The sequence below is a fragment of the Ostrea edulis genome, chromosome 4 (assembly GCF_947568905.1).
Source record: "Ostrea edulis chromosome 4, xbOstEdul1.1, whole genome shotgun sequence".
In the NCBI taxonomy this organism is placed as follows: domain Eukaryota; kingdom Metazoa; phylum Mollusca; class Bivalvia; order Ostreida; family Ostreidae; genus Ostrea; species Ostrea edulis.
This window is the reverse complement of record NC_079167.1, coordinates 4,434,400-4,506,488: the sequence shown is the minus strand read 5'-3', so window position 1 is coordinate 4,506,488 and position 72,089 is coordinate 4,434,400. Positions and strand designations below refer to the sequence as shown.

General features: G+C 34.9%; 1 protein-coding gene and 2 long non-coding RNA genes across 4 annotated transcripts; 1 reads left to right on the top strand and 2 right to left on the bottom strand.

The window, feature by feature from the left end:
• Nucleotides 1-7,662: 7,662 nt before the first annotated feature.
• Nucleotides 7,663-23,591, bottom strand: LOC130053946 (uncharacterized). Of its 2 annotated transcripts, none has more exons than XR_008802164.1 (4): nucleotides 23,301-23,591; nucleotides 17,111-17,323; nucleotides 11,409-11,479; nucleotides 7,663-9,585 (listed from the first exon to the last, which is right to left on the bottom strand). It is a non-coding gene; the product is annotated as an uncharacterized LOC130053946 (long non-coding RNA). The 2 variants fall into 2 exon arrangements; XR_008802163.1 differs by lacking the exon at nucleotides 23,301-23,591 and adding an exon at nucleotides 21,428-21,643.
• Nucleotides 23,592-26,013: 2,422 nt separating this feature from the next.
• On the top strand, nucleotides 26,014-32,514 carry LOC125649633 (uncharacterized). The gene is made up of 3 exons (XR_008802162.1): nucleotides 26,014-26,422; nucleotides 31,654-31,741; nucleotides 32,394-32,514. It is a non-coding gene; the product is annotated as an uncharacterized LOC125649633 (long non-coding RNA).
• Nucleotides 32,515-34,176: 1,662 nt separating this feature from the next.
• On the bottom strand, nucleotides 34,177-63,231 carry LOC125668843 (fatty acid synthase-like). The gene is made up of 23 exons (XM_048903278.2): nucleotides 63,036-63,231; nucleotides 62,525-62,677; nucleotides 61,648-61,821; nucleotides 59,169-59,369; nucleotides 56,990-57,343; nucleotides 56,448-56,893; nucleotides 56,107-56,337; nucleotides 55,775-55,964; nucleotides 51,837-52,066; nucleotides 51,247-51,548; nucleotides 50,777-51,162; nucleotides 50,414-50,653; nucleotides 50,126-50,305; nucleotides 40,552-41,743; nucleotides 40,326-40,462; nucleotides 39,038-39,315; nucleotides 38,549-38,906; nucleotides 36,965-37,087; nucleotides 36,640-36,863; nucleotides 36,194-36,532; nucleotides 35,838-36,084; nucleotides 35,486-35,728; nucleotides 34,177-34,968 (listed from the first exon to the last, which is right to left on the bottom strand). The coding sequence occupies exons 1-23, from the start codon at nucleotides 63,229-63,231 to the stop codon at nucleotides 34,745-34,747; spliced, it is 6,648 nt and encodes a 2,215-aa protein (XP_048759235.2). The 3' UTR covers nucleotides 34,177-34,744.
• Between the last annotated feature and the right edge of the window lie 8,858 nt (nucleotides 63,232-72,089).

Here is a 72,089-nt window from a genome sequence, read left to right as displayed (position 1 = left end):
ATAAGTATATATGCATATTTTCTGTGTCTCTTGGCAAATATATTTATCATACATCATCATACATGTATAACTAGTTTCCATCGTGGTTTTCAGTTGACCCTGGATTGATAAATAGACTTTACAATTGGTCAGCCAGGTATTGCATTTGGTTTGAATTTAGATCACAAAGTTACTCAAGCGTAGATTGCTTTTTACAGGTAAATCTGAGTAGATTTCAGTGTCTTTTGCAGCTGTTTCCTGTAGTTTTTGAAAAGTGGACATAGATAAAATCAAAATTGATTTCAGGTGATTTCACGATTAGTTCTCTCTCAAATTTGAAGCATTGTTGAAGTGTTGCTATATTCTCTTTATTAAAAACTAATGATCTGAGAATAACAAAACAATGTCTAAAACGTACTATGATTATGTGTAATTAACAATAATTATGCAGTCTGACTAAAGCCAGCCTCCACTCATTCACTTCGTTGTAGATAGTGAATTAGTAGGGGCTGGCTTATGTTAGACTGCATAATCATTGTTTATATATGTACAAGTATCATGGTTGTGGTGTTTTCCCTTTTATAAAACATGTACAATAACTGGAGATACACCAGTGGGCTGAACCATCATTTGCATATTTTTTAAAACTGTAATGTGTAAATAAATTATTGAATACCATCTGATAATTTCAACACATGGTATGGTGAAGGTAATATTTATTGTATATTTATTTCGGTGTATCTTGATTTATTTGGACGAAGGGTGGTGACGAGTGCGAAGCACGAGTCTCCGTCCTTCGTCCAAATAAATTAAGATACACCGAAATAAATATTCAATAACTTACTTGTATCATGACCAATTAGAAATATGATATTTGTCATGTGACCAATGGTTATTGCATGAATTTTTTTTAATTACCCCAATGAAAAGCAAAGTTTTTGTCAGGTGATTGCTTGGGTATTTTCCTCTTCCCGCGCGAGAGCGGATGTGCAGAATGTGTCATGAGCATTGGTGATTTACACGATTTGGGTTTACAGTTTTTATTCAATGATGACCATAAGGATTTTCTCACAAGCATGTGAGGATCACACATTTCGTGAAATTAAACCGGGAGATGATAAAATGAATATCGACACGGCCACGAGCCTAGATCTAGTGAATTCTAATTTGAACTTCACCATGTGTTGAAATTGTCAGGTGGTGTTCAATAATCTATTTACACAGCACAGTTTTTAAAAAATATATGCAAATTATGGTTCCGCCCACTGTCGTATCTCCAGTTATTATGGGCCGGCACGAGCCGGCCCATTCTATGAAATAAGAATTTGAGAAGTGTATGAGTTTCTGCGGGATGAGTGTGTATTTTTTTTTTTAAGTTGGATTACTGATTATCATGATACGTTTTCATTTTGTATGTAAAGTAATTCGGTGGTGTTTTTTAAACATTTGTTTTTGTTTTGTTTTTGTTGTTTTTTTTGTGTAACACACAGGTCACGTGCGCTTATCTGCTGACCTATTTATAGAGGTGGCGAAAAACATCCGAGTAACTTTTCTGTTTTCAACAGAATCGAAAAGAGATGAAAAAGCAACCATCTTTAAAGATACTTTGAAGGAAATCATGAAGGACACATTTACTATTGAATCAAAGGCAGCTTGCTTAAGTGTACTATTAGAGAAGTTGCCAATCAAGTTTAAATCCCAAGTTTCGGCACGTAACACTTTTTACGATATTAGTGATTGTTAAATGTTGCAAGATGGATGCAGTCACACACCTTCAGTTCACCTACAATGTAGATGTTGCCCTTTTTTTTGGTAGCTAATTTTTTTTTTAAAGAACTTTTTAGATTTGTTTGAATTCATTATTACTAAGGAAGTATTAGAAGTACAAGAATGTAGGATTGGCACTTACTGTAGACGCATGTATTTTTTTGTATTATTATGCGACATAGGTTTCAGCTAGAAGTTCTTAGATTTGTTTGAATTTTTAGTTACTGTAGAAGTATTGCAAGTATTTAGCCTTTGCACTTACTGTAGACACCTGAATTTTTTTTCATTTTGCAGAATTTGTTGTTTGATGTACAATAGCACTATCAAATATAATGAAGACCTAATGTCATCAATGTTCTGTTTTGCTTTTAAATTATTTTACATCATGATAAAACAATAACTTTTATAGCAATGGGTATAATATTTATTGTCAGTATTACAGTCTTATTTTTGTTCAGTATTGCTTTTGAAATATGATGTTTTTTATTCTAGTCATTACAACCAGTCCATTCCATTTTTTCACTAGTCATCATATTTAGAAGTACTAACACTTAAGGACCCTCTATATACTGCACACTAAAAAGTTGTCATTTCATGTTATTTTTATGCAGTTAAACTGATCTGCTCTCATCTAGTTTATTGATTTCTCTAAATATTACTTGATATATATTAAATTCAAACATTTCTAACATTATGCTAAGTAATGTTACATTTTATTTGCATGTATTTTTCCCATTTAAATAAACAACCCTGATTTGCGTTCAGCAATAGTCCAATGCTATGGCGTATGCTATTTTGAAAAATTTTCCTCGGAGTAAATAGCTGCTTTCCTACAATGAAGATGAAATAGATGGCTCAGTATTTACACCTTTATATGAAATAATTTTTCAATGTCTAGAAAAAAAATTTCATCAGTGTATCTAGTGTCCTTAATTGTTTGTTCATTAACCTTTGAAGTCCACATTTGATATCTTTTTTTGTTTTGTTTTGAAAAATGCATAATTCCAAGGGTGCTAAAGAATGTTTTGATTATTGCATTATACTATTTTGTTAAATATTGTCACAGGTTGTGCCAATAAAATTTTCAATCTTGAATAAATCTGATTTATTTCATAGCGAAAGGTTATGATATTTGGATAACCCAAATTAAATGTCACAGTTTTAATATGGAAAGTGTGAAATTAAATTAATGCAGTATTCATGCAACAGTCATTGGTTGAATTATTTTGCACATTAGAAAATGTTTGCTTAATATATTCAAGTGATAAAAGCTCAATATTTTCCAATAATGAACATTGTAAATATTCATCAAACTTATAACATCCAAGGAGCAGAATAACCCATATCTATTATTTTGAGGTCATTCAGATGAGGCTTGTAAGCCATGGTCCTGTGTCACAATAGGCGTTAGCACGATAAAGAACCCCCACTGCTCAATTCGACCGAAGGTGACGTCTCTATAAGAGTGAAAAATTCGAGAATGAGACGTAAAGCAGCATATAAACACATTATTCTGAGGTCACAATGGTTTAAGGTTAAGGTTCAGACTGCTCTTTAAAAAAGTCCACTGGAGAACCTTTGCCTACTGGACATACACGTAGTTCACAGATCTTTTGGGAGTAACAGATTACTGTTCATTTTGTATGTTAATGGGTCGAATTTGGACACTTGTCCAATCAATATGTTTACGAGACAGTTTTAGTTTATGGAAACAATGATACTCTCTTGGAAATTTGTTCGGCCCATAACTTTGGTGCGTGCACCAATGTTTCTTGTTGTACACTTTTTATAAAAGGAAAAACACCACAGCCATGATACAATTCAAATTAGAATTCACTAGATCTAGGCATCCATTTTATCATCTCTCAGTTTAATTTCACGAAATGTGTGATCATCATATAGAAAATCCCCATGATCATTATTGAATAAAAACTATACACCCAAATCGTGTAAATCGCCAATGATCATAGTTGAGGTGCTCTAATCAGACATATTCTGCACATCCGATCTCCCCAACTATCGGACGGTAAGTGCGTGATTAGCAGGCATGGCCAAGTGATCACCTGACAAAAAGTTTGCTTTTCATTGGGGTAATTAAAAAAATGCACGCAATAACCACTGGTCACATGACAGATAAGGCATAAAATTACCCCCCCCTCTCTCTCTCTCACACACACACACACACACATACGTGCATAATGCCGAAACTCACTACACAAGACTTTACACCTGAAACTCACTACACTATGTTCTAGTTATGCTAACCAGAATATAAATTCATTTTTACGTAATGTGGGACATCTGTATATTGTTCTGATACTTGAAATATAGAAAAGCCGTCTCTAAAAATATTGAATTTACACCGGATACCTACGACACGGTGTCACATGACTCATGTGAACACACACGGGAAACTCACTACAGAGTGTTTAAACGTGATATATTACCCGAAAGTCACTACATTTAGTCTGGCGATTGATTGAGAGCACAGGAAACTCAAGCAGTTCAACCATTTTCAAAAAAAACAAAACAAAACCCAACAATTTTTATTTTACAGTATCCCCCTTTACAGCAAACAGGACTATTCCGGATACTAAAGTAAAGGGGGGGGGGGGTCTTTACTTTGGTATACGGAATAGTCCTGTTCGCTATAATTTACATGTGTTTATTGAAATAAAATCCCAGTCTTTTATGCATTGTTTTACTTCAGTTTATCACAAAATATTATCCGGAAAGTTGGTACCTTTAAAAGAACTATTTTTTTTTTTTATATATCAGACGATATGGCTTCTCGGCCAGTGCACGAGGTTGTGTTTAGCAATGAATATTTTCATATTTCAATGACCTTCATATCCGAAGAAGAGCCTCGGTTTGAAGTGTCACATTGTAACCTATATATTTGATCATAAGTTTTATTAATTAAAGGTATTTGATGTTCTACCAAGGAGTGGATGCAAGGGTTGGAGGACGTGTACCAATCCTCAGAGGCAATGGGTCTAAATAGTCCGGCGTTATGCCTTCAGTGCGTCCATGGTTAAGCCCTGGTGGGGCATGGGATGAGACACCTGGTGTTGTAGCGTATACCCCCTTCAGTAGGTTCATCCTCCGGAAAATCTGCTTTATGCCTAGCCATTTAGTAATTACTTTCAGAGAATTTAGGATAATGGAGGATCCAGATGGATATTTACGTCCTAGGTTGAAAATTTAAAACGTTTCTATTTACCATTTTATTAATCGTCTATCATTGTATGAAAGTCCTTTTAAATTGAGATTAAACTATTTTTTTTATGTGTTTGGTATAAAAGTAAGGAAAAACTCCTATTTTTTCCCCCGACATAAATTGTGAAAAAGGTTCATTTATCATTCGACAATATAGAGTCTTTCATCGAATCACGAATACTGGTTCAATATCCGTTTTTAACATTTTCTATGTCACAGTATAAGTTGGATTTTATAATATGTCCTGTGTTACACAATAATATCAAATAAAAATAAGGTCTGATGAAAAGACGAAGAGTGGATATTGAAAATGTACATATACAGTAAATGTATTCGTCTGCTCATGCATTGTGTCCTTGTACAGAGTACAAGAATAGCTTTTCCCCCAAGCTATTTACCCCCCCCCCCCCCCCGAAATTCTGGCTATAACGCAACCCTACCACATCCACCGGAAACCTGGCTAACTATCAGTATTACCCCTAAATAAATTTGGCTATATAGCAAAATGCATCTTATTAAAAAATGATCCTTCATAAGCGCAATGAGCATTCAATTCAGTAGTTGAACGACTGCCAAAAGAATTTACCCCTTTAATCAATATATCAAAGATATTAATGAAATTGCAACCAACCACGTATGTGTATTGTAGGGAAGTTTCACTACTAGGGCTAGGGGATATAGCCACCCCTTAAAGGGGGTGACTCACTAAATACCATAGCCAGTCTTCCGATGGAAATCCAGACCAATCACGAAGGAGGGAGGCTCACTATTGATAAGTGTGGGGTGGGTGTAGGTGTGGGGGGTCTAACTATATTGCCAGACTCCTCCGGGGGAGGGGGGCTTACTATATATAGCCAATTTTCCGGGGGGAGTCTCATTATATAATACCGGTAATTAATATTAAGCAGATCTAAACAAGGAGTTCAGTCTATGAATCACCAAATCAACGTAAACTCAAATAATTCAAGACATCTTTAAGCATTTGAAAATATCAATTCATTTGATGCGCGCAACAATTCAATTGAAGATCTCTTCAAATAATTAATAATATCTACTATTCTAATTTCTAGCGCGCATTGATTAAATTGTTTATATTGCTCTGATACTTAAAATATAGAAAATCCGTCTTTAACAAAATTGAATTTTCACCTGATACCTACGACACCATGTCACATGTGAACACACACCGGAAACTCACTACAGAGTGTATAAACTTGATATATTACATGAAAGTCACTACATTTAGTCTGGCGGTTGATTGAAGGAATTAAAAGGGAACTCAAGTGTTTCAACCACTTCTCAAAAAACAACTTTTTGGGGAATTTATATAAATATCAGAGAGAGAGAGAGAGAGAGAGAGAGAGGCTGTCTAGTGTTTTGTCAGTTGAACTAAAATATACTCTTCTGTAACAGAAATTAATGTTAAAAAGATTTGAAAAAGGTTTTCAGTCTAAGAAGCTAAATTCAAGATAAGTTTAATTATTTGAAGATATCATCAATTCATTTGATGCTTGCAACAATTCAATGAAACATGTTCAGATAATTACTAAAATCTACAATTCTGAATTATTGCGCGCATTGATTGAATTCTTTATAGCATTGAATACTTTGATGAGTTGATTAGGCTATAGTTGAATTGTTGTTCTCTTCAAATGAATTACTGATATCAACAATTGAATTGATGCCCTCCACAATTTAATTAAAAAAAGCTTTAATTCAATTACTGGCGCTTCAATTCAATTACTGTGTGTAATAATTTAATTATTGCTCTCTTCAATTGAATTGATATTTATTCAATTGATGCATGCAATACTTCTTCTAGATACAACAACTATCTAATTAGATCTGTCTTGAATTCATTATATTAATTGAAGTGTTTCTCTCTATATAAGAGTTGATGTGCTCATTAATTTCTTGTACAAAAATCGTTAAAGAGATTATTAAATCAATTATACGGAGCTCAAAATCACATGCCGCGCTGAAGTATTGCAGTCATCAGTTAAATAAATGCGCGCAGCAAACCCATTATTGCTCTCATACATTGAATTGATGGGCAGCGCGCATTATTTAATATATGGGCGCAATAATTGATGTGAACACCTAATCAATTGATGAGAACAATGATTGATTTGATGCGCACGTCAATTGATTATTACGGGTAATAATTGAACTGATCTTTTTATCTGAGTTTTTGTTAATTTGGCGCTCCTTATCAGTCACACTTGTAATATAACCAATGTTGCATTCAAAGGCGTCTGTATCCTGGATGTCCTTTATGTCGAAATACGACCCCAAAGGCCATTTAAAGGTGACCATACAGGAAATATTCCTGGTTATATGACAGTGTACTACAGTGCTTTAAAGATCTTTTTTTTTAAATATCTGAATACAGACACTGCTCAAGTCACAGGAAGAACTTGTACCAAGGACTTTTAAAAATACTGTGTGTCCCTGCATCCATCATGAATCTGATCGTTCAGAGTTCAGGATTTTTCTTTCGTACTACTCTTTCAGCAATCTATCAAGAGATACTGAATTTATAAGACTCTATTAAATTGTCTTGATTTTTCATTAGTATTTGAGAAGACACTGAGTAAAAATACTCCTAATCCAATTTGTCACTTGCGAAGTCCAAACCTAATGAAAACTACACCAATTTTAAGACTTCTTTAAAGCAAAGTACAATCAACTGCAAAATATAGGTGTACATATTTATTTCATAAGCATACAAAGCTGATCAATTTAGCTCAAAAAACCTCATATGATGTAAATAAAGCTACTCTTTAGTCTTAAAACAGCAGACACTTAATGTTCATTCATATTTGAAATTTGAGTTAGCTATCAAACTTGAAATATCTATTGAATATAAATGAAAACAAGTTACAAGTAAGAGCATGGTACTATCAATTACATTATAAGTACATTAGTGTTAAACTGCAATTAGTTTTAGTTAAATACTGTTATATTATCTTAGTATATTCATTCAGTCTTTCAATCGCACATGAATATAAGGCCTTGGAATACCATTAAACTTTTTGTTCAATTCAAGATATAGATGGAGAATTATTTCATGTGTACTGCTGTTGATTATATATTTATCAATTTTGAATGAACCAATGTATGGTGTACAATGAATGACAAATGCTGATAATACATCTTGTATATAAAACTAGTATCAAAACCATATACAAGAAAGATTTAAGAAACATATGCCCTCCATATTACAATATTGAAAATGATCATTTAGAATGTCTGTAGCAAAAGTTACAATGTATCTATTAGTCAGAGGCAACCATTATATGTGATCTCTAAAGGTACTGAGCAGATATTTTCAAATAACCAGTTATTTGAGTCCTGACCTTTGACCTTGAGAGTTTAAAACCAATGGGAGCCATCTATTCTTTAGGCGGCACCAGACTACCAAGTTTGATGTTTGTCAAACAAGGGTTCTCAAGATACTGAATGGACAAAATCTGATGTCCAGAGTAGTTTGACCATTGACCTTAAAATGAATACTAGATATCTACACTTATGATGTGTCAGTGTACCAAGTTTGATGTCTGTCAAGAAACGCAAACTCAAGATATTGTGTAGACAATACCTATGTCCGTAGCATTTTGACCATTGACCTTGTGACTTCAAAATCAAATGGAGTCATCTACTCCTTAGGTAGAACAAGTGTACCTGATTTGATATCTGTCAAGCAAAGAGTCCTCAATATATTGAGCAGACAATATCTTGTCATGTCCAGTTTGACCCTTGACCTTGTGACCTCAAAATCCATGGGGTATCTAATTCTTAAGGAAAATTAGTGAACCAAGTTTGATGTCTGTCAAGCGAATGGTTCTCAAATATTGAACAGACGGTATCTTACTATGTCCAATTTTACCTTCAACCTTGGGATCTGGAAATCAGTAGGGGTCATCTACTCTCTAGGGGCAACCGCTGTACCAAGTTTAGTAACTGTCAGGTAAAGGGTTGGTTCTTTAAATATTCAGTGGACAATATTTTATTATGTACAGTTTGACCTTTGTCCTTGTGACTTCAAAATGAATATGGGACATTATGGGACATATACTTCTTAAAGGAAACCATCTACTTCTTAAAAGAAACCACCTACTTCTTAAAAGAAACCAGTATACCGAGTTTGATGTCTGTCAGGAAAGCGTTCTCAAGATATTGAACAGACAATATCTTACTGTGTCCAGTTTGACCCTTGACCCTGTGACCTGTAAATTAATATGGTTCATTCACTATCTAGGGGCAATCATTGTACCAAGTTTGGAAACAGTCAAGCAAAAGAATTCATTAGATATTGAGCAGACAAGATTTGCTCTACAGACCGAATTAGTCATGTAAAACAATATATACGTCCCCTCTCGTTCAAATGGAGGGGGCATAAAAATTGGATTAACTCTTTGTAACACCTCTGCTAGGAAGTAATTTTTTTAACAGCAAACTTTCCACGACACCATGTTAAACTGGACAGCGATTTCTCCTTCCAAATGGATTTTAGACAGTCAACCTGAGCCAGAGTTTTTCCTAGTTTGATGAAAGTCTCAAATTGTCTTTACAAAGCTGCCTTTTCTGCAGTGGTCCAAGTGTGGCACTGAACATTGGCTGTAATAAAGAATGGACAGTACATATCACTTGAAACAGTTGTACAACAGTTTCTTGAAAGATTGTCCAACTCATTTTCTCTATCATTTACCATAACTTAAAGTAAATGATTTCAAATCAATAATATATTTTTTAAATGTTCTATCCTAAACCTTTATTAAACTACCAATAGATATTTAATATAAAATAAGAATATTGATAAAACTGATGTATGCTCCCCAAAATACATCTCACCTGAATGAACTATTTCAAATAACAAATGATTCACACAATGCTCAATAAATGTTGATATATTGTTGGAATGAAGGTTTCTTTATCATATATAAGGTATATGTTGAGTGATGTTGACCTTTACAAAATGACCTTGAGTGACCTTTGTCTGAAAGCCATTTGCCTATTACCTATCTGCACGATTTATGATCCATACTTGTTTAAAAACTAATGAAATAAGGCACTTTTCCTTATATATAAGGTGTATATTCTGAGTGAGCCTGACCTTCCCAAAAATGACATTGGTCCAAAAGTCTGGTCATGAGTAAACTTTGAGTAGAGTAACAGAAAAATATGACTGTCCAAAATCCCAGCATTAAATTGGTGCAGCCTAAAGAACATTTGACTTTTGAGTCATGTGATCATGACCCTCTACAAATAACCTGGGCATAAGGTTTATGACATACTTCTTGGCTATAAGCAGCCTCTGTGTCAAGTATGACTTCTCCATGCACCTCTAACTTAGAATATTAACATTCCTAAGACTTCATAATCTGAAACTCCTAAACTGTGCCCCTAAACTTGTCTGAATGACTTGTGTTCAGGGTCATGACATTTCTTTGATCATATTTTAATTAATCTTGTATAATTTTCTGAAGTTATTTCATAATAAAATTACATTATAGAGAAGAATTTTGCATTGCACACCCAGAAACCTTGACCTAGCTTGTCAAAATGATTATCATCTGATGCTGGTTGTTGCACATTCTTTGAACACAAGCAACCTCTGCACCTAGTATATTATTCTCCTGTTTATCTCATCTTGCAATTTATGGCAAGGACAAACAAGATGTGTTTGTGAAACACAAATGCACCCGATAATGGCCAATTCTGAAGATGGCCAAGGTCAAAAGGACAAATATCTTGGTACCAGTAGAAAGATCTTGTCACAAGAAATGTTCATGTACAATATGAAAGCTCTAATATTTACCATTTAGAAGTTATGACCAATGTCAATTTTTTCTCAAAAAGTAGGTCAAATGTCAAGGTCAAAAGGTTTAGTACCCACGGAAAGGTCTTGTCATAAGGAATACTCATGTGAAATATCAAAGCTCTAGCTCTTACTGTTCAAAGGTTATTAGCAAGGTTAAAGTTTCAGACAGAATGACAGACAGGACAAAAACAATATCCCCCCCCCCCCCCCCCCCCCCCCCCCCCGATCTTTGATCTAGGGGGCATAAAAATATCTGTAATCTTGTCCAAATGACCCTCTGCTAAGGTCAGGACATACCCTTAAGTTAAAGCAAACAAGGCTCAAAATTTTTCTAATTTCAAAAAAACAACAAAATGATCTAAATTAAGTAAACTTTGTCCAATCATTATGAAAACCCTAGGTGCAGATTTTTATATGTCTTTATGATTTGAGAGAGTGTACACATTTTAAGAAAATTCCATTAGCTAGTCTCCTAAAATGAGTACAGCCAAAATTATGCCTACAGACAAATCGACAGACAGACAGACCAACAGACAGACATGGCGATTCTAATATACCCTCCTAAACTTCATTTGCTTGGGAATAACAAAATATAATACAAATTATGACATACAAATACCTCGCTTTTTTCTTCCCGACTTCCTAGATGAGCTAGGGTGCCTCAGTATCTGCATTCCCTCTGAATATAGTCTACAACATTGAAGAGATAAAGCTTTAAAATGTTTGTACTGCTGTAAGTTACTATTAACAAAATGTAAATGAACTTTAAATATGTAATATACATATCGCGTTTTCCAAACACATAAACAAGTTACTTCCACCCTGTGTATGTGGGGACTCGGGCAAGTGTTGATGTCTCTATTTGAGTGAAATCCAATAACAAGAATATTAGTAATTGCTTCCCCAAACTGCATCTAACCAATGAAGTTGAACTACTTCATGTAACAAATGACTTGCACAATGATATATAACTTTTGAAATAAAGGTTCTTTTCTATATAAGGTACATGTTGAGTGACCTTGATCTTTCCAAAATGATCTTTAGTGACCTAATCATTTGAAATTTATTAAGTTGCCTATTTAACTTATCTGTGTAATATATGGTCAATACCTATTCAAAAACTTTTTCCTTGTTAAATATAACCTTATTTTATTACCAAACATTTTGTCTTCACGCCGCACAACACAGTACACGTTAACATTATTTCACATTAGGAAATACTGGTCCAATCATTTTAAATATTGAATGTTTTTAAATCTTCTTTTTTTTAAATGCATTCATTATTTCTAAGTTACATTTTAATTTCTGAGGTGCAGGGTGGTGAGTAGGAATGTTATTTTTGAAATCATCACAATTAAATCATATCAAGATTGTGAAACTAAATTCAACATGCTTTAAACCAAATTTCAATGTGTTGATTGAGAGACAAAAGATTTTTGAAATCCAAATATAAACTTTGAATATTTTAGAAAGAGATAACAATGTTAAAAAGTTCTTGGATATCAACATGGTTGGTTACTACAGGCTTCTCAAAAGAATTGATCACTTTGTATTGACATTGAAACTCACTTAACAGTTTAAGTGTGTGAAAAATCTGTATTGACAATGAAACTCACTACATGTGTGTGATTAATAGAATCCTTCATTAGTACGAGTGTGGGATAGGGAAATTCCACCGAGGGGACAAGATTCGCAGTCTAGGACGAGGCTTTGCTGAGTCCTAGACAGCGAATCTTGTTCCAGAGGTGGAATTTCCCTATCCCACATGAGTAAATGATGAAGGATTATTTTTCTCACATTTTACCTACAATTTAGTGTATAAATTTAGGAGCTTTGAGAAAATTCTAAATTATCAAAATCTTCATTTGAACTTCGATGCAAAAACTAATTAGATAGGCAGAAAGAGCATACCCGAAAATGGTTTACACTGTAAGTGTAAACTAAAAAACCCAAGATTGTCCGCCAGAAAGCTATATAAATTAAAATTCAAAGATAACAATGCAAAATATTTTTACTTCACTGTGTAACGTAAATCTTCACCGTGTAACGTAAATCATAGAAAATATATGACGTCACAATCAAATGACGCCGCAGCAGTGTGAGACAGAAAAATCTCACATGGCTGTCTCACATGGGTAAAGTCAATCTCACACTGGTGATAATGTGAGAAAAATCTGTATTGACATTGAAACTCACTACATGTGTGTGATAAATCTGTATTAACATTGAAACTCAATATATGTGTGTGATAAATCTGTATTGACATTGAAACTCAATATATGTGTGTGATAAATATGTATTGACATTGAAACTCACATGTGTGTGATAAATCTGTATTGACATTGAAACTCACTACATGTGTGTGATAAATCTGTATTGACAATGAAACTCACTACATGTGTGTGATAAATCTGTATTGACATTGAAACTCACTACATGTGTGTGATAAATCTGTATGATAAATCTGTATTAACATTGAAACTCAATATATGTGTGTGATAAATCTGTATTAACATTGAAACTCAATATATGTGTGTGATAAATCTGTATTAACATTGAAACTCAATATATGTGTGTGATAAATCTGTATTGACATTGAAACTCAATATATGTGTGTGATAAATATGTATTGACATTGAAACTCAATATATGTGTGTGATAAATATGTATTGACATTGAAACTCACATGTGTGTGATAAATCTGTATTGACATTGAAACTCACTACATGTGTGTGGTAAATCTGTACTGGCATTGAAACTCACTACATGTGTATTGATCTGTACTGACATTGAAACTCACTACATGTGTGTGATGTGTACTGGCATTTAAACTCACTACACGCATGTGATAAATGCGTACTGGCACTGAAACTCATTACATGTGTGCAAATGTGTACTGGCACTGAAACTCACTGCATGTGTGTGATAAATATATATTGACATAAAACTCACTGCATATATCAGATGTGTTCTAACATTGAAACTTGCTACATGTGTGATAAATGCATATGTATATTGGCATGATATCACGTGTGCATTGCATGTGTGTGATAAATGGAATCCTTCATTCATATGAATGGGAGATAGGGAAATTCCACCAAGGGGACAAGATTTGCAGTCTAGGACGAGACTTTGCTGAGTCTTAAGCAGTGAATCTTGTTCCAGAGGTGGAATTTCCCTATCCCACATGAGCAAATAATAAAGTGTTATTTTTCTCACATTTTATCAGTTCAGTATTTTAATTCAAGAGCTTTGAGAAAATTCAAAATTATTGAAATCCTTCTTTGAATATATGCAAAAATTAATTACACAGTATGAAGATCTCAGCATACCTGAAAATGGTTTACAATATAAGTGTAAAGTACAAAACCCAAGGTTGTCCATAAAAAAGCTATACATAATATATATCAAATTGAAATTTGAAGAAAACAATACAAACTATTTTTCTTTATCGTGTAATGTAAATCAGAAAATATACGACATACATATGTACATCACAAGCAAAGATATGTCTTAGCAGTGTAAGGCAGAAAAATCTTGTATGGCTGTCTCACATGGGTTGAGTTGGTCTCACACTAGTGATTATGTGAGAAAGATGTATATTGCCTTATACTGGCATGAGACTCACTATTAATATATAATCAATTGAAATAGAGTCTGTATATTGATGAAGCAAACTAAAGACCAATTTCATTTGTCCAAAACTGGTGTACACTGCATTGCATACGTTATAAAACTGGTGTAAAACAACGCATTGAAAAATAAAATAAACTGTCGAAAACAAAAATATGGCAGAACATGTTATTTTCATTCTTGCCACTTTTATAATATATTCAAATCATCCAAATCCTTGACATAATTCACAAAGATCCCATAAAAGTATGAACATGATACATGCATGCAAACTATATAAACGGTGAAGCTGTTATGCATGAATTCTCATATTTTCAGTTGATGTTAATTTGTTAATCACCTCATATACCCTGACAAACTAGACAGTGATTCCTTATATTTATGTTCCCAGAACTTAGGGTATACTCTGTTCTCAATAACTATACAAGAGATCCTTTATATGCAATCTTTTTAAGATGATTGTACGTACATGTATATCATTTGGATGTGCAGAAAGATAGTATTTTAGTCTGAATGTGCATGCATTGGATTTTGGTACACTAACTTGGGAATCAGTCTAATTTTTTTTTTGTTCTTTGAGATTGTTTAATATTCATATTGTAGGCATTTATTAATTAAGACTTGTAATTTTTAAGATTTTTATTTTTAAGATATTTATTAACTGATCTGCATGTTCAAAATGACCAATCTGCACATGCATGCAAAATTTCATTTTGATTGGATTTAATACTAAAATGTCTGTAACTTTCTTATGAATAAAGTGAATGAGTTGATATCACAGCATAGTAGATAGTATGTGTATCTATATAGATTGGTGTAATACAAAAATGCCAACACTCAGTATATGCATATCCTGTCTTTTGAAGATTCTATATTTTTTCTATATTTCAAGGACCATAATGTTTATGTTTTTCATTAAATTCTTCTGAAGTTGAGGATTTTAGTATGTCTTGGCACTTACAGATTGGTATGGTTAAAATTACTAGCCAGCATGTGCATGCACAATTGTGCTAAATTTTGATTAGACAATTTCAAAATCTCCACAGCTTTCTTATATATGATGCAAACATGAAATTCAAACTAATTATGCTAATCATATGTACATGATACAAATACCTGTTGGATGACATCAACAGAATTACAGATTGACATATGCACATAACGTGCATTGCTTTCTTTCATTTTTTGGTACTGAAATGACCACAACTTTCTTATTAAAGGGTAATTAAATTAAAATGATTTTTTGCTGTTGATTTACAATATGAATACCTACACATGCACACGTCAAGCATTTCATTCTGATTAGTTGCATACGTAATATTTAGATAACTGGTAAATCTCTTATGAATGAGAAAAATGGAATTATATTGACATATTCCAGGTACATACTATAAAAACTTAGAACGTAAGATTATGATTAGTTGTGCAGAAGCACAATGACATAATTTCTTAAATGGGGGGATGTTTGCTTAAACTACTCTCACACATCCTAACTGAAGAGCAACTTGAACTGACCAATGCAAGTCTGTCTTCCATTCTGAGTGATTGATGAAAAGTTCCTGTGGTTTTAAAAACGATAGAAAATGCATTGTTCCTTCAAATATATTGTTGGTGCGAACAGATATTCTAAGTATTTTTACAAACTATGGTCTTTCTCTGATCGATTGAGAGGGGTCGTAAAATCTTATGTCAGTAAAATAAAGGAGACATAATAGAAATTTGAAGGAGTGATTATTGGGATACCAGATCCCCCCCCCCCCCCCCCCCCCCCATGTAAATATAGAAGAGAGAGGGTTAATTTGTGATGAGCCACTGTGATGAAATCTCCAAATGTTTTAGATATACATATACAACAATATAAGATAAACAACTTTGTATTCAATATTTGTATTCACCTGAGGATGGATGTTAAAATCCAGAAAGCACTAGCGATTTGAATATATTTTGGAACTGCATATTTTCCTGCTTTTTTATTTAATTATTTTGACTGTGTGATATCAACTCTTTCTATTTGGATTATATATATAAATTGATGATCAGATTGAGTTCAATCACATAACATTTATTTCTCTACAGGCTGTTTCGTAAGGGGATGGTTTCCCCTCACTCGTCGGGAAAAAAATGACATCTAACGAAAAACATCCGCATGGCTGAGAATATGTTACACAGAAACATACTGGATAGTTGCTAAGCATGATTACACACAGGATTGAGTAAATAGAAATATATATATATATAGATAGAGAGAGAGAGAGAGAGAGAGAGAGAGAGAGAGAGAGAGAGAGAGAGAGAGAGAGAATTAAATACACACTAAGTCTTAAGGTTCAAGCCACATAATGCTGTAAATTGTAGGTGGAGGACCTCTGGATAGTGAGTACATGCTGCATAGATGTTCCCTATGACCCCCACCAATGATACATTGCCTGATAATTCATTTAAAAATGTTAAAGGAAAGAAATTCCAATCTTGTTTTTGATATTGCACTTTCTTCTCATTTATTTTGATAAAAGGGGTGCTTAGTTTATTAAATTCCTGAAAAAAAGCAATCGATAGAAAAATGCTGGTTAAATTTCGAATTGGAGCCTAGTAGGAAAAGAATACAGTACCTAAAATTTCTTGTGGTTAAAAAGTTAATTTCGATCTCATGGTGACATGGATGATTATTTATATGAATAATTTGTCACATACTTGACTCCAAGGAGGTTAGGTTCTTCATAATGATATCCCAGCTAGTTCCTCTCTTCTTTCTATGTCTCTACTGGCATTTTGAGACACATAGTTTTTGGGTGGTTTTCCACTCCTATTACAAGCTTCCTTAAACAGCACCTGGGTAGCCACTTTCAGAATCATTTACATGGTTCCCTGCATGTTTCATCTGTATCTCATAATCTGTTGCGTCAACTATGAAAAAGAAACTTGACATTAAAATCAAATGCAAAGAATCTAATGAAACATTAGCTTGCATATACACATGTATTTATATTATTTTTCAATCTAACATTGCATGGTGACACATATGATTAACATATATAACATGGAAATATTTCCTAAACATGGATTATTAAAGTACAAATACATGTATGCATATTTAAGAAATAAGTTTAATTTTTTAAAGTATTTAAGGGCATGAACTGCTGGGTACCTGTAAAGGGCGAAACGAAATCGAAACAAAACGAAATCCGCCGAAACGAAACGAAATCTACCGAAACGAAACAGATTGTATAACCGATCTCTTTTAATTATATCAGTTAAGCCGAAGGCCTACATCAAAGGGGAGGCGAATTTTATTGATATGTGGTAACTTTCACAGGGGCCTAAGATGCCATTTTTAATTATTATAATTAAAAGAGTTTGGTTATACAATTTGTTTCATTTCGCTTAGGTAGGTTTCGTTTCGTTTCGGTGGGTTTCGTTTCCTTTCGACATATTTCGTTTCGTTTCGGTGGATTTCGTTTCGTTTCGGTATATTTCGTTTCGTTTCGCACTTTACAGGTACCCTGAACTGCTGCGCTTTACGCCAGCATACTTCATGAAGAGTGTTGGTGCTTCATGAAAAGTATGGTGCATGTTTATGCCCTCTGACATGTAAATAAACATCATGATCTGAATTTTTAACATATTATGAACACTCAACTTAATATATTTAGTGGTACCAGACTACTATACATAAATGTAAGCTTAAATATTCTTGTATGTGTTGCTCTATTTCTACTGAATAGAAGTAGAATAGTATTCTTACTAGGCCTACTATATAATTGATACCAATAGAATTCGAATGCTGGACAACTCGCCCCCAAGACAACTCGCCCCCTCTTAGGACAACTCGCCCTCTCTCAGGACAAGTCGCCCCCTTCTCTTGAGACACTCGCCCCCCAGGGTTTGACATTAACTTTTTGGGGCACTAGACCAATCGGGCTACTTAAAATGATTTTTGCTAGACCTGACCTTACATCCACTAGCCCTGACCAACGTTCCAGAATTTTTTTTTATAAAATTCTCCATATCTAAATACATGTACTTAATTTAAATGAAAAACGTTAAGTTTGAACTAAAATGCATTTAATTGTCTCAAAAAAATCTTTAATCTCGTCATTCAATTTGATGCTTTTACTTTCAACCCTATTTTCAGTTTCATTAAATTTTTACCGGCACGGAAATTCTTTAATCCATTTAGAATAAATTGACCTCAATATTTTTTTTTAAATTTCTATTTCATAAGCCCTAGCTGCTTTGTTTCTTCCCAACGTTTTCCTTTTTTTTTCTTTCTTGAGACATCTTTTGCTTTCATTGAGGACGAGATTTCATATTTGATTATATAGACATTCCCGCACATATGTTTAATAAACACTTTCTTATATTCAATTCAAATGAACTGTTTTGGTGTTTTTTTCAATGAAAGTGAATTCAATAATTCTATTTAACCAAAACATAACTTTACACACATTAACAATGTGTAGATGTCGTAGAACATCACTTACGACCGCGACTTATTAGAACTAAAGATAGAGATTATGTCATCATGCGGTTCATTAAATTGCTCGCAAACTCTTTACAGTTATTTTTTTTATGAATAAAATATTTTATGATTTAAAGTAAAGTTTCTTAAATTTGTTCATATTTTTAACACGACCAGTCGGACTAGTAAATAAACATTTTACCCAACCAGACCTATCATTTAGTAGTCTCGGTCGGTCGGGCGTGCCTTAGTGTCAAACCCTGCCCCCAATATTATATATAAATATATTATCACATTTTATTTTTATTTTGTGTGTGTTATTTACACTTTTAACATTTATCAATGATGAAGTATGTAAAACTCTAGTAAACTTGCTAGTTACATCCAGATTAGATTACGGAAATGCATTGCTTTATGGTGTTCATTCTAAACACACCAGCAAACTTCAGAGGGCACAAAACACAGCTGCAAGATTAATAACATGCTCAAAAAAATCCGACCATATTACTCCTGTTCTAATAGATCTTCACTGGTTCCCAGTTGAGTACAGAATTCAATATAAGATACTTCCTTCATACTTTCAAATCTCCCAACAACCTATCTCCAGTTTACATAAAGGATATCCTTACAGTTTACAATCCCACACGATCACTAAGATCCGAATCTCTGCATCTTCTCCAGGTACCTCGGACACGTACGAAAACATATGGGGATCGACGTTTGGACAAAGCTGCATCGAGTCTCTGGAATTCTCTGCCTTTTAAACTCAGACAATGTACTTCATTGTCTAATTTTAAAGTGGACCTCAGAATGCATCTCTTTAAATTAGCTTTTAATTTGTGATTATTTTTATATACTTAGTGCTCTTACATACAGCTCTTACAGTGCTGTTAACAAAAAACAAACACCCCCCCCCCAAAAAAAAACCCCCTGCTGTTTGTTATTATGCCTATGTCCTTGTTATGTATTTAATTATTCTTAAGGGTTGTTTTAAATTGTTTCATATGTTATTATGGTAATCATATCATATCGCTATATATTAATAATAATATTTATGCATTTTAATTCTGACACTATGAATATTTTATTCACATGTATGTGCACATCGATTTTATATTATCTTTTCTTTCACATTTGTAAAGCGCTTTAGAGAAATAATGTTGATAGGGCGCTATATAAATCTTTTAATTACAATTACAATTATAAAGATACGTCTTTTTCTTTCATACTTTAACACGAATGGTAAATTCTAATAGAATTATACATATATTTAATTATTGCATTTCAGAAAGTTATATTTTTCATAAATCAATTGGCAAGGAAAATTATATTTACTGATCTTCAGGTAATTGATTAAATGTCTCTAATACTGAGAAAATTTTGAGGGTGTGGGTGTTTCTTTTATCGATATAGTATACATAAGTGTAAAGGTGAAGCATGAATATTCTGATACATGTAATTATCTTTTAATGCATTTCTCAACTAATACCCGTTGAAAAATAAAATTCCCATTTTAGAAATTTTATAACGGCTTTGCTTTACTGATTCTTTTTACGCAGTGTGATTCTTTTTACGCGGTGATTTCAAAGTGTAAAGAACTCTGATGATGAGTAACTCATAACGTTTGAAGTAAATTTATAACAGCTTGGGGGAAATGAAACAATTAGATTTAACAACAGACGCAGATTATTGATAATTATACTACGTCAGCTGTAGACCAAGCTAATACTCTCCCTATACCAAACGCTAACTTGTTTCCGCTGAAATTATATATTTTACATGTACATAAAAGTGATGATGAATTTACTGAACCCAAACACTGGATTTCCACTAAAATCGTTCGTCTTGCATAAAAAGACATGAAGTTCGGTGTTAATGTGAACACGTCTTATTGTCTGTGATGTATATACTACCTATAAGAAATTCATTAATTTTTGGTAATACACCTCTTGGATTTAGACCAAAAATAATAATTGTAAACATGTATGATATGTAGGAGCGAATTATCTCAAGAGAGGGGGCGAATTGTCCCGAAGAGGGGGCGAGTTGTCTTGAGGGCGGGTTGTCTTAGGGGCGAGTTGTCCCGATGAGGGGGTGAGTTGTCTTGAGGGCGAGTTGTCTTGGGGGCGAGTTGTCCTGATACCTAGAATTCATATACACACTATGGCAAAAATATTACAATGTAGGTTCATTGTTAATATTATTAAAATATCATACATACATGTATATCATACTATTTTACCACTACCCCTACAACAGACATGGGCAATACTCATTATACTGCACAGGTATTTTAATCAATAAATATATATAAATAAATAAAAGGAAAAAACTCTATCTCTATAAATAGATGATAAATACACTATATATCTATCTATATGCATCCCCCCTCCCATTTTTCTATTTGTATCCATTTACAGATTAACAGCTGATTAAAAATTCAGATACCTGTAAATACTGGTAAACAGACAAACAGACAATGGTAATACATGTATATATGCAGCACTGACTGATGTCTATAAACAATGATATCCTCATTTTATACTTACTAATACATAACTTTAAACACAGCACTAAGAAAATAATCTGACCCCTTTTTTTTCTTCTTCAGTCGGTCTACGGCACGAGAAAAATAATCTCCAAGTGCTGACAAATTCAAAAACTTCTGAATTTTTAACAATACTATTTTACATTTGTAAATGGTGCAAAATACAGATAATATTTTGAAACATAGGCTACACAAAATTGATTTACATAACTTCATTTATTTGAGAGTGTGAAATAACAAGAGTGTGAAGATTAAAACACTGTTATGTAATCGTTAGAGATGTCTATGAAACTCACGATAACATGTACCCAGTTCGAATCTCGTAATGGATTTATTATTTTTTTTTCAATTTTATTTTTAGAAATACATATAAATAGTATCTGATTTCTTACAATTGAATAAGTAAAAAAATAAACAAAGATAAAAAATGTCATTTCTGCAACTTTATATGAAATTTACAAAAAGCCCTGGGGATCTTCCCCACTCGATTGAACAGTCTGTACATGTTCTGGTGCCGGTGTTGCGGTGATCGCTGTCGCTAGTGTTCAGGGTCGCTCTAAAAATAGCGGTAGCCCTTGACCGAAACCCCTTTATTTTTTTTAATGTAAGTTACACCGATTTGGCAACACTCTGAGAGAGAGAGAGAGAGAGAGAAATCCGGATCTGCTCTTGCCTTTTCATAAATTCAGTGAACTAGATTGGAGTTTCCATTTACTTAAAAAGTATATCTTCTTAACAGGACAAACACTGATAATTTAACATGAATTTGGTCTGGTATGAAAACACTGGATCTAGCTGCATGCACAAATGGGGATGGGGTTGGAGAGAAGAAAGGGGGGGGGGACTTCATTTTGGGACAAATTACTTTATTTTTCATTCTATTCATATTGATGAGAGACACTTGAACCGCACATACTTTAAATGTCCTTGTCCCATTTGATTTCAACACCCTTTATTTGGAAATATCTTTCAACGCCTATAAATCAACATATTATATAAAGTTGTTTATAGCCATGGCGTAAAGTCAACCATCAGATAAATTAACCCAAAATCTTTGCAACTGGTCGATGTTGGAACAAAATGAAATCTAAACAATTTCTTAAAATAAGGTAAACAATATTTTCCCCAAGAACTTGTTTAACCGCGCTTGACCACACCTTCCTTATTAAGGGGAAAGAGGCTGGAGCTATCCACCGGTTACCAGTTAATAATATCCAAAAATAGTGGTAATAAAGACCCAATTTTTTGGAGCTATGTACTTGTTTAATTTTCTTTGATATTGTCGCTTTGAAACGGGGTTTATATCTTTGAAAATATTGAAAATATTTTGCCAAGCTAAGATAGAATATTCTAAAGAGGAAATTCCAGTTGTTCGTCAGTTTGTTATATATCAATGTTATACATTAAGATACGCATGCATATTCATCAAAGAATGACAAATATACTGTGTATAATAATTCAATTCTCATTTAATATTTAGAGAATTGTTGCTTTTAACGATGTTCATATGTCTAAAAAAAAAACGTGTACACCGATATTGTATTGAAGAGGAAATTCTAACTATTCCTTGATTCTGTATTTGTAAAACATTTTGTCAAATCAATGATAAACCAAAATACTGAAGATAATCATGATGATATAAAACAAACACAAAAACATACAGAAAATGAAAACCATTGAACTATTTAAGCTTACACGCATCTAATTGTATCTTAGTCGTGTCAAAGGTCAACTTACTTTTTCTCACCATTACTGCAGAATAACGATACATCACATACCCCAATGTATTCAAACTAAACGGACGGGAACAAAAATATCAATTTTAAATCATTAATTGACTACTTATATTCAATTAAATAAACAAAAACACTTACATTTGCATTGTCATCCACTCGACCTCGTTTCCTTAGGAAGTTGAATTTGCGCATGCGCGAGAATGTGGCAAGGATGCAAAGTGTGTAAGCACCCCATTATGGCTCGGTGTTGTGTGTAACAAAAGTCGTGTGTAACCCGGAAACTCACACTATACAAAATTTTGTATTTTCTGGGTAAAACACGATGAAAAATTCCGATTTCAAGGGGTCTCCAAACCTACGACACACTTTTGTGTCGTAGGTTCTGAAAATGTCGTAGGTTGCTCGTGTGTAACCTTATACGTGTCGTAAGTGTCGGCATAGTGCGCGAACACACACACACACACACACACACACAGAGAGAGAGATTGGAGGAATATAGGTACCTAAACAAAAATTGAATCCTTTCAAGAACATAAAAGAAATTCATACATTTTTTGGTCTAGAATTTTTAAAACTCCCCTGACTACTGCTTATTACATCTAATGCTATTGTTTACTGGATAGATATTCTATAGAATTTGAGGACAATAAAACATCTTTTCATAAAATTCTAAAATCAGTCTCTGTAACTCTGTTGTTGTAAATCCCTAATGCACGTGATTCAGGCACCAGTAATCTATCAAATGTACGGGTTGTCAATGTTTGATTGCGTTGGTTGTTTTAAAGTAACCGCTTTTTGAGAAATGTCGCGTTTGAACTCAACTGGAAGCAGGTGTGTCACAATTTGCAGTTGCAAGAGATTTCATTGTTGCACAAAACACCATATCTCGCCTTTGGAGCAGATATCAACAAAATGGTTCCACAAAGCAGACCTGTATACCACACGTGACGTCAGCGACACAGAATTTGCCATCTTCGTCAACAATTAACAATATCGTCATCTACAACAATCGATATGTCATTCTTTGGATTCACAGAATGTTAGCAATTACTTTTTGGAATAGTATGTTTTTGAAAACTGGTAAGCACGAGAATGCTTACTACATCAATGTGACATCAGAATAGAAAGCTTACAATGATTCTTTTAAAATCACTTCATGTGCTCCGATTGCTGATCAATCGGAATTATAGAAATGTAAACAAGAAAATTTAAAACAAGCTCATAACACATGAATTAACGGAGAAAAAAGTTGTTAATCAATTGTCAAACCTGAGTAACTTTGTGACCTGAATTCAGACCAAATGTGATACTAACCAAATTGTAAAGTCTATATTGATCCATCCAGCAGGCAACTGAAATCTCAACCGGTTTTGTGTAATTCGGTCTCAAACAATTTGTTCTCTTCTTTTAGAAACTATATCAATAATATAAAAGCATAAATGCCTGTGGTGTAGGTTGACGATGTCAAGTTGGATTTAAACTACCTCTACCCTTGGTTTAGAATTTACGGTAAGTCTGAGCCGTACTCGCCTATTAAGTCTTTCCCTTGTGCAACAAGTGACCTCGAATCAATAATCCGAGCTTTAAATCCAAGATGAGCAACCGGTCATTAGTCACTTACAATAAATAAACTTTCATATGAGGAAGGGCATCAAAATTTGTGAAACAAATACAAAAGGTATATCGAATCAGTATTTGAAAGAAAGTTAATATTGTTGATTAATAAAACGTCATCGATGTCTTTAAATGTCGAGTTGAGGGCCACAGCAAGGTAATTTTTCCTGCTTCTTCTTCTTCTTGTCGTTCGCCTCTACACTTAGATTTTTTTCTGCTCATGTAAAAACTTTTTTAAAAACGGGTCAGTTAATAAAAGGAGCATAATTTGTGCCCATGAGAATTCCAACACCTTTGGAAGACCTGATCACCAAAGAATAGGTTGATATTCTCCATAGGGAACTCCACCTGGTCATCTAAATGGCTATTCAAATTCAACCCTTCCAAAACTAAAGCATTATTTTTCACACTAAGACCGAACTGTAATCTCCCCAAACTTCAATTTCAAAATTGTGTTCATTACAATACGTGGAAAAACTAGAAAAAGTTCAACTGTACACAGCAAGAATAACTATAGGTTTACCTATAATTTCATCACGTGATTCACTATATTTAGAAACAGGTTGGGAGACACTTTTAGAGAGACGAAGAATTGCAAAATTAAGTACGATGTTTAAGTCCATCACAATTTAGTTTCAGATTATCTTAAAAATACATTCCCTCCAACTAGGAATACTGAATCAAATTATAATACACGCAGTGGAGAAGATACTCTTCCTAAATATAGACTTGAGCTATTAAGGAAATCCTTTGTCTCCGACACAATTAAGCAATGGAATAATTTAATTAAATATCTCAATCAGAAACTATGCATCTTTTAGTAACTTTAAAAACAGTATTAAAAATATCCCTATAAATCTTATTTTTGTTATGGAAATAGAAAACTTAACATCATTCACACCAAACTCAGACATAACTGCATTTTGAATTATGATGTGTTTAGAAAAAATATTATTGAAAGTCCCAATTGTTCCTTTGATTTACCTGAGGACTCGTATAATTTTTTCTATGTATGTAACAGATATAATAACGCCAGAAGTTAATCATTAAGAAGTCTTTTACATTTTACTCAATTATCTAAATTGTCACTTATTTCTATGGGGAGACGAAGCTCAACATATTTTTTCCTCTGTTGAAAAATTCATCTGAGATTCTGGAAGATTAACTGTTACTACTACCTAACACCACGCTTTATTCAAATAATTAACCTTTTTAAAATACATTCATTTAATTTAAGGATGTACGGGACTGACGATTTTGAAATTACCGCGCAACTCCGAATGACGTAAATAAATCCTATGTCGTTCGCATCTCCAATTTGATTCTGAGTGTATGTTAGATAATATCTACAATGCAATTAATTCTATAGATATATTTTACATAAACTATGACAAAAATATTATTATATTCGAAATAAAAACAAATCGCGTAAATTTTACGACTTTAATTACTTTTCGGCAATGTAAACATAGTGAGACTTTTGAAACATTGAAATGCGGGGGAAACGCGGATTTCAGTCAGCTAAAGCGATCCAGCGTTACATCAAGGTTTTTTGACCCACAGAAGACGATGGAAAGCTGCCTCACCAAGACACCAGACGCTGGATCATCTATATTTGCAATCGCAGACGCAAGACATGTGTTCAGGTTTGTCAATCACTGTTAACAGGTTAATAAATTAATGCCGAGTACGCACGTACGTCAAATAAGAAGAAAACAAAATTGTTCAAGTGCAAATCTTCCCAAAAATTCCATGAAAATCGATGCTTGAAAACAATATTGAAATAGGGTATGAATTCACCGGCGCTTATTAAATTGTCAATGTCAGCTGATTGTTCATAGACTTTGAAGATCTAGATCAACCTAAATTATTTAGCCAAACATACAAAGTGTATGATACAAGCATCTGCATCTGAGTATGAATATGTTAAAGTATTTGTCAAGTTTTAATATACATCTCTATAAATTTAAATATCTGTTGGAGGAGGGGTCATATAAAGCTAGGATATATACACAATAGATCAGTGGTGAATCTTTGGTTTTACATAAATTGATGAGTAAGATTTTTTTTTCCTTTAATAGTTGATGTTTGCAGTACAGAAAACAGAGACAGGACACTATAAAAATCTACCACCACATACAAATTATACAAACCCAGTGACATGCTTTGATTTATTTTCACTTTGTGCAAAATATACAGCATAATGCCATAAATGGGTCAACTTTTATTTATTTTACTATATAATTGATTTTGAAATCATTTTCATCCACTTATTAAGGTTCAATTCATAGTAACCTTTACACCATTAACAGCACAAATATCTCCAGTATCTTGTTTCAGTGTCTTATTTCCCCCCCCCCCCCCCCCCCCCCCCCCCCCCCCCCCCCCGGAACATTGCAGCCATACACATATTATATGATTGTGTTCCACTCTTACAAAGGAATATAAGGAAATGGAATGATAAATTTCATTAATCATGCATGTTTTCTGCATCTAATGTTGCTAAAAGTTTTTGAAATCATGAATAAAATTTATGTGCAGATCAAATGTTTTTTGATAAATGTTTTAGATTTCATAAAAATGAGTTTAGAATTATGATTTAAACAAAGGTTATTTTTCATTGAGTTATAGGCCTAGCGTAAGATGTGAAAGTTGACTCATTCATGACAGTATGCTGCAATTCTATGCCAGCATGAATGTGTTGAACAACAAAAAGAATATGAATTGTTTACTCAGCTTCCTTAGGCCCCAATATTAACACTTCATGTAAATAGCCGAGGTTCATTGATGTATCAGTATTGTTTTTCAGTTCAGTAATTCAAATACCCCCCCCCCCCCCGAGTAACAAAAAAAGTAATTTTATTACAAAGGAATAGTAATACACTAATTGATAGCTGACTACAATAAAATTGTAAGGTAACCATGGCCTTTTTCGATCATGCAGGAAGATGGATGCTAGGTATTTTCTGCCAATTAAGTTTAAATTCAGCCCAACAATTTCAACACTATGACACTACTATTATACATGTACAACACTAAATATTTTTTTTAACAAGACGCTTCATTAAAGAAATTTATTTAACATTATTAGTTTTCTATTCACCTAATGTATTATCTAGTTTCTTCGGGCCAAAGTGTCCACTATTAAATGTCAGCTAGACCATGTAGACAGATTCAATGATGAAATCTAGTTGTATTCACCTTTTTTGTGTTACACATACCATGTGAGAGTAAAATATAATTGTTCTATATCTATTTCATGTAAACAATATTTGGGAATTGTCAAGCTAGCTGGATAATTTTGCTGCAAGGCATTTGATATCATGATATCATATTGTGCTTGTTTTTAAAATATATATGCAAATTAAAGATTGCCCAAGTCCTATACTGAAAAAATGACAAGCATGGTGTTATGATAAATATGTACATTTTTGTTATATATGCATAATTTTGCAAGGAACTCTAGTTTTTTTTAAATGCATACATACCTACATGTATATACTGCCCACCATGAATAAGTATACACTCACCAAAATAAGTTACTTGTGCATAAAAAAGAAACATGGGTTACATCATAGATACAGATATTTTGATGCAAATACATAACTCTTGCAAATAAATATATAATGGTAGGCTTTTAACTTTTCATATCCTTCTGGTCTTTTTATTAAAATACTTGATTTTCTGAATTCTCTAAATAAGAGATATTATGTAAAATTTAAATTGAAACTATTTCGAACTATTTACTAATACATATTATTTTGTATTTGATGTGAATATAGTAACTTTTATAAGACCCTTTGATTTTTCAACTGTAATAAATCAATATCACAATTTAACAGACTATATCAAAATATTGAAAGTCCATTATTGTTTCACATATATTGAATTTGTACCCTTAACTAATTATTTTATTGAGCTTAATTGAAAGTTAGATTCAGTGAATTAATTTGGCTCTTTTTCATTATATCATATGCTATTGGCTATCATTAAGGTACAATGTATCTAGGTTTATATAATTGCACCTGTCAATAAGTTAGTCCTAATACTAAATGCAGTTTGGGCAAGACACACATCAAATATTTGATGCAAGTGTACCTCTAAGTTTTGAGAGGAATTCTTAAATCATTTAACACGTTAAGGGGCGATGGCGAAATCAAAAGTTCAATGTCTGACAAAAAACTAAATTCACATCAAAATTGGTACCGTATACGTGTTACAAAACATGCGAGTATAAATAATACTGTTATACTTTTACTTCTGTTTATTCACAAATTAAAGTGTACATTTAAAATATTTAATGTTCATTACCGGTAAAATGTAATATATTATTATGTGGTTTTTAACAGCCACTTGTCTTTTTTCCACTAAAGTGAAATCGATGTTGGATGACAAAAACTTATTTGAGTTTTTACTCCCCCTGAGGCCCCCTAACTATTTGAATTTAAATTTTTTTCCTGACATTGGTCTTTTGATTTCGCCCCTAAACATGATGGACACTCAACAACCATGGATCAAATTCTCTATGTTGACTCTGCCATTGACCCAATAACCAGAAAACTTACTACAAAATTTATACTTAGTAATAAGTTTTTATACAGGACCCTGCATACAAAATAACCTCTAAAGTAATAATCTTGAATACTTATGATATTCATTGTAAAATTTAATATTGTTTATTTATTCTATTAATATATATCATAGGGGCACATACTTCATTACGATTTTATGTCTTATTTTAAGTTATACATACACAACTACATGTATATAATTTATTGATTCTTTTAATAGATACCTAAAATTGTTCAAATACATGTTGTCAATATTTGAACAATGCACCCACAGGAAAGAAACATGGAAGAGTGTGGGATGCAAACACAAAACTAAACAATAGTAATTTGTCTGCATGCGCATGTACGCGCACGTACGTGCATTGCAATTTTGGTACAAAAAAATTGAAAATCAGAATTCACAAGGAATCAACATGAAACCTTGTTAGGATGATAGTATATCATTTGTATATACGCAAAATGATAGTTGTGTTGTCTGCACGCGTGTGCATGCACATGCATCACATTTTTCGTACACGAATTTTGTAATCAGTGTAACTTTTTTGTTGCTCATTCAAATGGTTTGATATTCATATTATAGGTAGATATTGAGATCCTTAACTGATCTGCATTGTCAAAATTACCAATCTGCACGCGCATGCACGTGCGCTTCTTTTTGATTGGATAATACATGTACTAAAACATCTGTAACTCTCTTATTAATGAAGCGAATGAGTTGATATTCACTTCATAAGTAGATGATATGTGTATCTATATATTGGTGTAACAAAAAATGCCAACGCAAACGTGCATGCACATGCATCATATTTCAAAAGTTAATTTTTTGAAGGACGATAATGTTTTGGTTTTTCATCAAATTCTTTTGATTTTGAGGTTTTAGGTGTGTCTTGGTACTCCTTACAAATTGGTGTGGTTAAAATTACTGGTCAGCACGTGCACGCACGTGTGCTGATTTCTGATTGGATGATTTTAAAATCACTATAACTTTCTTGTACTTGATGCAAACATTAAGAAATTCTTTCTGTGGGTATATGATAGAAAGGCCTGTACTAGAATGACATCAACAAAAGTACGGAATCATACTCGTGTGTGCATGTATGCAAGTGCATTGCTTTCTTTTATTTCTTTGCACTGAAATGACCATAGTAAATCATAGTAAACGTACTACATGTAATTAAAGGCTAAAATAAAATGATTTTTGCTATAGGTTTACAATGACTTTACTTTTTAACTGGTTTGGGGAACATATGTAATGGTCCCAGTTACAATTAGAACTAGTTACAAATGGAATTTTGATTTTACTTTAGATTGCAGAATTTTTATCTTTGATATGATTTTATAAAGAAATGCAGCTCATTTTTAGCTCAAGTGAGCATTTCTGATCACCCATTGTCTATCGTCTGACTGTCTGTAAACTTCTCACATTTTCGACTTCTTCTCCAGAACCACTTGGCCAATTTCAAACAAACTTGTCAAAAAGCATCCTTGGGTTAAGGCAAGTTAAGTCTGATGAAATGAAGGGTAACACCCTGCTCCAAGGGGAGATAATAGCGAAATAGTAGATATATATTGACAAATTTATAAAAAATTCTCCACAAAAATCCTGTGGGGATCTGTGTTGGAATAGATCCTCAGTACCCTCTTGCTTGTCGCAAGAGGCGACTAAATGGGGCAGTCCTTCGGATGAGACTGCAAAAACCGAGGTCCCGTGTCACAGCAGATGTGGCACGAGATAGATCCCTCCCTGCTCAATGGCCCTAAGCACCGAGCATAGGCCTAAATTTTGCAGCCCTTCACCGGCATGGGTGACATCTCCATATGAGTGAAATATTCTCGAGAGGGACGTAAAACAATATTCAATCAATCAATCTCCAGTACAATACTTCCAGAACAAGCAGGCCAATTTCATGCAATGAAGGGCCATGCTACCTTTAAAGGTATAAAAGAGATAATTACAAAAATAGGGAGAGGTCAATTAAAAATCTTCTCAAGAACTGCTGGGCAAGGAAAGTTCAAATGTTCATGGCAGCTTCCTGACATAGTGTAGATTAAAGTTTGTTGAAACCATGGCTCCTGGGGGGTAGGATGCCCGGGGCTACAATAGGGGATCAAAGTTTTATATCTGAATATATAGGGAACAAATCTTTAAAAAGCTCCTTCATAAAGCAATAATTATATATAAATATTTATTATATTTGATATATATATTTATTTGATAGTAAATATATATAATGCTATCCATTTCACGTAATTTTTGGAATTTTTTAATTATTCTGATGTCAACCTTACACGTATATTTTTCACAGGTTTTGAATATAATGTCTCTAGTATGGATATGTTTGACGATTGTTACCATGGAAACGAACTCACAGACCAACATGTATGTCAAAACAGGTGGTTTTTTTTGGTAAATTAAATATAGTGGTACCCATTTCAATCAATTTTAGAATTTTTAAATTAGTCATACCCTTCCGTTTTTTGGTGGGTTTTTTTTTTTACAGGTTTTGAACATGATGTCTCCAGCAAGGATATGTTTGATGATGGTTACCATGGTAACGAACTCACAGACCTATGTCAAAAATGTCATTTTCTGATAGAATAGACATGCTATCCATTTCACTTAATTTTAGAATTTTTTAATTATTCTGATGTCAGCCATACACTTCCGGGTTCTCTACAGGTTTTAAATATGATGTCTCCAGCAAGGATATGTTTGATGATGGTTACCATGGGAACCATCTCACAGACCTATGTCAAAAATGTCTTTTTCTGATAGAATAGACATAATGCTATCCATTTCACTTAATTTTAGAATTTTTTAATTATTCTCATGTCAGCCATACACTTCCGGGTTCTCTACAGGTTTTAAATATGATGTCTCCAGCAAGGATATGTTTGATGATGGTTACCATGGGAACGATCTCACAGACCTATGTCAAAAATGTCATTTTCTGATAGAATAGACATAATGCTATCCATTTCACTTAATTTTAGAATTTTTTAATTATGCTCATGTCAGTCATACCTTTCCATTTTTTGTTTACAGGTTTTGAACATGATGTCTCCAGCAAGGATATGTTTGATGACGGTTACCATGGAAACGAACTCACGGACCTATGTCAAAAATGTCTTTTTCTGATAAAATAAATATAATGCTATCCATTTCATTCAATTTTAGAATTTTTTAATTATTCTGATGTCAGCCATACACTTCCGGGTTCTCTACAGGTTCTAGATATGATGTCTCCAGCAAGGATATGTTTGATGATGGTTACCATGGTAACAAACTCAAAGACCTATTTAGAAATGAATTTTTCTGTTAAATTAAAACTAATGCTAATTACTTTAATCACTTTAGGAATTTTTTCACTGCTCTGATGTCAGTTCCATACCCCCTTTTAGACAAATAGTAAATTTCAGTCAATTATAATGTCTCCAGCAAGGGTATCTTTGATGTTCGTTACCATGGAAACGAACTCACGAACCTATCTAAAAAATGTCTTTTTTCGATAAAATGAGTACAATACTATCTATTTCACTCATTTTTAGGATTTTTTAATTACTCTGATGTCAGTCCCATACATCCTTAACTAAGAAATGATTATGTCTATTTATAACATTAATTAGTATATCAACAGTTGTGAAACCCTGTTAGTTGAAAAAAAACTTGTGTTCAAATCGTTTGTATAATATGCACTTATACAATAAAATATGTTCAAATCGAACTCCAGCTTCTGTTTGATATCAACCATTGTGGTGTCATGTGTTTGATATCAACCATTGTGGTGTCATGTGTTTGATATCAACCATTGTGGTGTCATGTGTTTGATATCAACCATTGTGGTGTCATGTGTTTGATATCAACTATTGTGGTGTCATGTGTTGAAAAGTCATACGTTTTGATGTTGTTGACTTTGGAAAAGTTTCGTCATTTTGAATTTATTAAAAGTAAATTTTTGAGAATCCACATTTGATTTACACCACTTCTCGCAAATGTTCTGGCACAATACAACAGACGTTTCTCCTTCACAAAAGTTAATAATTACGCGAGGAGTAGAGATAGGGGCATAGTATTTTTTATGTAAGTAAATATATTTACAAGTTTTAAAAGTCAACTGGACACTCATCACTTCAACTAAATCTCAGTCAACTTAAGTTTGAATATTCACCAATTAAGAATGTACCCTACATCGTCATAATGGCTGACTTCCTTTTAAAACATGGATAAAAATATAAATATCAGCAATATTTGTCTATTCATTTAAAACATTCCCGCATAGACGAGTAGCTCAGTAGGTTAGCACGTCGACTGCAGAGAGAGAGAGAGAGAGAGAGAGAGAGAGAAGCACGTCGACTGCAGAACTGTAGATCGCGTGTTCGAGTCCAGCAGGGGTTTTAAATTTTTCTCAGATTGATTTCAACTAAACCTGCATTTTTTGACTAAATAAAGTAAATTTGAAAGTTTTCAATTTCAAAATATTGTTGTACATATCCTCCACTTTTCATCCATATCAAATGTCTCAGGTGTATCATACATCCTTAAGGAATTCAGTGGAAAGACCCACTTTTTATGGAACAATATTGGATACGATATTGTGATTAAGGAATACTGCTGAGAAAATAGCCACAATTTCAAGTTCATTTGTTAATGAAAAACAAGCCTTAAATAAGGTTTTTGTTAAAATTTATACAAGTTCATCGTACTAGACGAGTTTTATATAAGGAATTCATTGCAGCTAATAATTTTTTCTCGGTTAGGTGAAGTTCACGGTCATTTTGAAAAGTGGTTTGATTTACATGTATCAAAGCCATCAATTCATAATAGAACAATGAAATACTTAAATATTTTTTAATTTGTATTTTTTGAAATGTTAAAATATCAATAATTTTATACATGCAACAAATTCCTCAAAAAAGCTTGATATGGATAAAATCATGATCCGTTCCAAGCAGTTGAACATAACTGTAAATAATAAATAATAGCATGGAAAAATCTGCAAGTAACACTTATGAAAAGAGAAAATGCTGAACAACACAAATAAAAGATCAGTAATATGAATTTGGAAACTAAAAATACCTTTAAAATATCATTTCACTCGCGTATATTGTCCTTCAATACTTCACAATCTAAACATGCTCTGTATAACAAATAATTTTCAAACAGTACCGATACATCATATCTGTCATTGAGTGTTCCAGAAGATCACGAGTTGAAATATTTGGCAGTAACAACAGCATTATCTCCCCGTATGAAAGTTTCATGGTTGCCTGGTACAATTTCAACCTTCAATTCTCCAGAACACACCTAAAGAGAAGGAATATCAACATTTGTCATGAAAAGACACAAACATATACTACAACAGGTTGTTAATACTAACATTTGTTTTTGATAAAATGTCAAAGAATCATCTTGACTGTTTTATTTTCGGGCTCCTGCTGCTGGCATCCATTGTTGGACAATTCCTGCAACTTCTTGATGGTGAGTTGCCTGATTTCTGTTGTGGACAAAACTGAGTCATAGTCTCTCTCTAGTAACTGTTTGATTTCTACACCCATCAAAGAGTCCAAACCAAGGTCACCTAGACTGACATCCATGCTGATAGTGCTCACATCTTTCACCCCTTCAAAGTTGATTTAACAATAAATGACACTTTACATTCCATTTGAAGCTAAATTCAGTGTGTTAAGCAAAAGAAAGAAATCCATAGATATTCAGACAATGTTAGTATATCTTTTAGAGATGGTTAACTTCAATATCAGAGATAGATTATAAGTCTTTATTCAAGATATTTGGATGTACAACTGTTTCTTTGCTGTTCTGTTTGAGAAATTTTTACTCAAATTGAGAAGTCACCAGTTGTAGGTGAAGTACCACAAATTTAGACCTATGTTTACCGCTAAGGACTGTAGCAGTGAGGGTTCTTTAACGTGCCAACGCTTGCTGCATCACAGTACCTCCCCTTTAAAGCTCATAATTCTCACTTCTAAATGACAAGCGTGGGAGAAGGATCATTCACAGCCTATATTTACGTTTTATATTTGACGCGGTTGTGGCATGAGTAGGGCTTGAACTCACGACCTCCCGGTCAGAAAGTGAATGTTCTACTGTAGAAATGCAAAGGCTACAGTCATACATACCAAGAATGTTGCAAACAGCTTGGACAAGATCATGTCCACTTCCACTGCTTTTAGTCTCAGTTTTGGACTCGGCCTGAACAAAGCTAGACAAAACTGGTTCTGATCTATTTAAGAACTGGTCTAGAGTGGATAAGCATGACATCATTCTCTGAGGAAGTGTTCCACCAATCACTAAATTATTATTGCCCATGGTTTCCAAAACAACTCCAACATCCCCAATTGCACCCCATTGGATTGCAAGTCCTGCAAATTAAAAAGCTTCTTTCATTTCCATTTATCAAAGATGTTGTTTTACAGAAAATTGTATATTTTCTTTTAACCAAACTGGAACTTTACCTATCATTTAATTTACCTGGAAATCCCTCCATCTTTCTATGTTCACAAATTCTTTCCATAAATGAGTTGGCCAAGCCATAATTGGATTGCCCTGAATTTCCCCTTCCACAACTGACTGAAGAGAAAACAACAAACCAATCCAAACTCTCCCTGCATACATTCCTGGTAATTCTGTCAAGGTACATAGTTCCAAACACTTTTGGTTGGCACACACTCTGGAACTGATCAACTGTCTGATTCTCTATCAGTCCATCTTTCAAGACCTAAACATAAGACTTGTTTCCAATTATCGAATTAAGTGATCTTTACCCACTGCAGATCCTAATACATCAATATTTGAAGGAAAGAACTCTGATACAGAAAGAAACTAACCATAGCTAGATGGAATATTCCTCCAACAGGTTTCACTTGACTGGTCTCCTCCACCAGTAGTTTTGTGTCCTTTTCACTCTGAAGATCCCGTCTAGACACAATGACTTGAACTCCTTTCTTGTGCCACTTTTGAAGTTTCCTTTTCTGGTATCCTGATTTGATCCCTGACCTGGATGTAAGAACTAGACATTGAGCACCTCTCTCAATCAGCCATTCAGAGAGCTCCAGACCAAATCCTCCAAGTCCTCCAGTGATTATGTAGGCTTTGCCTGGATGACAAGAGGTTCTTGGGACAATTGATAAGTTGTGAGATGCAGTGTTAGCACCATTCTCTGAAACCTACAGAAAATGAATTTCAGTTGGTAAAGTCATGCCTTCTCTAAAGAAAATCAATAATAAAACACATTTTTCAAAATGTATTCTTAATCTGCCATATTTAATCCCACCTTGATGAGAACTTTTCCAATATGTTTTCCTTGTGCCATGAATCTGAAAGCTTCCTCTAGTTGATCATTTCCAAATACAGAGCTATTTAAAGGCTGCACAGCACCGGATTGTATTCCTTCATCTACCAGTCGAGACACTTTCTGCCTGTCAGTGTTGTTCTCATCGAACAAGGCATCCAACAGAATACCATGAAAACTTATGTTTTTCAGAAAGATTGACATGCCTGGGCAAAATCAAATCAGTCATTAATCAATGTAGTATGCTGTGTAAAACAGTATATATGTATATCATTTTATTTTCATGAGGAGTTTACATGTTGCATACCTAAAGCAGTATTATTCGAGAGGTCGTATTTTCCTATTTCCAGAAATCTTCCATGTTGGGCTACAACTTGTAAGCTGGCTTGTAATTTTTCTTCAGAGAGGGAATTCAAAACAACATCAACTCCTGCAACCCATGATAGAAAGATAATCAATTACAACAGTAGTTATTTTGTTTTAGTTCAGTTGAGCTATAAGCTCAAGTAAGTTTTTCTTATCACTTCTTGTCCAGCAGTTTTTGGTCCTACCATAAGCTTTACACATTTTTGACTTTTCCAGAACCACAGGGCCAATTTCAACCAAACTTGCCATGGGTATCATTAGGTAATTCAAAATTGTTTGAATAAATAGTCATACTCTTTTCAAAGGGGAGATAATTAAGAAAAAGTAGAGATATGTTGGCATCTTTTAAAAGTCTTGAATCAATGGACCAGAAAGACAAAACATTTTTAATGGATGGAGATTCAAACTAGTTCAAATCATGGCCCTGGGGGTAAGATTGGGCCACAATATAGGAGATCAAAGTTTTACAAAGGGATATCTAGTAAAAATCTTCTAACAGGGCCATGATTCATCATAATTATATGCAAACATCCTCAGTTAGTGAACATTCAATTTGTTTTTAATCATGAAAATTCGGGAGGTAAGGTTGGGCCACAATATGGGAACCAAATTTTTAAATGGAATATACAGGGAAAACCCCTTTGCTCACAAGGAACAATGTTATGTTATGGTTAGTCATATTAATATTCTCAGTTAATGCAGATTCAATTTTCTTCAAATCACAGCCTGTGGATTACGGGTAGGGAAGATCTAATCTCGGCTGAGATTTGTCTGGGCTGAATAGTTGGACTGAAGACGTCAGTCCAAATATTCAGCCGATCTGAATCTCATCCGACATTAGGGAAGATTAGGCCTCAATAGGGGATGAAGTTTTAGATGAGAATAAGTATAATCTTTGATTCAAGTTCAGTTAGGTAAGAATCCCATGGTGCAAAGTTGGGGGTGGTAATATAGGGTCAAAATTTGTCATGGGATTAGGGTGGTTGGTTGGTTGGTTGAATATTGCTCGGGAAATGTTTCACTCATATGGAGATGTCACCATTGCTATGACACGGGGCCTTGGTTTTTGCGGACTCATCCAAAGAATCACCCTATTTAGTCACCTCTCATAACAAGTAAGGGATACTGACGACCTGGATACCCACGGAACTAAAATCTTAAAGAGAAGAGCCAAGGAGACGCAGTTTAGTCTTGTGGCCCATGTGCCTCTTTCATGCAGGTGCACTCTACATCAAAATTTACTAAAAGTATTCTCTTTTTAGTATGTTATCAAACAAAATTTAAGTGCAGTTTATTGTGGGTCATGGCCTATTTGTCCTAGTAAAAAATTAACACCATCAGCATTGTGCTATATGAGTGCACTAAGCACTGTGTAAAATATGCTAAAATATAATAATATAAATGCCATAAATGTAAGTACAACTACGGTAAGCAAACTTACAGCAAGTACACCTACATTTCGCATAGTAAATATACAATTGCAATTTAACATTTTTAAAGACCCTTTTAACACACATTTGAATACCTTTTCCCTTGGTTACAGTTAGAATATTTTTTTCAAATGAAACATCTCTTGAATTGCAGAAGTGGTCATCCTGAAGTTGAGGAAATCTTGACTTCAAAAACTTTCTTTTTTCTTCAGACCCCACTGTAGTGAAGACCTCGCATCCATGATGTAGGGCTACAGAAATGGCTGCCTGTCCTACTCCACCACTACCAGAATGAATCAGGACTTTGTCTCCTGGATTTATCCTCCCTCTAATGACCAAGGCATAGTACACAGTAGAGTAAACAACAGGAACAGTAGCTGCCTGTTCTAAAGTCCAGTTCTCAGGAACTGACCACAGGAATTCTGGAGTTACATCAACATGTGTTGCAAGCCCCTGAAATGCAAATCTTTATATTTACATTGTATATGGATAGTTAGAACTATAGTTGATTCATCTTATTCAGAGATAAATGTTTCAAAATTACTGTTTAAAACTTTAGCTTTACAGACTTTATCAGCAGATACCTTCGCTGGAACTAAGCCCGCGACTTTTTTTCCTTCTGTGTTATATCCTGAAAATTCCGTTCCCAAAATGCAATCTTGCTGAGCTAAATCTCCTGGAATGGCATCAGGTGGCAGTCTTCCAGTTGCCAACATTACATCTCGAAAGTTAAGAGCAGCATAACTGACAGAACACAGGGACTTTGAACGAGAGAATTTAAGAGGAGACTCCACCCAGTGCAGACTTGACAAATCCCCTCTTGTCAAAATATTAACATAGGCATGGGTACCAGACTTCTTTTCTGTGAATATAATGAAAGGACTTTAATCCTTTCTTTTTATCATTATCAATAAGATATGTTCCAAATATCTGTGAATATAAATGTGTTTAATGATGAATCCTTGTCATAATATTAGCATCACCGTTAGTGTAGAAATGAAAGTAAAAGTGAGCAAGCTCACATACACCACAACGACTGACAATGCTACACATAATGAATGACAATGATTGCAATGCATAAATTACAACAAATTATTATGTCTCTGTGTTATACTGCACTATTGTCATGCATGTAAGTAGATTGCACTACTCAAGTTAGAAATGCAAGTTTTGTAAAATATTAAAACAGAAATATTTTGACATTTCAAAATATTTTGATATAGTTTGAAAACTGGTGTCACGCGAGTTGCATCAAATAGTAGATTCTGGACAAACGTCTTTGTTCAAAAGGGGCTTAACTTCCAGAAAAAATCAAATAAGAATTTTTTGCAAATATGCACATCTGCATAGTATGTGCGTATCAAATATAAAGTTATATGAAATTCTGTTCTGCAGTTTCAGAGGAGTTGTGCTGACAAGAATAGGATTGACGGACTGACTGACGACCGTATGGTTAAAAACGTTCTACCCTTCGCAGTTCCTTGCACTGGATATAAAATACACTAATTTTGTGAAAAGAAATGTTTGTAAAACATATATAACTCTTTATCTTCCATACTGAAATTTGTAAAAAGTGTAGCTTTTGTTATGAAAATTTAGTCCTTTGACCCAAAAATTACTAAGGGTAATAGGAAGTTTATTGATGATTAGGGAAAGGGTCCATCATTATCAGTTGAACAATATACAATGTATTCATAGCAGAAATTCAAGATCGTTTGACTTGAAAATTAAAAGGGTCATCAAGATGTTATAGACAATATATCTATCAGATTGTATCAGTTGGGCTTTGTATTATCTACCAACAGAGAGGTGGACAGCAATATGCCCCTCTTTTCTGAAGGAAGCGTTTGAACTTAAAAGATTTTTATTTACCTTCTTCAATAGGGAGATGCCTATATGATCCCCAAATTCCATCTCTGAAAATGTTCATGACTAGATTTTTCTCTTGAAGATTTGTGAAAACTTCCTCTGTAAGAGTTAAGCTGTCTTTACCCCCATTTAGGATGCATCTGTAAAAGAAATGAAGAAGATTAATCAAACATTTCCATTACACAATCCGTCATAGAAATGTAATCCAATTCATATCTATATCAGATACCTAATGTTAGCACCTCCTCCTTCTCTCCTCAAGCAGTTCACCATACCAACTACTCCATTTGGAACACCAGAGTTAGCCAACAACCATAACAATTTCTTAGATTTTCCATTTCCCGATTCCAATATCTTTGACTTCATATCCTCAAACCATGTACAACTATAACAGCTTACATCCATTACTGATACAGGGACTTTGGGCTCCGTTTTGCGTAGTAAAAACAGGGATGACATGATACCATCGGATCTTTTGTATAGGAGAGTCAAACCAATTTCCTGGAATATTTGGATCCAACGGTCTTCATTGCAGAAACAGTAAAGAGATCTTATGTCAAGATCCTCAATACTGGGTAGCTTTTCTTGCAAATAGAGCACTGCAAGCATGATTGGGAAGTTATCAGTCACTTCTTGTATCAAGAGAAATCCATGCTGATCAAGAGCTTGGGTAACATTTTGGAGAGTTTGTTTGAGATTTGCGTGTTTGTGAAGCACATTTTGTAGGATTATCAGATTGGATGATTTTATGTTAGGTGGTGCATTTGAGATGCTCCATTGTTCTGGTGTTAGATTGTAGAGATCTTTGTCCTCCTGAGTAACGTGATCTGTAGAGCCAGTAATTCTGTAGTTGACGCTCATCATCGGGTGTGACAACATCTGAGGACAAACACTCTTGTACAAACAGCCACTTCCTGCTTCCACTTCCAAGACACTGAGATTTGAACTTATACAGTTTTCAATCACAATATCCAAGGCAGGTTTCAAAACATTTGGCTGTGAAAGATTTGTCATTAGTCTATCATTCTCAATATGGCTGGTATTCATCTGTTGTTTGAGTAGGTCCAGCAACAATGTGCTTGCCTCATATGGGAAGACAGTTTCCACTGATAGTTGACATTCCTCAGAAAGTTCTGCTAAAATGGTCTGGAGCGTTTCTTGCTTTATCACACTAGAAGTGCTTTGCTGTAGATTCTTCAAACTCTGTACTGCATAGTGTCTACACAGTGCAGCATAGCTCTTGAGATCAGGTGTCTGGTTGATGTAGTTGTGTGTAATATATGGGACAAACTCGAACTTCTCCAGCATGGGAGGTTTGTGTTGTTGCTGTCTCCGTGGAGCAGTAGTGGCATGCAGACCATGGATTGTCACTCCTCCTGACCAACATCTGTCTGTGTACTCATCAACTTTCACAAACAAAACTAAAAAACCAATAGGCATTAACCTTTAATGATTAACTTAATTAAAAATAATCTCAAACCACTGACACTAAATAGTATACACATTGTATTTTGGATGTACTGTGATATTGAAGAATCTTCTTCTCACTAGACTAAATGATCCTGAAACAAGAGCTCTGCATATCCCCTCACAATCGATGTCTATAAGCTTTTACTATTAGGACCTGTGGTGACCTTGACCTTTTGATTCCAAATTCAACCGGAGGCCCATGGGCCACATTGCTCACCTGAGTCACCTTGACCCATATTTAAAGATTTCCCCCTTATATTCGAATGTAAAACTTTGATCTCTATTGTGACCCCAACCTACCCCGCGGGGACATGATTTTTACAAACTTGAATCTGTACTGTGTCAGAAAGCTTTTAGGTATATGTAAACTTTTCTGGGCCAGGGGTTCTTGAGAAGAAGATTTTTAAAAATTTTCACTATATATTTGTATGTAAAACTTTCAACCCCTATTCTGGCCCCATCCTACCTCCGGGGGCCGTGATGTTAACAAACTTGAATCTGCACTATATCAGGAAGTTTTTATGTAAATGTAAACTTCTCTGGCCCAATGGATCTTTAGATCTCAGAGATGGCTGGATGGATTTCTTTGAAAATTTCAGGGATGATGTATCATGATCTAAACCTGATACAAATTTTTTTATTTTTGAAAATTTTACTTCCGGTCGAAAGTTATCGCCCTTTAACTGATTTTTCAATGGTCATTTTGTCCAGATTAAAACTAAAGAACGGTTAAAGCTAGAGAGCCGAAATTTTCAGTGATGTTAGATGACATGTTGTAGTTGTGCACTTGGGTTTTCAAAATTTCCGGAAGTGCCTAGTATGGAAGCTCGGTAGGGGTCGAAAATGGAGTTTTAAAAAGTGCCCAATTTTTTTCCACGTTTTAAATCATAACTTTTTACTCGTAAATATTTTGTGTAGACATATATAACAAAAGTTGTACAGTTTATTGAGATTTTTCGTGCCGTATCAAGAAATGGGCCCATGGGCCTCATGGCTCGCCTGAACCATTGCATTTCTGTTACAATTATTAACTTTTTTCTCACGGAACTTTTCATGAGACATGTAGAATAAAAGTAAGATCTATCTAATGATATAAAAAATAGGCCTCCGGGAGTCATGGCTCGCCTGAACAGTCAATTTTGTATCACATTCAATAACATTAATAACTCTTTTCTCGAGAAACTTTTGACAAGACATGTAGAACGAAAGTTGTTCAGTTTCGCAAGCGTTAACTAACGATGTTAAGAAATAGGCCTGCGGGTCTCATGGCTCACCTGAACAGTTGGGTTATTGTTGCAATCTATTACATATTTGTCAAGAAACTTTTAATAAGACATTCAGAACAAAAGTTGTTCAGTTTTGCAAGATCTTTCGAACAACATCATGAAAAAGACGAACGGGCTTCATGGCTCACCTGAACAGTTTGATTAGTGTCACAATCAATAACTTTTTTCTGGAGAAACTTTTGATAAGACATTTAGAACAAAAGTTGTTCAGTTTCGCAAGCGTTAACTAATGATGTTAAGAAATAGACCTGAGGGTCTCATGGCTCACCTGAAAAGTTGGGTTATTGTTGCAATCTATAACATTTTTGTCAAGAAACTTTTGATAAGACATCTATAACAAAAGTTGTTCAGTCTTGCAAGATCTGTCTAATGATATAAAAAAATAGGCCTCCGGGCGTCATGGCTCGCCTAAACAGTCGAATTTGTATCACAATCAATAACATTAATAACTTTTTTCTCGAGAAAGTTTTGACAAACATGTAGAATGAAAGTTGTTCAGTTTTGAAAGCGTTAACTAACGATGTTAAGAAATAGGCCTGCGGGTCTCATGGCTCACCTGAAAAGTTGGGTTATTGTTTCAATCTATTACGTTTTTGTCAAGAAACTTTTAATAAGCCATCTAGAACAAAAGTTGTTCAGTTTTGCAAAATTGTTCGAACAATATCATGAAAAAGGCGAACGGGCTTCATGGCTCGCCTGAACAGTTTGATTAGTGTCACAATCAATAACTTTTTTCTGGAGAAACTTTTGATAAGACATTTAGAACAAAAGTTGTTCAGTTTCGCAAGCGTTAACTAACGATGTTAAGAAATAGGCCTGCGGGTCTCATGGCTCACCTGAACAGTTGGGTTATTGTTGCAATCTATAACATTTTTGTCAAGAAACTTTTAATAAGACATCTAGAACAAAAGTTGTTCAGTTTTGCAAGATTGTTCGAACAACATCATGAAAAAGGCGAACGGGCCTCATGGCTCGCCGGAAGTTTAATTAGTGTCACAATTACTAACTTTTTTCTCGAGAATGTTTTGATTAGACATGTAGAACAAAAGTTGTTCAGTTTTGCAAGATCTTTCAAACCATATCAAGAAAAAGGCCCACGGGCCTTATGACTCGCTTTCACAGTCTGATAAATGTCGCAATCAATAACTTCTTTCTCAAGAAAATTTCCATAGGACATGTAGAACAAAATTTGTTCAGTTTTGCGAGATATATCTAGAATGATATCAAATTTAGGCCTCCGGGCGACATGACTCGCCTGATCAGTCGAATTTGTATCCCAGTAAATAACATTATTAACTTTTTTCTCAAAAAAAGGCTGACCCCTTTAATTAGTGGCCGAGAGGGCAGAGAGTCTTTAATTTATAACACTTAAATGATCAATATTTGTAAAACATTACCGAAGCTAAATTGTACGGCTAGACAATATATTTGTATCATTATTTATGAACGAAAATCTCAGTCAAATTCTTATCTCATCACATCTAAAATTGGACGGAAGACCCACTCGTTGCTCGCAACGAGATCGCATCTAGTTATTATTATTTTCTTCTTATCTTTCTGCACGATTTTGTGAAAGTTCTTCGACTGATCCACTTCAAACTTTGTGAGCTGATAGGGGGTCACTAGGAGGGGTGCAATCAACTTTTCAAAATGGCCGCCGTTTCAAGATGGCGGCCAAAAAACGTCAAAAACTCAAGGTTGTCGGATTTCAACCAAATTCTATTTCTAGGGTAATTTGGTCACCCCGAGTCCATTTCCACCATCAACATTTTTTTCAGCCGCCATTTTCAAAATGGCCGCCATATACCGAAATTTTTGAAAGTGTTAAAATCTCTACAACATTAGGGTTCTGGGGTCAATTGAGGGTCCACAATTCATTTCTAGCATCAGTATTTCCTTCCAATCAATTTTCAAATGTTTCAAAATGGCCGCCATTGAAGAAAATGGCGTCCAAAAATCAAGTCCCTCGGATTTAAGCCAAATTTAGTTTCTAGGGTTCTTTGAGGATCCTGAGTGCATATCTGGCATCAAAAACCATTTCTGACATGGGGAGGTGTTCGGAGACATTTGTGTTGGCATCCCAACACAGTTATAGCTCGTTATAATTGTTTTTGCACGTTGTGGAGCATGCTTTTCAACAAGGAATGAAAGTTCACTGTTGTATGTAGCAACTGTTGTATGTAGCAACTGTTGTATGTAGCAACTGGCTCTTCAATGTCCACAGGTTTTAGAGAGTCCTTCAGAACCTTTGACACTTCAATGTCCTTCCTGAAAGACTCCACATTGATGGATCTGAGTTTTCTGTAAGTAACTGTTTTCCTCAAAGGAGCAGGCTTGGAGGCACATGCGTTGAAGATTACTGCGAAATGATCACGCAACACATTACCAGAACCATCTGATAAACCAGGATCGATCACTTCTACCGTGGAAACAATCTTGTCAGTATCTCTGGTAATGATCACATCCAGTGTATGACCACGGACATGCGTTGGTTCATTCACATGTTGCTGCATGCCGCAAGACTGCAAGATACTATTGAACCTGATCGTGTCTCTATGTGTTGTAATGTCAAGATGCAGGTTCAAGTCTCCCGTTACTATCTGTTGTAGCGCAATCTGCTAAAAACTTCTGCCATTCTTGATTCAGGAATGCACTAGTGGTTAATCCATTTTTTCGTGTAGATGGTGGTCTATACACAACAGCTATACGTAATGAGTAACTATTTATAATTACATTGCAATCTAGTAACTCAAAAGTAGAATAATGGTTGTCTCTACTGGTTGCAGTTACGCGTAGATCGATGCCTAACTTGCAGATGATTCCAACTCCCCCGCCACGGTTACCTCCAGACCGAGGAACCTGCTTAATCGTGTAGCCAGTTGGAACAATCTCATTCATGCATGCTTTATCTACTAAAGTTCCAAGCCATGTTTCCGTCAGAGCAACAATGTCAAAGTCGTTTGAAACAATGAAGTCATATAATGAAAGTGTTTTATTTTTGACAGATCGTTTCAGTGACAGTAGGTAACTCACAAATTAATCCTTCAACCTGCGTTCGAATCTTGGTGTCATGTTTGACTCCAAGGTGGATATGGAGAAACAAGTGAAATCTGTCAGTAGATCTTGTTATGCATAGTTGCGGCAAATAGGCCACATCAGAAAATATTTAACAACAGAAGCAAGTAAATCTCTTGTGAACTCCCGAGTTACATCAAGGATAGATTACTGTAACGCTCTCCGGTTGGTGTTCCAAAGAAAGTCCTGAGCAAGCTCCAACATATTCAGAACACTGCCGCACGTCTCATATCCAGGACCTCTCGTTATAACCATATCACTCCAATATTAAGAGAACTACACTGGTTACCTGTGCAGTATAGGACACAATATAAGATACTTACTTATACTTACAAAGCCTTACATGATGAGTGCCCAACTTATATCAAACGATTACTAGAGGTATATAAGCCTACCCGAAATCTTAGGTCTATAAAACAATCAGTCACTCTAGTTGTTCCAAAAAGTCGAACCGTTACGTACAGGGATCGGTGTTTCAGAACAATAGCTCTAAAACTGTGGAATGCCCTTCCAGAACATGTAAGGGACTGTAGAACACTGTGTTCGTTCAAGAAGTCACCGAAAACACATTTTTTCCATCAAGTTTTCCAAGACTAGTTTCTATCATTTCAGTCATTCGTGTTTGTTGTTTCAGTGCATGAAGATTATCTTATCTGTTTTGACCGTGTCTTAGTTTTCGAGTACCATTTTGTGATGTTTTATCAAAATAAAAATAAAAATTATCAAAAAATTCTATGTTTTAATGTATCATAACTGAGACATTATATGCTGTGTGTGCGTGTGTGTGTATTTCATTATTACATATTTATGGTATCTTGTGTTTTCATGTTTTATATGTACAATCAGGATAGGTACAGCTACGGACTGTTTACATGTGAATGCGCATCTGGTGCATCAAAATTGGTACTGTATACGTTTTACATGTGATAACGCCTTTTATATCATTGCTTTTTAATGTTTTATTAATTTTCTTTGTATCATGTGTATAACATTCTGTTGTAAGGTATAACTGCAAGGTGAAGATAACGAACAGTGATCAATCTCATTACTCCTATAAGCAATACAAAATAGATAGTTGGGCAAACACGGACACACCAGGGGTGGGATCAGGTGCCTAGGAGGAGTAAGCATCCCCTGTTGACCGGTCACACCCGCCGTGAGCCCCTATATCCTGTTCAGGTAAACGGAGTTATCCGCAGTCAAAATCAGTGTGCCAAGAACGGCTTAACAATCGGTATGAAACACGTCAGACAGCATTTGACCCAATGATAGGTTGTATTGACGAACTAGATCGTTATAATGGCCATAGAATTTGCGAAATGCTGACTTCAATCGAGACTGTTGAAACCCCTGTACCATCAACTTGTTTGTCAGTAGCTTACCTCGATTTAAAAATTGACTATACGCAGAACAAGCTCTTGCATATCGAATCAGTTGAGATATAATTATAAACACCATATGCAGGTGATAATGGAATATTGCTACATAAATATGGGAAATCATCCCGTTTGTCATACAGTTGAGTTGTCAGTTTGTCGTTAATGTCTACTTTCAATAAATTAACTAAGTATGATGCAGACGTGGACGACTCTGGTGTCCTTTATTTCGAGCTCACAGGGATATATCAAATCGACATATGAATGAAAGTTATTATTGTTAATAGATAAAACGTCATCGATATATCGAAATGTCGAATTGAAGGCCACAGCGAGATATTTTTTCTTCACACGTTTTTGAATAAAGTCTGCTTCATATGAATATAGAAACAGGTCAGCTAACAAAGGAGAACAATTGGTGCCCATGGGAATTCCAACAGACTGTTGGAAGACCTGATCACCAAAGACCACGAAGATATTGTCAATGAGGAACTCTAGCATATTTTTTATTTTAACCTCAGAGTACTTGTGCGTGGAATCAGAGTGGTGCTTAACAAAGTAAGTTTTTGAATGACTGATCACTAGATATGAATATTTCCGTTTTCCATTTTTGTTGAAGAAGCAACTATCTATGATATCAAAAAGTCTAGTCTTTAATTTATTGTGAGGAATGGTCGTGTATAGTGTTGAAAAGTCATAGGTTTTAATGTTATTGATTTGGGGAAAATTCTGCGATTTCAAGTTTACTAAAAGTTCTTTAGAATTTTTTAGAATCCACATTTGATTAACACCACTTCTGGCATATGTAGTCGCACAGTAAGTTTGAAGTTTCTCCTTCACAGCTGTTAATATTTTCGTGAGGAGCAAAGATAGGGGTTTGGTAGAGCACTTACTGGATCCAGCAATGTATCTTTGTTTGTAAGGGGTTTTATGTAGTTTAGGAATCCAGTATAGGTACGGTAACTCATATTCATTTGACCCATTGACTGGGATATTAAATGTGTTTAAAACTGAAGCATGATTTTAAAGAATTTCATCTTTTGAAAGGGTAGTTGGAGTATAAGTACGACTACCAAAAGTGGAATTAATGCCAAGTTCGTTGAAAATACAGTTGTAATAATGAGCCTTACAAACAAAGACAATGTTGTTACTAGCTTTGTCAGCTGGAACCAAAACATATTCCTCATGTAACCTATCTAATTCTATTATAACTTCTGGTTTACTAAACACAGAAGGATAAATGGTACGTACTTTTGTTTTCATATGTCGAATGCGGGATTTTAATATTCCTCTTATGCTTTTAACCCATTCTGACAATGTATCAAGTTCTTCTTTTTCATATTTAGCCCATCGTCTGGCATAATCTTCTACAGAACTCATAATAGAGATGAAGTTCTGTCGCCAATTAAAAGACCGAGGTTCTCTGTATTTAGGACCTTTTAGAATAAGTGATTTGAGGTCCTCAATTTCAACATCACCAGTAATGGCATGTCCAGCTGGACTATAGTTGAAAGAAGATGAAGAACAAGAATATATATGCATTGTAAAGCACCTTTGAGCGTACATAGTGTATGAAAAAGGTGCTATATAAATATGGTATTATTATACCCCTCGCGGCCATGATTTTAACAAACTTGAATTTACACCATGTCAGGAAGCTTTCATGTAAATATAAACTTTTTTGGTCCAGTGGTTTTGAGAAGATTTTAAAAGTTTCCCCTATATATTTCTTTGTAAATCTTTCATCCCGTATATTGTGCCTCCAGGGGCCATGGTTTTAACAAACGTGAATCTGCATTATGTCAGGAAGCTTTCATGAATTTCAGCTCTTCTGGCCCAGTGGTTCTTGAGAGGAATATGTTCTAATCATTCCACCATATTTGTGCATTTTTATGATTATCTCCCCTTTGAAAGGGTCATGGCCTTTCATTCTGAACAAACTTGAATTCCCTTCACCGAAGAATGTTCTGTGCCAAGTTTGGCTGAATTTGGCTCAATTGTTTTGGAGAATATGAAAATATGAAAACTTTACAATGACAACTCCAAAGCAAACGACAACAACGATAAATTTCGGTCAGAAAAGCTTTAACGCAGGTTAGTTAATAAGATTATCCCTCTCTTGATAACAAACTACAGTGAAGAATCAAATTAATAAAGGAAAAACTTAGTGGCCTGTAGAGTGGCTACCAGTTATTTCTATGAACTTCTGCAGTGACTTTGAACTTTTGACCACGAAATCATTTAATATTTTGATAACAAAGCAACATTCAAAGTATCAAATCAATCAAGTAAAACACGTTGGTTGTATATTGTCTACAAGCTTTTTCTATAACGTCCTGCAGTGACCTTGACCTTTCATCATTTGACCCCAAAACCAAGAGTAATTTCTCTCTTAATAACCCCAAAATCAATAGAGTTATTTCTCTCTTTGTAACATACCTACCTGTGAAGTATTAAATCAATCAAGCAAGTAATGTAGCTGTATAGCACTTACACATACACTTGCACACAAATTCACCCACACACGAACAGTCCGTCACTATATCCCCTTTCGCAATAGGATAATGAAGCAAAATGATATACGAGTTTTCTTTACCTGGCTGATCCTTTTCGTTGGTATAAGCATTTTTTCCATGGTGGAGTGGATTTATTGTGACCGATTTAATTCTGGTTGGGAGACATAAGCCATTACCAGAAAGGTGTAAAATTGACATCTGTAACATTGTATCTAGGAAGGAAATCCAGTTGTTCTTCCAAATTAGCTCTCCATATTTTCCTGGAAAACATATAACAGGAAAGTAATTTACCTCCATCCTATTTGTATAATATTTTCTCCAATAGATTCATTTTTGTGAACACACTGTACATTCATATTTACTAGTACCATTGATCTCTGCAGCTGATATTCCCCTGAAGTCTGCTCCATAGTCATATCCCCTGAGTCTGAGTTCTTTGTAGACATCAGCACTACTAAGTTCCATGACTGGCCTGTCTGTGATTGGTAGTGTTTCTGCTTCTGGTGGCTCTATCTGTCTTATCTTTCCACTGACAGATAATAATCCACTCTCACTGATCTCAAAGTCTCCTGTAGTCTGCATTATCAGAACCTTGAATTTCACTTTTCCTAAACAAATAATCAATATATAATTCACTGCAATCTAAATTGTATTCTATTCTGAATTTTTCAAATATATCTTGGAATTTATTAAACTGATTACTCCAGAATATAAGCAGTATATCAACGTACCTTCAGAAGGTAGAATGGTAGCCTTATGAATCATGACATCACTGAACTTAACCGGCATTTCTTCCCAGGTCTGATGCTGAACCTTGGCCAGAGCTTGCCAAGCTAGAACCAGATACCCCGTGGCGGGAAACAGCACCCTTCCATCAATGCAATGCCCTTTGAGGTAGTTGTCGGGGGAATCTGGGCCTATCATAAACTCTGTTACAAACCCAGAATCTCCACTAGATCCAGCTTTCATATCTTCAAAAGTGGGAACATCCCAATCCATAGAGTGATTCCATTGAGCCTGGATTACAGGAGAAATCATGGGAGTTCCTCTTGGGACTGGGAAATTCACTGCAGGGTATAGTTTCAGGGGATTCATTTTCACACCATGAGTGTAACATCTGAGAAAAAAATAAGATAGCACGAATATCCGTCAGTTGCTTTGTGTTTAAGTACTGTGGTTTTTAAGATATTATGATACGTACTTCCCAAGTGCCATAAGGAAATGCTCAACATTGTCTGTGTGACCTCTTTTCAGTAGTCCAACATTGCAGCAGCTGGGTTTGAGAGTCCTTTTTAAGATGGCCTGTAGCAAACAGTGTGGAGCTATCTCAATCACGTTAGCATTGTCTGGAATATGCTGCAATGCTTCATAAAACAACACGGGGCTTACAGTGTTGTTGACAAAATACTCAGCTGAAGAATATTTGGCCATGTTGCTGTCCCAATCTTCCTCTGGAAATGAAGAACTAATCCACTTCTTGCTCCTTGGTTTTGGTTTGATCACCTGTATTCCAAATATTTCAATGACCAATGCATGCCTGATTTACTTATGACATATATGTCCCTTGGACAAGAGATACTAGTATAACACTTAGCTATCAATTACTATATCTTCACAAAATGAGCAGAAGTTATTCGATTTGAACTTTGAAATGGAGTGCCAAAGTCACTTATATATTGATTATCGTATACGTTTGAAATTTTGGAGGAAAGTTAATATCTGTATATGTATGTTTAAAGAAATTTGCATTTCAGTTTAGAGAAGGACTTGTACCCTGTTCATGTGGCATACCTTGTCTAGAGCTGCCTTGAGCACGGGAAGAATTTTAGCCATGTAGTAAGAATGGAAAGCCACTCCTGAACTATTGATCTCTTTAGCAAAGACCTTTTTCTCCTTAAGCTGGTTCACAAATGTGGCCACAGCCTCTTTGGATCCTGAGATGGTAACGGTGTCTTCAGAATTGTGACAGGCTGGGACCACTCCAGGTGGGCATTGAGCACAGGCCTCCTCCCATGTCATCCCTATGTTGTAATTAATGCATCATCTTAGATTTCACTTTACATCCAATAAACGAATCTGATTTGCTGAATCATTGTTAACATATTCAGTTACAATAATTGTGGGAAAGATTTCTTTTTAAATCAAAGTACTGATGGGAGTTGATTTTATGTAGATCTGCACCAAATGCTTCTGGGATTGAGAATTATTTCAAAATAAAAAAAGATAGAGAAGTCCTAAACTTATGCTGTGTAAATGTCTACCTACATATAGACACTGGTAAGTTAACACCTTGCCTGGATTGAATTTTACTATTCCAACATATTACATACTCTTAGAATTGCTCATTTTTGTCACGACAAGTAACAATATTATTATTCTAGCACTACTAGAACAGTTTTGAACAAGAGATCAACGGACCTTATATCAAAAGTATCACTAGCCCCAAGAGCTACGAAATCTAGAGAGAAAAAAAATCCCAGTTCTGAATACATAAGCTAAATTCTAATATTCAGCAACAGTGTAAAATAAGATGTGTTCTTTAAAACTTAAATTATCTCGAAAGTGCCTATACTGATGAAAGGCTTCACATGATATAGCATATGTAACATTAACGTGATACGACTCTTTTGGAGTGAAAACCCCGTTGTTGCAAAATTCACAATTCTGGTACATACTTTTCTGCTTTTCCTGATATACATTTAGTTTTAAACTGTGTCAGCAACCTTAAAGAAGTCTTTCAAATGATAAATACAATAGTCATCATGATAATTTTGGTATTACCCTGGAACCAAAATCCTTACCCGATGATCATAAATTTACAATTTTGGTAAAAGACTATCTACTCCTTTTGAATTCCTATTTAGTTTCAATTTAGTATCAATAGCAATAAACAAGATATTATTTAAATGATTTACACATATTCACGTCCCGTGGGAATCCAGGTTAGAATAGGTCCTCATTACCCCTTGCTTGTCGTAAGAGGCGACTAAACGGGGCGGACCCTCGGATGAGACCACAAAAACCTAGGTCCCGTGTCACAGCAGGTGTGGCACGATAAAGATCCCTCCCTGCTCAAAGGTCGTAAGAGCCGAGCATAGGCCTAAATTTTGCAGCCCTTCACCGGTAATGGTGACGTCTCCATATGAGTGAAATATTCTTGAGACGTTAAACAATATACAATCACATATAAACTATATATACCAAGTCTGACCATGCCCTGGAGTTAGACGCCTACCCCGGGGATCATGAAATTAACAATTTTGGTAGTGGCCCTCCTGGTCTACATCACTATGCATTTAGTTTTTCCTGGAGATATGCAGTTGTAGAGAAGACGATAATTGAAAATTTATCATTTTTTGCCCCGCCCATAAAGCCTCGGGACCGGTGCAGAAGTTTACAATTTATGTTCCCCTTGTCCAAAAGATGCTTCATACCAAATTCAAAAAGAATTAGAATGGTAGTTATCAAGAAGTTGAAAATGTTCAATTGTAAACACATCTGATCACTGACTATTTTGGCCCAATTCCCAACCCCTGGGATCACGAAAATTACAATTAGCTTATCATTGTAGACTCTTGATCATTATTTGGAGCATAATGGTGTTGACGAAATGTATACTTGGAGGTTAGATCAAAACAGACCAATGTTCGATTATAATCTAATATGATATGGGGGAGGTGGAAGAGGGTAATTTTACATTATTATTTTCTGTACTGTTCACAAGATATGTGTGCGATGCATACACAATTGCTACTTGTTGACATGATATTTGTTAATCTTATAACATAAAACTTTGATTATTTTTTCAAATTTGATTTTTAAGATTGAATTTGGATCTGAACACATGGAAGGGGCTCGATGAAATATTTTGTTTGTATATAGTGACACCTTTTGAAAAAGAAATGTTATCCAATACTATAAGATTTCCACGAAAAACCGGCTAGACCGGTTGTGGAAAGATTATATTAATATAATTATACCATTATAATTATATTAATTACAATATAATTATAGCCTCTTTGCCCAGGTTCAACGCCTTTACTTGGTCTTCGTCCGTGTTTATGATTAACGGTATTCTGAGTTGGACTTTGTGTACATATTTAATGAAGATTACGTGAATGAACAGAGAATACATAGTATGTGAGTGTGATTACTTCTACACAATGAGTAATGTAAAAGTCCATTTGAATATTAATTAATCAGGTGTCATGGTTAGTTGTTTCACCACTATGAATCTAAGAGGCCATAAAATCATTGAATCTATCTATTTAGTAAAGGAAAACTAGAAATGACAATGTATTCTAATTTCTATTGTTACACACGCGGTACACGTGCTCTGTCAATCAGCTGAGTCAACGCTTTCTGCTTGTCGCGGCCCACGGGAAAGCAGGAAATTATATTGTGTTTAATTTTCAAATCTTTAAAACAAATTTTCTTGAAAACACACCAAAAAAAAAAAACTTGTTTTTTTTCAAAATCAATATTTGAATTAACTCACAACTGAAAGTTTAGAAAATTTGAACGGAGTTGTTGTTTCCACACTAGAATAAAATTAATTTACTGTCGAGCCCAGAAACACATTCTTGTTGTTTTTAAAGTGGACAATGAATGTGGCGATGCACGATATTTCCAGTTCGTTTTAATTTGACGCTAACACGAATCTTGAAGCTATTATCATCGCTGATTAATTGGTTTCCCGATTGTGTACACGTATGTATATGTATTTTTGGATTTAAAAGGTTCACACAACTGCTATAGAATAAAAGATGAAGATAACGAACAGTGGTCAATCTCACATCTCCTATAAGCAATACAAAATAGAGAGTTGGGCAAACACGGACCCCTGGATACAACAGAGGGACCGCAACTTCAAAAGCCCGACTTTTCTCGAGGACTACGGTAAGTGTGGAATTTCAGTCCGCGTGGCCCTGTGTTTTTGACCTGTACTGTATTATGATCGGTGGTACGCTTGCTGCGTGTAGAAATTTTTGATTTGTGTGAAATTTCGTTGTTGACATTAATTTGTATTTCTAGTAATTTAACAGTATAATGCATAAACGTTTCACGAACTATTTGCTGCAAGCACTGAATATTACCTAACAGAAGTGATAAGGTCCACACCACTTTGAGTCGAGTGATTGCATAGAGGAGTTGAAAAATCAATTCCCAAAAATCATTTGATGGAATTTGGCAACCAATAAAACATCTTTTGAGGTCAATTTCTTGTACATTTGTAAATACAAATCTACAAGAACTTAGAATATGAGTGGGACATATCACGTCCATGGAAATTGGAAGCCCTTACAACTTCTTTCCCGTACAAATGCATGTATATAAAATCTGATGGTGAGAATCGTCACAAGAAGGTAGAAAATGTGATGGACTAGACCACAATCACAATTTAAATTCAAGACCCCAAATTCTCAATTCAGCGAACTATCTTCTGGTCACTAGTAATAAATGGAGTCTGACTGCCAACCTCTTCAATGTCGATCTTCTCCCCAGACTTACACTTGTCCTTTCCTGGGGAAGGTCAAGACACCAAAGGTAACTGGAAGGGAAAAAAAACAACCAAAAACAAAACCAAATGGGATTGGAACAAAGGATCCCTTAATCTCTTGCCAGGTGTTCCATCAATGTGATTTGGTATTTGATAACTAGCAATCGAACTTGTCTAACTGCCAGAGAATAAATGACTGTTGCAATTTTATGGGTGGAATTTGACCCACCAACAGCAGCCATTGCTCCTGGTGGAAGGTTGGACTCTCTGATGCATCGTCCTCTCCAGTAAGCAGTAAGGACTGTTTCCTCAGCTGTCAATGATCCATCAGCATAACCACACCCCAGCTCTCCTGCAGAATGTCCAACAATTCCATCTGGTGCAATACCTATCACTTTCAATGTGTCCACCAAAGCTACCTAAGTTGCATTAAAAGAGGCATTTCATTTTGTGTAAATTGTATTTAGCCATCCCTTAAAACTTCATCTACACATTTGTAAACCAATTAAGCCACAATCTTCAATGAAATGTTGTACATGAATAGTGGAATTGTTTTTCTACCTGAATTGCTGCAATACCAATAAAGGAATTTAGAGTGTCTTTAAAAGCAGATTCATCAGCTGTCATCATCAAATCATAGAGCTTCACACCATACACTGACAAAACTGCATCTAACTTCAAGATGGAGTTTCTGAAAACATCAAAAACCATCATGTCTCTTCCCATGCCATGCCACTGTGATCCCATGCCAGGGAAAACAAACCAAGTTGGTCTCTTCTCTCCATTGTATGGCTGAATCGAAAATAAAGAAGTGAAAAAGAAGAAGATGCTCCTCAGAATGTCAAATAAAAACCCAGCGAAAGATTAAAACATTAAGACAATATAGAATTTATAAAATGTACCTGAATATGATTCAGATTGGTGTCATCGGACCCATTGAGGATAGTAAATCCCTTGTATATTCCAACTGAGACATCCAAATTAGCACTTTCACTTAGCAAGGCATGCATCTCTACATTTCGTTTATTGTTTTGAGTCAACTGTAAAATGTTTTGTACACCATTATATGTTCTGCTGGAGTAGACGAACAATCTCTTCAATGTGCTTGCATCATGTTTGCTTTTTCTTTGGTCTCCTGGAGTTTGCAAGATTGCATGAACATTTGAGCCTCCAAATCCAAAAGAGTTGATCCCAACAAACCCCTCCTTCATGGGTGTATTTCGTGTCACAACTTGTAGTCTTCCATCATTTAGGCCCGGAATGTCTGGATTTGCTTCCTTGTAGTGTAAGTTGGCAGGGATGACACCCTTTTCCATCCCAATAATGACCTTTGCAATAGCTGCCAGACCTGATTGCAATGTACGTGTAATTTAGTAATATGGTTAGTTTGATATTTTTACAGGGGAAGTGAAAGAAATATATATCCAGAAGTTAATATTCTTACCAGAGGCGGGTTCAGAATGACCCATATTAGACTTGACAGACCCTATAGGTAGTGGCCCCTCCCTGTCCTTGCAGAACACATCCACGATAGTGTTTACTTCCTGGGGATCACCCGCCTTGGTCCCTGTCCCATGAGCCTCCACATATACCACTTTATTGGGTGCCACCCCAGCATCTTCATACACATCGTCCAGCAGTCTCTTTTGGATATCACCTGATGGGAAGGTGATTCCTTGTTCTTTTTTACCATCTGAGTTTGTTTTTGAGTGAACCACTCTGCTGTAGATCCTCTTCGCATCAGGTTTCATTTGGAGGTACACCACCACTATCCCTTCGCTTCGGCAATAGCCATTTCCTAGTTATAAAGTTTGTCAAATTAATTTTGAAATAAAGGTAATGATGTATAAGATGCATTTACAAAAAACAAGAAATGTAGGATATATATGTCCCTCCCCTCAATTTGAAAATCATGAATAGAAAATATAGTACTCTGACTTTATTGCACCAAGAGGGGTCATCATTTAGCCATGATAACTTACGTCTAATTTTAAATTATTAACAATACCATTGATAGAAATATGAAAGAGAGACAGGCATAAAATACCACTTTGTTAACCACTAAAATTAGATTTAAGGTAGCCCCACCCTTGTGTAACTTATCAATATCAATGGTTCAAAGTAGAAATTAATTTCTACTTGATCTAGATTACGGTAATTTAATCAATAACCAGAGAACATATACATCTTGCCACCTTTTCAAAGATGTCAGACATACAAAAACCTTAGGAAATCACATATTCTTTATCAAATTGCAATAGAAAAATGCATAAAAACTGGTTTCAATGACAAAATTTTTATGTCAACATTTTTAAACACTGTTACTTTCTTGATATAAATTAATTGTGGATATCAGGAAAATCTTTGTATAATAGATATACAGTAGAGAAAATACTAGCATGAAAGGTGAAGATAACGAACAGTGATTAATCTCATAACTCCTATCAGCAATACAAAATAGAGAGTTGGGCAAACATGGAGTCCTGGATATACCAGAGGTGGAATCAGGTGCCTAGGAGGAGTAAACATCCCCTGTCGATCGGTCACACCCGTCGTGAGCCCTATATCTTGATCAGGTAGACGGAGTTATCCGTAGTCAAAATCAGTGTGCCAAGACCGGCCTAACAATTGGTATGAAACACGTCAAACAGCAAATGACCCAATGATAGATTGTACTGACAAACTAGATCGTTATGTAAATTTCTACTTTCCTAGTTCAGTGGTTCTTTAGAAGAAATTTTCAAAGATTTTACCTATATATTAGCATGTAAATTTTTGATCCCCTGTTGTGGCCCCACCCTACCCTCGGAGTTTATGATTTTAACAAACTTGAATCTACACTATGTCAGAAAGCTTTCATGTAAATTTATTCTTTCCTAGCCTAGTGATTCTTGAGAAGATTTTCAAAGAGTATATCTAAATATTCGCATGTAAAACTTTGATCCTCTATTGTGGCCCCATCTTACCCCGGGAGTCATGACTTTAAGAAATTTGAATCTGCACTATGTAAGGAAGCTTTCATGCAAATTCTACTTTCCTATCCCAGTGGTTCTTGAGAAGAAGATTTTTAAAGATTTTCCCTATATAGTTGTATGTAAAACTTTGATCCCCTATTGATCTCCTATTGTGGCCCTATCCTACTCCCGTGGGTTATGATTATAATAAACATGAATCTGCACTATGTCAAGAAGCTATCATGTAAATTTCAGATCTTCTGATCGAGTGGTTCTTGAGAAGAAGATTTTTAAATGACCCCACCCTATTTTTGTGATTGTCTCCCCTTTGAAGGGGGCACGGCCCTTCGTTTTTTCCTTACACTAAATAGCTGCCGCTAAAGCATTTAGAAATAGAAATATGCATGGATGTACAAAATCAACAAATAAAATCTTACGGTATTTTAAACCCTTTACACTCTTATTTAGCATTGTCCGGTGTGACTTCTATATCTTAAACCCTTTACACTCTTATTTAGCATTGTCCGGTGTGACTTCTGAGATGTTACCACGTTTGAAAATTTCTTCATCCGCCCCAAATGAAGATTCACAATACAGGCCCCCTATCTTAAATTAAATCGGGGAATACAAAGATACTAGATATAATTCATGAAGTTTAAATCATAATACCACTGGCATCAAACGATTTACAGGTTCCCTCTGGAGACAGCATGCCAAGCTGGTGACATTGCAGGGCCGTGAGAGGTTTGAGACAAACGCTGCATCCTCCGACTATGGCTGCATCACAGTGCCCTTGTCTGATGCTGTTCACAGCCTGATCAAGGGCCAACAGGCTGGAGGAACAATACGTATCAAGGACAAAGCTGGGACCTGGAGTGAAACAAATGGCAGTGTACATAACATCGGATATCCAGGTTATTCCTCTCTAACCTCAGTGTTCACTCAGTAAGCATTGTGTCGTTGATTCAAACTTGGGAAAATGTGATGGTTTTGAAAAGTTACATTGAAATTCTTATGTTAGATCAATTTTGACACTTCATCGTTGAATCATCTTTTATGATAGGTACTACAATTTGTTAATATTATTTACTTTTAGGTTTACAATGAAAAGTTGAAGATAACGAACAGCGATCAATCTCATAACTCCTATAAAGAATACAAAAGTAAGAGTAGGGCAAACATAGACCCATGGACACACCCGAGGTGGGATCAGGTGTAGGCATTCCCTGTCGACCGGTTATACCCACCGTGAGCCATACATCTTGATTGAATAAACGGAGTAATCCGTAGTCAAAATCAGTGTACAAAGAACAGATGAAACATGAAAAACAGCATTCCCCTATTGACAGGTTATATTAGTAAATCAGATCGTTATAACGATAAAATTTATAACCATAAAATTTGTGAAATGTTGACTTTAAACAAGACTATCGAAACCCCTGTAACATCAACTTATTTGTCAGTAGCCTGTCTCGATTTATAAACTGACCATACGCAGAACAAGCTCTTGCGTATAGAATCAGTTCAGATATATAAACCCCATATGCAGGTGACAATGGAATATTGCTACATATATATGGGAAGTTGACGATGGAGAAGCTGAAAGTCTAAAAACTCTGCAGTAAAACCATTGCTTTCTGGAGACTCCATATATTTCACTTACTACAATAGCTCTTTCAAGATACTAGTAGCTAGTGGTCTATTCAACCAGTTTTCTTATGTCAACCTGATCAATAATATCATTGACATCTACATGATCGAGTTGTGATTCCCTGTGTATCGAGTTTAATTAAAATTCCAATTGTTTAAAATTTCAAACTGATAATAAATAGTATTGCTTTCATCAAATGAATTAATGCGCGCATCAATTCAATTATTGCTCTCATCAATTGATTTAATGCGTGCATTATATCAATTATTGTTCTCATCAATTGATTTAATGCGCGCATTATATCAATTATTGCTCTCTTCAATTGAATTGTAGTGCGAATCACTTCAATCGTTGATATCATTAATTCATTTGAAGAGATCATTAATTCAATTAAAGCGCGCATCAATTCAGAATTGAAGATATCATTAATTATTTGAAGAGATTTTAATTAAATTGATGCGCGCATCAAATGAATTGATGATGTCTTCAAATAATTGAAGATATCTTCAATTATTTGAGTTTATGTTAATTTGGCGCTCCATACATCCTTAAATATATAGTGACAGATATTGGAAAACAACCTGATTCACCATAGACCATATATGCTGGTGTACTACTTTTTATTCACAAAATATATTTCAGAAATTTTAAATGTACTCTTTCAATAATATCCCAATTTTCATACCCCCCCCCCCTAATTTCACAGTCATAGAGTAGTTCTGGCATTACTACTTTATCAAAAAAATCGAACTGGTGTTCTAATGGTAAATTGAATCAAACAATGTTAGTTTGGCCGTCATTGTGCGCATGCACTCACATGCATTATCAATAAATAGAATAGAATAGTTGAATTGGGTTCTTAATATTCAGCGGTAGATTATTACATTTGACAACAAGGATAAACATTATTTAATTCAGCGTATATTCATTTTAAATCGAATTCCTTAGCTGGGTAGCTCATCTAGCTGTAGCTCGTGCGTTCGAGTCTAAAAGGAGTTTTAATTCTTTTTCAAATTACTTTCTACAAAAACTGTATACTTTGACTAAATTAGGTAAATGTGAAACTTTTCAATTCCAAAATATCATTGTACATATCCTCCACTTTCCATCAATATAAGGTCATAATCAATAACTTTAAAAATACCATGTGTTGATTGTGACTTTCCACTTGCTAGTATTTTTATTTTTATAAACGTCCACAATGAAAAAGTATTTGAAAAATAAAGCCTTCGGTTTGAAACAGCATAACTTTATTCCTTGCAAAACATCAATAAATGTAAACATGTTTGAAAAGGTTTCGTTAATTTTACAGACATAAAAGGGGAGTGACAAAATTGGCTAGGATTTTATGTTGAATCAGCGTTGAAATATCGAAAAATAATTCAACCTTGTAATTATATGGAACTAATTAGTGCTATTTCAACGTTGCTACTTTAATGTAAAATGTAACATTTTCATGTTTATGGTAATATTTATTTATTTTTTATCTTCCATTACCTTTAAAGTCGAAGAAATAAGACAGTCTGTTAGCAATCATAGATCGTGAACACCCGGTCAAGGTGTATCCCACCGTTTTCTGGGGGTCCATTGTCCACGCCTCGTGAGCCTCCGACGCACTGGCCCCAATAAACACGCCAGTCTTAGAGTCCCTGATACTGGAAGGGTCGGTGCCTGTAAAATGGACTTATTTTCATAACCTTTATCATTCATTTTTTTTTTTTTTTACATTTGGCGTTTTGTTTCGCATTCAAATAACCTTACAAAGAAACAAACAAAATAGAAAGAAGGCACCTGTAGGTAAATCAAGATTAATGTAATCGAAACAAGTCATGATTGTAACAGTACGAAAGTCTCCCAAACGAACAACAATAGAAAATTGCTAAGCCCACTTTCTGCAAAATAACTGCATATTGTTTGTAAACTCCTCTTGCAAACCCCTGATAGTGAATTCCCTCGAGTTCCCATATATATATAAATGTAAAGTTCCATCTTATGTATACCTTTCGTGTTCAGAGTCGCAATCCTTATCTTAATTAACGTAGCTCATTACACCAAATGTTAATTGAATAGCTCGTTAAATGTTTATTGAACAGCTCGTTAAATTGAATAGCTCGTTAAATGTTTATTGAATAGCTCGTTAAATGTTTATTGAATAGCTCGTTAAATGTTTATTGAATAGCTCGTTAAAGCACTTCGTATGAAGTATGATTTCATCATTGGATGATACAAGATCTCACTCTTTTGCTTTGATTTTATTTTATTTGTCACAGAATGTTGGTGTATAATAAACTGCCACATATGTTCTAAAATTTGTCGACATGTGTGTGTGTTTGTGTTACGTATAAGAGTAATTGTAACACCTGTATTATTCTACCTGAATCAACGATCGCTTCATAGGTCACTTCTAACAGCATACGCAACTGAGGGTCCATCCTATTGGCCTGTTTCGGATTGACACCGAAGAAAGTTGCGTCAAATTTATTAAGTGTCTTCAATTTCCCACTTCTCTTTGGTAATCCATATAGACCTTTATATGAAGAAAATTGTTGAAAATTATGCTGGATTTTATCGAAATCGTAAAAATCACTTTCGTGACGATCAAAAGTATTCGTAAATTCTGTAAACCCTTGCAATGCACGGTATAGCATTAACGTCCCCTCTTAAATCCTTATAAATAACCAACAGTGTCATGGTCTTTTCAGTGGTTTTATTAATTTCTTTACTGGCCTTGTATCTTCTCAGATCCGGTGTTGTTGGGCTTTTGTGCTTTTATACACACACACACACACACACACACACACACACACACACGCACACACACACACACACACACACACACACACACACACACACACACACACACACACACACACACACACACACACCGGGTTGCCATCTTCTATTGTCTTCTGACACCATGTCGTCGCCATTCATGAGATGCTGTTCGAACTCCTCCATATTTTCCGACTCCGGTAATCGACATGATACACCGCTGATGACAAGTTCACAAGTTCCCCTCTCTATCACAGGTGAATCCAACTCTGTGGGACGATTTGTGTCGTCTAATATTCTTGATGGCATCTTCTAAATCTGTATTTCAATATACGTTAAATTAAGCATGTTTTAACAATCATCTGAGACAATAAAATACATATAAATGTATAATACAGTGAAGTAGTCTTGTTTCCAACAGAATATCAAATTAGACCCATCATTATGCTTAGATACTTTAAAGAAATAAAGTACGCGTTTTCATGGAAATTGCAGCATAACCTCCGAGGTCAAAAATGTTTTTGTTTTAACCGATTTCAAAGGAGACAGGACAGTAATTCCACAGACTCTTCAAAAGGACATGCTGAGGAGGATTCGCTCATCACACCTTGGAACTGAAGGATGTATCCGACGAGATAGAGAATCAGTAGTCTTGCCGCAAATGAATGCTGAGGTCAAAGACTTCATACTAAAGTGTGAAACATGTCGCTCTTTTGACAACAACCAAGGAAAGAACCGCTAAAATATCGTGATGTACCACTACGTCCTTGGGCAATATTTTCACATACGAAACTATGTGATTGTGACCGATTACTTTTCAAACTATTTGAGATGGATCTCTTAGAACTAAGACTTCTCGAGAGGTCATAAAAAACCTGTAAGCCCAATCCGCAAGACATGGAATACCCATCTTCACAAGTCAAGGAACTTGCAAACTTTGCCCGGAATTCAATCTTCGCCTCATTACCCACAGAGCAATGGGAAAGCTGAATAAACGCCAAATTTTTACAAAAAGCAAAGTATGCAAATTCGGATCCCTACCTAGCATTATTGGAATTCAGAAATACGCCGAACTAGCTTAGCGATGTAGTTAATGAGTAGAACAAAAACCCCGTTTCTACAATTGGAAAGCTATCACAGAAAGGAGAAGATAATTAACGCCAAACAAAAACAAACAGAAAATTACAACAGATCTGCCCATCCATTACAACCACTACCGATCGACGAAATAGTCCGCGTGAAAACTCCTAGACCACGACGAGAAGCAAACCGGACACTATCATACGAAGTTCAGACAGAAACAGGACCTGAGGAATTCGAGAGAGGTGCCTGTGTCATTTGACGATCCGGGGGATATTCCCAGTGACACAGAAGCTGATCACAATCCAAGCCCAGTCAAGGATTCTAAAAAACACTACCACTCGATGCGGACGTGAAGTTAGACCACCAGCAAAGTATAATCAAATCGTGATCGCCTTGAGACTTTATTATTATTAGAATTAGCCAAAACAGTTTGTTAATTTTAGCTAAGGAAGCTGTAAGGGGCATTATAACAAATGTATTTTAAAGTGTCTGGTTCACGTTTTTGGATTTTTTTTTTTCTTTTTGATGTTAAAGATTAGAAATATAACTCATTTAAAGTTGACAACCGAAATGTGGACTTTCTTATGCAAGGATAAAAGCAATATTTTAGCCTAAACTCTGTATTACGTACATGCAAAGAAGACTCAAGTCTTGTTTTTGTTTACAAACTATTGAAATGTTAATTCTGTGATTTAAAGCAACCTAATTCTGCACAGACTCAAATTTAACTCAAGAATACTTGAAATGTGATATAGATCATAAACTTAGATCGATAACCAAGAATACTTGAAATGTGATATAGATCATAAACTTAGATCGATAACCAAGAATACTTGAAATGTGATATAGATCATAAACTTAGATCGATAACCAAGAATACTTGAAATGTGATATAGATCATAAACTTAGATCGATAACCATACATTTTTATAACTTTGTAAACAATAACATACCTCAATCTTTGTTTACACAACAAATAATAAAATCCCTGTTATGAGCTTCTGTCATATGTATGACCTTAATTTTTTGTGAAACCTTTGAAACACACTAGACAGCAGATTTTGATAATTAAATACGAGAAACAAAATGTTGGGGAAAATCGTGAATCGGTCCTTTTAAAATAACCTGGCTTTAATTCCACAACAGTAATCCAACTTGTACTAATCTAAGGTCCCTTGGTTTTTGTTTTTTTTCAACAGCATATAAACTGGGTATGTTTCATTCGTCGTAACACTATAAAGAAATACCTCCTGTGATCAATTATATCATACGTCTGGCTAATCATGTATTTTACTGTTCACTTATAAATTAATCTACCATAAGCATTGTAATACTAGTAGTAGAGGAGCTATATATATATATATATATATATATATATATATATATATATATATATATATATATATATATATATATATAAAGCCGGATCGACTAGGGGACGTATTAACTAGGGGACGGATAGTCTAGGGACGGATCGGTAATGGGACGAATCGACTAAGGGACGGATTGATTATGGAACGGAACGTCTAGAAAGCCCATAGATGAGCTCCACCCACATCCAGTGATCCGTGAAGAAACCGGACGGTATTTTTTAGAGTCATTAAATCGTGCAATCGATTTTTTAAAGTAGTTTTTACGAATTAAATTAAATTGTACAAATGATTTACTGAATCGTACATGTACAAACGACGTTTTAAATCGTACAAACTACATTTAAAATTGTTTGTACGATTTACTAAATCGTAGAAACGACTTTTTAAATCGTTTGTACGATTTAGTAAATCGTACATACGATTTATTTTTATTTCTCTGCTATGTTAAAATGGCACGAATATGCCGTCATACCTTTGCAATTCCGAAAAAATAAGCTCGTAATGTCGAGCTGATCATCTCGTAATTACTGGTTAACTATAACGTAATTAGGAGAATTTATCTTCCTTGCCACTTATCGAATTCTGTAAATGTATCATAAACATGTATAATCTAAAATTTTAGAAATACATGTAGTTATCGCAAAAACACCAATAAACTAAGATAATATTGAAATTCTGAAAGAAGTCAATTAAACTCTCAAATCATGCAGCAGATTTAACTTACTTTAGCCAAAGATGCAATATAAAAAGTATTACCACCTTCCCTGCTCGTGTGCAGCGATAACAAATTATTTTATGCATGCATCTCGATGAACACAACCGCTTGAGGTGGGCCCATCTTTGTTACAGCTGATCTATATCCCGATTTTCGTTGATCAGGACCTCCCCTATCAATGTAATCCTTGAGGACAACCGGGATTTGTTATAGATTATACAATGCATCATAAGCATCAGCGGTAATATATTACGTGATGCCATTTCTTTTCACGTGCATGGCTTGCATGACTTCTCCTTCATCAGGGACTGCATAAGATGATTTTGTCATACTATTCAATAATAAGCTAAGAGTACCGGATTTTATTCCTCGAACTAGCCTGAGGAGAGAGCTGGAAATACCCTCATGACCCAAAGAAAAGAAAAAAGAATTTCTCATTATCAATATTACCTTAGCAGTATACGGACAGAAAGTCACAGGACAAAAAGTCACAAAATCTGTAGGACAAAAAGTCACAATGATGACTTTGGATCAGATAGGATAAAAAGTCACAGGACAAAACGTCACTGGACAAAAAGTCACAAAAATGCTCACTAAAGCTGTTGTTCAGACACCAGACATTTCTTACAGTGGATAGGAGGTAGAAGGAAATACATGTCATCATTATTGGTGTTTGATTTGCCACATTTAGCACTTTCAGTTCATTATTAGATGTTCATTATTAGAAAATAAGAAAGGAAAAATCATTGACTTGTTTATATAGCAATTATTATATGACAGTTCACTTACTTCTTGTTTGGACAATAATCTGGAGTGAAAGGAAGCCAACCATAATTCTGCGATCAGATTTTGTTTTGACAATCATTATGTAGTACACTAAACCAAATGATCATAAAGCTTATTTTTATTGTATCTCAATAAAAAAAATCAAAATAATATTTTACAATAAATATGATAAAAGGAATAACAATTTTATAATTATTATCAAATCTCAGAGAAAATATAAATTTTGCATATAAATTTTCTTAAACTTTACAAAAAGAACAGCTATGTTTTAAAATATATATAAAAAAAATCAATACTTTTTATTTTCTTATAAACTGTGACTTTTTGTCTGGTGACATTTTGTTCTACTTTCATAAAAATTTTGATTGTGACTTTTTGTCTTATTTTCTTATAAAACTGACTTTTTGTCCTGTGACTTTTTGTCTTGTGACTTTTTGTCCGGTGACATTTTGTCCTACTTTCATAAAATTTCTTATTGTGACTTTTTGTCCATGGTCATTTTGTCCGTGACTTTTTGTCCTGTGACATTTTGTCCTACTTTCATAAAATTTCGTATTGTGACTTTTTAGTCCATGGTCATTTTTGTCTGTGACTTTTTGTCCTATGACTTTCTGTCCTACATTCACCTCAACATTGCCAATAGAATCATTGAATTGAACAGAAGGTCACCCACCACATGGTCATCCTTGAAAAAAAAATCTGGAGGAACTAGATCCAATCAAACTCGCAGCATCAAAAAACAACAACCTTTGCTACATCTGCAGTGAAATGGAGCATTAAATGCTAGATTTCCCCATGTACCCCGTTACAAATGCCGACAGTTAGGCCACTGGATAAGTGACTGACTGAAAATAGAGGGGCGATTTCAAGGTAACAATATGAATTATTACCTTCGCGCAAACCATATATAAATATATTGAATGATTTGATATGACAAAAGAAATAATTATATCATTATATGACCATCATTTGACAAGAGATATTTCCACGTATTCATAGTTATTTCGGATTTCAAACATTTCGGTTGAGCATCACTGAAGAGACATTATTTGTCGAAATGCGCATCTGGCGGCCGTTTCACTAAACGATCGTAGATCGTAAACGTAGACTTAAATGTGAACGTAGCACGTAAGACCGTTTCACTAAAAGTTACGATTTGCGATTTACGATCAATATTGATCGTAACCCTACGAGTGGTCTAGGGCTATCGTAAGTGCTCCTACATGCACGTAAATGAGCAATATGGCCGCCATGCTGGCCCGCCTGAGATCATTTTGTGGTAGTATTTACCTGACTGAGTTTGTTTATACTTTGTAGGAAGAAAACAATCACAATGACTTGCAGTCTGCTTTTGCACAAAAATATTGTACAGTCCGAGCCCGAATCTTAAATCAATATTAGAGTTGTCCTTCTTTGTTACGCACACCCACAGAAATGCCAGTCTCACAGGGGTCAAGCCCGTTTTGGGCCCGGGCTCTGTGATACCACAGATATAGTAAATTTATTGTATCACAGAGTTCGGGTCCAAAACGGGCCTAGCCCCTGTGACCAGTCTGCTGAAGTAAATGTAAAGGCAATGAATTCATAAAAAGTGAGGAAGGGGGGGGGGGGGGGGGGGTGTGTGTGTGTGTAGTCCATATGTCAAACTTTGCATGTAATGATAACGAGAACAGTTGTTAGAAAAGTAATATGGGGAGGAGGGTGTTATTGCTACATTAGCTGCAGCTCTCCGAAAAAAATTATGTTGACAGACCGGAGTGTTAACATAATTTTTTTCTTAGAGCTACAGTTCTGCAGCTATTGCTACATGTGCCTGCATCACCGTTAGTGTACATGTATATTTAACATTAGGCAGAATTCAAGTAATTCTCATAGACATGTTCAGAAATTAAGTTTCTTTAGAAACAGTTCATTTAAATCCGAGACGTTGCGATTCGACGGACTCAGTTATTTTTTTCTCGTCAGATCAATACTTTTGATGCAACTGACTAACTGCATAATATATGCATATTCGAATGATAAACATTACAAATTTTAAGGAAAATATGATAATAACATGATTTGGTAATGGGAGAGAGGTTAAAATCCCAATTTTGCAAGTGGAACGTGTCTGTAGTTTTATGAAGGTCGTTAGAAATTAAACATACAAACCTAGACCTATATGTATACAGTACACAGAAAAGGGAAGGGTCATTATCGGATCCTTGGGGTTCCGACCCCTTGTTATAAAGTGCAATCCCGTGGGGATCCAGGATAGAATAGGTCCTCAGTACCTCTTGCTTGTCGTAAGAGGCGACTAAATGGGGCGGTCCTTCGGATGAGACTACAAACACTGAAGTCCCGTGTCACAGCAGGTGTGGCACGATAAAGACCCCTCCCTGCTCAATGGCCGTAAGAGCCGAGTATAGGCCTAAATTTTGCAGCCCTTCACCGGCAGTGCAATATTAATAATAATTTTTAATAAATGATCTGGAATATACATCATCACGTAAAGATGGAAGTTAGCATATGCTTACATGCCTAAACGGAAAAAATATATGTATATAAAATACAAACGCATGGGGAAAATAAATTTAAAGTCATTTAAGGAACAAATTGAGCCTATGATTTGTTTAAAATTTAAACAAATAAGTGAATAGATATGTCATTAGTGTTATAACGTATTTTACAACAATGTTTTAACGCCGGATTTCATGTATATATATATATATATATATATATATATATATATATATATATATCCATGATTTGATGCAGGATAAAATTACCTATACTTGTGTGTAATTTTATTTTCATTTTATTATTATTATTATTATTTTATCAATATTTCATTTTCTTATTTTTTTTTTAATCCTTTGATCATAGTTTACTTGACATTTAAAATTCTAAAATGTAAATCTTTTATGTTATTTCTTATAAAAGTCAATAAAAATTATCCTATCAATTGTTTAAACGTTACAGTAGAGATCGGGCTCAAAATTTCCATTATTTTTGTTGACAACTTGTTAGGGTTACTGCAGACGATAATGATATGTTTAAAACCTTTAACCATGAGGAAATAATGATTGAATAGTTCTTTCCATGATAAGATTAATTTTAAATCTACCTCCATAGAGAAAAGAGGTCTAAAAAGTCAGACGTAAATCGCAATCGTAAGTGTTACGACTACGATAGGTTTCATGAAACGCTCGTATACGTGCGAGTCAAATGATCTTAAACGTAATCGTACGTTTACGATCTACGATCGGTTAGTGAAACGGCCGCCAGGTTCTTACAGTTAATGTCTATATGTTGTCTTTATTGACAAGTGATAAAGCTGTATGTAAAACTTATACGGTACCAATTTTATTGCACCAGGCGGCCGTTTCACTAAGCGATCGTAGATCGTAAACGTACGATTACGTTTAAGATTATTTGACTCGCACGTATACGAGCGTTTCACGAAATCTATCGTACGATTGCGATTTACGTCTGACTTTTTAGAACTCTTTTCTCTTTGGAGGTAGATTTAAAATTAATCCTACCATGGAAAGAATGGGAACCATTCATTATTTTCTCATGGTTTAAACATATCCTTATCGTCTGCAGTAACCCATGCAAGTGGTCAACAAAAATAATGAAAATTTTGAGCCCGATCTCTAGTGTAACATAAAGAAAATTCCTAGAATGTTTAAACAATTGATAGGATAATTTTTATTGACTTTCATGTAACTAAAAGTTTGGAAAAAATGATATAAGAAATGACATAAAAGATTTACATTTTAGAATTTTAAATGTCAGGTAAGCTATGTTCAAAGGATTAAAAAAAAAAAATAAGAAAATGAAATGATATTGGTAAAAAAAAAAAAAGATAATAAAATGAAAATAAAATTTCACACAAGTATATCAAACCATGGATATACACATGAACTCCGGCGTTTAAATATTGTTGTAAAATACGCTATAACACTAATGACATATCTATTCACTTATTTGTATAAATCTTATACAAATCATGGGCTCAATTTGTTCCTTAAATGATTTGAAATTTATTTCCCCATGCGTTATATGGCTTTCAGATTTTGGAACGCAGTTCGCAGTTCACTATTCGCAATTCAATAGTGAATTGCATTCCAGAACGCAGTTCGCAATTCAAATTTCTATATGCATAAAACAACACCACACTGGAATTATAAGGATGGGGTGCCAGTTACCAACCCCAAACACTGTGAAGAAATGGTGATGGTAATCTCTCTAGTTACGGAGATCCGCCCCTCCAATGTTTATGCATAACGCATTACACTTATTGAATAAACATCGGGTTCGGAATCATCGAAGACCCCTACCCAGGTGACTGAAATTTTGATGGTAGGGTGTTAGTGGTCCTCTCCCACCACTGTGAAGAAATGGTGATGTTACTCGCTTTAGTAATGGAGATCCGCTCCTCAGACATTTTTAAATAACGCATTACACTTAGTGAATAAACATCGGGTTCGGAATCATCGAAGACACCTACCCCGAGGACTGAAATTTTTGTAGTAGGGTATTAGTGGTCCTCTCCCACCACTGTGAAGAAATGTGATGTTACTTTCTCTAGTTACGGAGATCCGCCCCTCCAATGTTTATGCATAACGCATTACAATTAGTGAATAAACATCGGGTTCGGAATCATCGAAGACCCCTACCCCGGGGATTGAAATTTCGATGGTAGGGTATTAGTGGTCCTCTCCCACCACTGTGAAGAAATGGTGATGTTACTCTCTCTAGTTACGGAGATCCGCCCCTCCAAGTTTAATGCATAACGCATTACACCTAGTGAATAAACATCGAGTTCGCAATCATCGAAGATCCCTACCCCGGGGACTGAAATTTTTGTAGTAGGGTATTAGTGGTCCTCTCCCACCACTGTGAAGAAATGGTGATGTTACTTTCTCTAGTTACGGAGATCCACCCCTCCAATGTTTATGCATAATGCATAACACTTAGTGAATAAACATCGGGTTCGGAATCATCGAAGACACCTACCCCGGAGACTGAAATTTTGGTGGTAGGGTATTAGTGGTCCTCTCCCACCACTGTGAAGAAATGGTGATGTTACTCTCTCTAATTACGGAGATCCGCCCCTCCAATGTTTATGCATAATGCATAACACTTAGTAAATAAACATCGGGTTCGGAATCATCGAAGACCCTACCCCCGGGACTGAAATTTTTGAAGAAGGGTATTAGTGG

Coding starts and splice junctions, on each gene's coding strand:
- LOC125668843 (XM_048903278.2), bottom strand. CDS start 63,231: ATGCCATCAAGAATATTAGACGACACAAATCGTCCCACAGAGTTGGAT. Junction 51,163..51,246: donor TTCCTTATGGCACTTGGGAA/GTACGTATCATA, acceptor TTTTTTTCTCAG/ATGTTACACTCATGGTGTGA. Junction 36,533..36,639: donor TTGGAAAAGTTCTCATCAAG/GTGGGATTAAAT, acceptor CATTTTCTGTAG/GTTTCAGAGAATGGTGCTAA.